The sequence below is a fragment of the Simochromis diagramma genome, unplaced genomic scaffold, assembly GCF_900408965.1.
Source record: "Simochromis diagramma unplaced genomic scaffold, fSimDia1.1 OVJJ01000079.1, whole genome shotgun sequence".
Classification (NCBI taxonomy): Eukaryota; Metazoa; Chordata; class Actinopteri; order Cichliformes; family Cichlidae; genus Simochromis; species Simochromis diagramma.
The window spans coordinates 4,650,155-4,720,243 of record NW_024387075.1 but is presented as its reverse complement, the minus strand read 5'-3'; the positions used below and the strand labels follow the sequence as shown (position 1 = coordinate 4,720,243).

The window sequence follows — 70,089 nt, the reverse complement described above, 5'->3', positions numbered from 1 at the left end:
TGATGTGTCTTAGTGCTGTTACACACAGTGCAAGAGAGCAGCTCTTCTGCGATGTCTTTTGACATTGCTGGCCAAAAAATGACACTCCTAGCTCTGCGCTTGGTTGCTTCGGTACCTGGATGGCCTTTGTGTACGATGTTGATGTACTCTTTGTGCAGGGACTGGGGAATGACAGTTTTGTGGCTTTTCATGATGATCCCATCCTCCATGCTGAGCTCATCTCTATATGGAAAAAACGGAGCCAGAGCGGGCTGTACTTGGCTCTCTCTGCTGGGCCACCCTCGCTGAATGACTGTGCTGAGCGCTTGTAGCACATCATCTTGTGCTGTGTGCTGTCTTAGCTCCTCCAGGCGAGCAGTGGAGATGTAGCTCACTGTCATCACTTCATAATCAGTGTGTTCGACCGGGCAGCGTGACAGCGGGGCGAGCGGGGCTCTTGAAAGGGTGTCGGCTAGATACATGTATTTCCCCTTTTTGTAGACCAGACTGATGTCATAACTCTGTAGTCGCAGTAACATCCTCTGGAGCCGGGCAGGGGCGGCATGGATTGGCTTTTTCATTATGGTCACCAGGGGCTGGTGGTCGGTTTCAATGATTGTTGCTTTGCCATAGACATAATCTTTGAACTTCGTGCAGGCAAACACCACGGCGAGGAGCTCCTTCTCTATTTGAGCATATCGCGTCTCTGTGTCAGTGAGAGCACGCGAGGCAAAGGCCACCGGTCTGCCACTTTGCAAACACGCGGCACCCAGCCCATAGCATGATGCATCACATGTCAGTGTGACTGGCTCCTTGACATTGTAATACGCCAATACTGGCGGGCTGGAGAGGCATGATTTGAGGTGGTCGAAAGCCTCTTGGTGCTGTGGGAACCAGCACCACGCAGTCTCCTTGTGGGTTAGTTTCCTTAGGGGTGCGGCAATCTCACTAAGGTTCGGTATGTATTTCCCAAGGTAATTAACCATACCGAGGAAGTGCTGTAGCGACGTGACATCCGTGGGCACCGGCATTGCTCCTATTGCTGTGGTTTTGGAGGGGTCTGCTTTTAGACCATACCTTGTGAAGATGTGGCCCACATATGACACTTGATCTAGGCGAAATTTGCACTTGTCAGGGTTTAGCCTGAGTTTGATCTCTCGAGCACGTGTCAGCACTTTTTTCAGGTTGGCATCATGCTCGGCCACTCCGTGTCCTCCGATGATGATGTCATCCACAATGACCGAGCACGGGTAACCGGCAAACAGCTGTTCCATGGAGCGCTGGAACACCTCACTGGCTGAGTTGATACCAAAGGGCATCCGCAGAAACCTGTATCGCCCAAATGGGGTGCTGAATGTGGTCAGCATTGAGGATTTCTCGTCGAGCCGTATTTGCCAGAAGGAGTTTTTTGCATCTAGCACTGAGAACACTGTCGCTCCTGACATCTGTGCTGCCACTTCCTCAACGCTGCGCATTGGGTGATGGGGTCTTTTCAGTGCTGTGTTGAGGTCTTTTGGATTTATGCACAGTCTGATCTCATGCTTGTCTTTCTTGTGTGCTGCCACCATTGAGGACACCCAGTCAGTAGGCTCGGTGACTGGTGTTACAACGCCGATGCGTTGCATGCGTTCAAGTTCAGCTTTGACTCTTTCTTGCATCGCGACGGGGATGCGGTGGGCTGGACGGACCACAGGCTGTACATCAGGGTCTAGTATCATTGAGTATGTGACTGGAAGTTCCCCCAGTTCATCACTGAACAGGTCATGGTATTGTGTGAATATGTGGGAGCTGAAACCTGTGCTGCTTTCTGTGCTGATCTGGTGGACCTCAGGGCTCATTTTCACAATGCCCATTTCCATGCATGCTCGAAATCCTAGCAGCGGTTGCACTTCTCTATCCACCAAAAAGAAAGGCAACATGTGACACTGCTTCTTTAAGCAACAAGGGAGTGTAACAGTTCCAGTGGTCTGAATTCTCGTGCCTCCATAGGCAACAAGGCTCACAGGATTCTCTTGTTTAACAGTCTGTCTTCCGCCATTCACTGTTTCGAAAGTCTTGAGTGACATGACATTGCATTTCGCTCCCGTATCTACTTTCATCTCTGTGGGCACGCCATTTATGTGTATTGTGACAAATCCCTCATCTTTTTTATTAGCTTTAGCGTGGATGCAGTCAATCTGTCTGTCAAGCTCTACACCATCCACGTAAAACGTTTCATCTTGAAGTGGTGGCTCACTCACTGTTAATTCGTTCACAAGCCGCCTTGCAGTCTGTCTGTTAGGGGCTCTGTGATGGCTGCGTGGTTTAGACTTGCAGCAACTTTTGTAGTGATTCAGTTTTTTACAGTTGTAACACTGTTGTCCAAATGCTGGACACTTGTCTCGCTTGGCCGCGTGGCTGCCTCCACGATTGGAGCAATTGGTGACAGTCTGTGGGAATGAAAGGGGTTTAGGCTTGTGCTTGCTGTTCAGAATGGGCTTTACTGCGTCGACACTGGTAGCTTGTGTTGCTAGTGTCTTGCTGTTTTTTTCAGTCATTTCGTGTATTCGACACACCGAGATAGCTTTAGCAAGTGTTAGCTCGCTGTCTCTTAGCAGAGCCTTTCTCAACGTGTCGCTAATGACACCACAGCAATATTCAGGAGAATGTAAGCCCTTGTCTTTGCCGGCTTGTCAGAGTGAGCAGCGGCAATGAAAATATCATACTCCCTTTCAAAAACACGCCAATTCTCGGCAATCTTCTCATCAAAAACCAGGGGGTCAGGTCTGCGAAATCCGTCCGCCATGATGGGGCGACTTCTTTTCTCTTTTTTGATTTTTCTTTAGCGGCTAATCCGATACAGCGCACAATAAGCAGTGCGGTACCCCGACAGGGATATAAACATACGCGCTGGCGTGACGTCCGTACCGTCTTCTGACACCATGTAGCGCTCTCGTGTGATGCGACGAGCCAATAATCACTCTCGATGTTAGTCCGCTGTAAAACTTTAATGCGTACTCCAGCACATGACAAAACACACAGACCGCACCGGAAGAACAAAACTCCCCCCACCATACTATTCCGGTTGGACTAGTCCCCCACAGTTATGGCAGGTCTGCACCAACAAATATTGCTTGGTGATCATTTAACCAATGATCTACAATTTCCTTTTAGAAAAGTCTTCAATGAGCAGGAAGCTCCAGTACTGGCGCCGGTGAGGTCGGCTGCCGTCACGACTGATCCGACCACTTTTTATAAAAGCTCCTGTGGATAATTACTCCTATTTGTAACTTTACACAAGAGAAAGTTTGCTGTCACACTATTTATAACAGGTTGGGTTTTGTCCTCTGAGTTGAGCCTTTGGTTGCAGTTTATTGAAGAATTTCCTCTAAAGTAGCTGTTGATAAAGATTTAAAGTCCTGTTTATATACAGAAATATGCTTTAGTTCATGTTTTTTTTCATGTCTGCCTCAGTGGATCAGTAGAAGATCTGGCACAGGAAACTAGATGATGAAAAAAGGGTACGAATACACATATATATCTATATCTATATAGATACAGATATATATACACACACACACACACAGGTTGCAACGTAGTATTTTCATTTTTTCTTAGCATTTCTTTAACGTCTTGGTGCAAAAGAATACCTGCATTTGTGTGTAAAGAAATGTTACATATATACTAAAAACAGTTGGAAAAAAGAACTACAAATTTGGAAAGGAATTTATTCATGTTCTTACTCATAGATGGAGTACATGGTTTAGAAAACACTCAGGAAACAGATATGAGGCGGCTGTATCAACATAAAAACATTAATACAGTTAAAAATGAATAAAAAGTTGCACGCTTAAACTTATTTCTCCACAGTTTGTACAATTAATCCATGTAACAATAGGTTCTCTCTTAATATAGTAGTTAATTAAAATATCTTTACATAAAAATACATTTTTAAGTACTCTCCGGTGGAAGTCTGTTGTGGCTTATGTTTCTAAATGACACAACCATAAAGCAGCCCACAGAATATACAAATATGTCTTTGATAAGTGAATGTTGGCTCCCACAATGGCCTGTTAAGTTATTGCAAAAATAATTTACTGCATAATATGTCAGATTAGAACATGTTATAAGCACAAAACTGAAGGGGAAACAATAAAAACAAAAATTAAAAAACAAATACTAAATTAAGTTAAAGGATATTTCTTACTATACTATATAATTGTATAATGTTGCGTTTGATTGCAAAAGAAAACCCACCAAGAAAAAAAGAAAGGAAAAAAAAGAGAGAATAGAGTTTAATTTATTCAAAACATATTCTTTTCTTTTATTTAAGCTGTAGCGAGATTCAAATGGACAAAAGAGAAAGAAAAATATTACAGATTTGTTTTATTAATCATGAATAAACTTTATTATACACAACTCTAAATTTCAGTTGGTCTTAGTCAGATGTGTTTTTAATTAAATGACAGACGAGCTCTACAGAGGGTTGTGCGGTCAGCTGAGCGCACCATCCGCTCCGAGCTCCCTGACCTGCACTCAATCTACAGCAGGCGGTGCTGGACCAAGGCCAGGAAGATCGTGAAGGACCTCAGCCATCCCAACAACAGACTGTTCTCTCTGTTGAGGTCAGGAAAGCGATTCCGCTCCCTGAAGACCAACACAGAGAGACTGAGGAGGAGCTTCTTCCCGCAGGCGATACGGTCTCTCAATCACACCACCACACAGTACTGACCCACACATACAGTTCTTACACACACTGGACATTCTGGACATTGTTTTCACTTCATCACTTAAATCACTTTAAGCATATTTGCACTGCACAAGACATAATGTGGATTGCACAACACTGGTCACTACATTCTTCATTTCCGGTTAATACTTGTACAGCTGCTGTTATTGTGTATATATATATATTTATTTATTTATATTTCTTCATACATTCTTATATAGTTCTATATTGTGTATTTTGTTGTACAGTTGTTTTATTTTCAACTTTAATTTATATATTTTATCTTATTCTTTCCCAGTTAAATTTACCCTTCATTCTAATTTGTGTTGTACAGTTATTTCATTTTTAACCTTAATTTATATTTTATTCCTTCCTAGTTAAATTTACCCTTTTTAATTTTTCATATTTATTTCCTATCTTATTCATAGCCTTTTCCTTTTTTGTTTTCTTTAGGTCACGAGCAGTTGTCCAAGCATTTCACTACATATCGTACTGTGTATGACTGTGTACGTGACAAATAAAATTTGAATTTGAATTTGTACTGAAAAAGAAGCCAACATCAACTGCTAAACGTGCTAAAAGTAAGTAAGTCCCCGTAGACTCCTATGATCAAAACACATACAGTATAAAAGTTATAGGTTACAGATCAGAAAAGTAAAACAAATGTCAAAGTGCAAAAAGACTTATGGTCCCATAGAGGTCTATTCCATTTGCCTGGAATTAGGTGAACACCTTTGTGACAAATTTAATGGCTCAGTCATTTGTTCCATGTCATATTTAATAAAAGACTGACATGGTGGCATGTTGAATTGTCCATTTTGCACATATTTGGTCATTCTAAGCGTCAGAAGGGGAAAGATCATTCTGGGAATGCCTACTGGCGAAGGATGTGTGACTGACAAGTCCAGTGTGTGAAGTTTGACTACAGTCTAAGGAGCTTGGAAAGAAAAGCATCTGGACTTCTTTAAGTTTCTTGAAGATGTTTCACCTCTCATCTGAGAAGCTTCTTCAGTTCACAATTTCTTCAGAGAACTGAAGAAGCTTCTTGAATGAGAGGTGAAACGCTTTCACAGAATTGAAAACACTAACATAGCACACATGACTATCAAAGTAAAACAGCAAACAAGAGACTTTTACAAAGACACAGAGTTGACACAGAGACATGACTGACTGGGGAGAAATTGGGGAACATGGAAACAAGAGTGACTAGACATGACACGTGGGACACAGGGGCAAGGCAAAGTAACAGAAACCTAAAGCCTAAGAATATAACACAAGAAGAAAACAATAAAGAGAACCAAAAACATACATAAGAATAATCAATGAATATAAATGAACAAACACAAAACACTGGGTCACAGACTCAGTACCATGACAGTTAACCCTTGTATGGTGTTCGGGTCTGTGAGACCCGTTTTCAGTTTTTCTCAAAAGAAAAATTAAACAATTAATTATTTTTTCAACCTGAAATTCATTGGCTTTGGCTTATTTTCTGTGAAGAACATAAATCTGAACTAATTTTCAATGACCTCATACTGTACCTCCCCCCACGCATTTACATTACATACAAGGTGTTCGGGTCCACTGGACCCAGGTCTAATAAAAGTGTTGAAAGTACAGGTCCTGTGTTCCCACACTCTGTCTTCCTCCTTTCTGGTGCTGCTGATAGTGTTTTCTTCCCCTCCTGCACAAAGTTGCAACATTGTTGAAAATTCAACTACCAACACCGTCTGCTCTTACATTCCCACACATTTTACCCTCTTTCTTGAGGGATCCAAATTTTATTTTCTCATACCCTGTCCCACCTGCTAATTAGGGGCATAAAACTATAAATAAGACTTTGCCAGTGTGGTTCTTTATCACAACTGATCAAGATGGCAAAAGATTATCTGCTGCGAGGGCCATCCAATTGATTTTGGAAGAGAGAGGAGCTTCGGATGATGATGTTGACAAAGAGGTTTCAGAATATTTCACATTTCTGAAAATTCAGAGTCTGACAGTGACTTTGAAGAAGAGGATGAGGTTGAGCACCATTTAGTAACAAAACGAAGACGAGTACCCCATCTGCAGCCAGCTCCAGGACCAGAACAAGCCCACCAGACAGCAAGTGAAGAAATATGGATGTCAATAACTGGTGAAATTGAATGGTCTTCTTGCCCAAGAAATGAGCCACCCTGCAGAGCTGTTACTGTGATAAGCCAGGGCCAACACGGCTGACAGTTACTCATGTGCACGACATCGAGTCTTCATTTTAGCTTTTCATCCCAGATTCCATCCAGAAAATTATTCTGGATTGCAGTAATCTAGTAGGAAGGTGTGTTTTTGGAGAGAGGTGGAAGTAGATGGACCAAATTCATCTAAGAACCCCAAAGGCCTACTTTGGGGTTCTTATCCTTGCAGGAGTTTTCAGGTCCAAAGGGGAATCCACAGAATCCCTGTGGGATGCAGAAACCGGCACGAACCTTTCCGTGCATCAATGTCTCTGGAAAACTTCCACAAAATTTCCAGGATTATCCGTTTTGATAACCAAGACGACAGACCAGCTCGACGGCAGAGAGACAAGCTAGCTGCCATCAGGACAGTGTGGGATAAGTGGGTGCACCACCTCCCCCTGTTTTACAACCCTGGGCCTAATGTCACCATTGATGAGCAGCTGATCCCATTTAGTTGTGAAACATATTGCTTCACATGTGTCTTTCCACTCACTCCACTTGATTATAACTTATTCATTTTTTTTATAACATTTTATAAAAATAAAAAAAAAACGAGAAGCACATTAATTCATAAATGTGATCTAACAAAGGTAAAGGGAAAAAATTAACCATGTTTGCTGTTCATATGGCTTGTAATTGGGATGAAGTAAATATCTGTTGAGTAATTTAACATACAATTTTTGATAGTGTTAATTTGGAAAGCCAAAACTCTAGCGGGTCCACCAGACCCATGAACACTGGCTGAGTAACAAAAATATGAACACCACACAAGGGTTAAATGTACATAATAAATACTTTAAATCAGATGACAATGTAGCTGACACTGTGTTTATTAGTGTGTGGTCAACCACAAATCTTCATACTGTCATCCATACATGAGGTCTTTATACAAATGATGAAAGATAATGAAAGAAACTGTTTAATTGATATGAAATGATTGAATTATATGAAATATTATGGCTTTGTCTGCCAGTGTTTTTCTGTAAACTACTTTGAACTGCTGGCAGTCAGTGAAGTCACTGAAAGGCAAGATTCTATGTTGTGTTGCCGTAGTTTCCAGTTTACTTATAAAGCTCACTTACAGAATTCAGTTAGAAAAGTCAAGCATTTGAAAGGTGCACATTTGAAGGAACATTAAGTCAGTATTAACTCATTACGGTTTACATTTTCGATTTTAAAGGGTCTCCGAAATTACAATGAAAGAGGAAACAAGAAAAATGACCACTCCAGGCGATAAGAGAGATTCAGGAGATCAAGGTAAGTAAAATAATAAAATCAAATCCTGGTAAAATACAAATCCTAGAAATGTTGACACTGTGTGAATCATTTTTAGAGCAATTGAATCATATGTTTGATTGAAAATAGCTTTAATACAAGATGTCTAATCAAAGAAAGGTTACCGGTCTTTTGGTAAAATAAGGTAATAAGTTTATTCTTGGACTCAACAGTAAAAACAGACCAACAAGTGTCATCAAGATCTAAGACTTAGTGAACCTAGTATCAATTCGCACTGGTCAGTTTTTTTTATCCCAAGAATAAACTTGTGATAATTTAAGCAAAAGCAATTTCAAATTCTTTGCCATCAAACTGCTTCCAGTCCTGATGTCGGGGACTCTTTTTCACCACTGTGTTGTTGTCGTTTATAGATTGTAAGAGCAGGACTGCTAAAAGAAAGGCCAGTCCTGAAAAGACGACCCCAATAAAAAGGAGGAGGGTCGCTGACCAGGCTGGTCCTTCCACCAGCGCAGATGTGGTCAAAGGAATGAAACGCAAGGTTGTGCAAGATGAAGAGGGCACAACAAAGAAAGCAAAGAGGGCTAAACTGCTTGATCATATGAGCGGTGACAAGGAGAAAGCATCCTCCTCGTTGGACTCTGGTAAAGGTAGGCTAATTAGTTGAATAAGGGGGTAGATTAAGTGTGGTTGCTAGGTTTAAGATATTGGTGTTTAGTGTTTGTGTCTATCATCCAGTGAGCTGATGTGCTTTTGGTGTTTTCCACATCTCCAGACTTAAACAACAAACAGGTGTGTGCAAAAAATGGCAAAAGAAAGGCCACGGGAGACAACAGAGAGCCACCCAAGAAAAAAAAAAGGAATGTGGACCAGGGCAAAAAATCAGTGGCAGACCAAAAACGTAAGTAGCAAGCAGCTTGGGTTTTATATTCAGGGGAAGGGCAAAAGGAACATTTAGGCTACAGAGGAGAGTAACTTGTGTCACAGCTGTAATAAAACAAGATTTGCTGTTTTGTCTGTTCAGGTGAATTCCAAGCCAGATATGTGGAGGAGCACCAGCTCGGAGAAGGAGGCTGCGGAGCAGTGTTTGCGGGCTACCGGATAGAAGATCGTTTTCCAGTAAGTGTTCAGATGATGGTAGTAAGACAGGCAGTAACGCAGATAATGGACAATATCGTAAACTGAGACGTCTGCTGTGTTTCCACCTTTCATTATGTCATACTGAGGAAATGCTCACCAATGCTCTGTGTCTTTTAGGTTGCCATCAAACACATTCCCAAAAATAAAGTCTACTGCAAAGTGGCGGTAAGCGTCCAACGCTTGAATCAGTTTTACATTACTGGATTGAATGCGGCGTTCCTCATCATCCACTTTGTTGTAACATTTCAGGATGAAAGCGGGAAGAAGCTCTCGGTGGAAGTGGCCATTATGCTTAAACTTGCAGGTGAAGCAGAAGGGTCAGTGGGAATATCAGCACCTGTGTCCTTGCTGGAGTGGTTCGACCTTGGCAAAGAGCTGATCCTGGTGCTGGAGAGACCTGTCCCCGCTGTGGACCTGCAAAAATACAAAGCAGAAAATGGAAGGACTTTACCAGAGGACAAGGCCAAGGTAGGTTGACTGGGAGAGCCTTGGACTGTACAGCATTCAATCAAGGCAGAAAAGCATTAACTCATTATTGTGTTTTTCATCTTTTCCAGGTCATTCTGAAGCAACTAGTTGATGCTGTAAAGGAACTTGAGGATAAACACATCTTTCATCGGGACATCAAGGGAGAAAACATTCTGATTGAGACCGGCTCAGATGTGCCTCGAGTTCGCATCATCGACTTTGGACTGAGCTGCTTTGTTAAACGGCGATCTCTGTATCGCATCTTCTATGGTAACATATTCTGCTCCTGCTTTTCACAGATGTAACAATTTGTGTCTTTTGTTTTAGAAGAAATTGTAATTGTGTCTGTTTGTTAGGCACGCCTCTTCACACCCCTCCCGAGTGGTACAGGAGGAGCTGCTACAGGTGTGGACCCACCACGGTGTGGCAAATGGGAGTGGTGTTGTATGAAGCGCTTCATGCACGGGACTTCAGTACCGAGAGGTTCCTCGCAAAGGAACTGAGCATCAAAAAGCGTCTGTCCACAGGTAAGAAAACTTCACACTTCCAGATTCACTGATGCCTTGGATCACTAGAACTATCATCTTCATCTTTTTGATCTTTTCTTTCTTTCAAGATTGCCGGAATTTCTTGGAGGCATGTTTAACTACAGCCCCGGAGAAGCGCCCAACACTGGAGGAGCTCCAGCTTCACCCCTGGCTAAGATAACACACACAAACACACAATTCACACCTTATCATGCAAGTGTGATACATTGTGGTAACTTCCTTTCTTTTTTCTGTTGGACAGGAATAGATAGGATGGGTCGATCTTAAAAAATAAATAAATAAAAATTGAGCTTTTTTGGAGCTCCTGTAACCCCCCCAGCCATCCCAGGAAAGGGGATCTCTCTTTGAATGGGCTTTCCCGAGGTTTCTTCCCATCGATCTGGCCCCCTGGGGAGTTTTTCCTCGTCTTCATAGAGAGCTTGGGCTGGGTCAGGAGCTCCATCAAAACTGTCTTTATTTGATGACTTTAATGTCATCAAATAAAGATGTGTTTTACTTAAAGTAAAATTTGATCAAAATAAAACTTGTTTAATTCATCTTTGCTGAGGATTCTCCTTCATTACTATTTTGTTTTGTTTTGTTTTGTTTTTATCCATGGTGCATTTTGACAAATAAGAAAACTGAATCAGGTTAAAGTGTGCACAAAGACAGTCACACTGCAAATGATCTGAAGACTTGCATCTGTTGCTCTAACCCCCAACTAGTTTAGACAGACTTCCTGGTTCTACCAGAGGTTTTTTCCTTCATGAAGGGAGTTTTTCCTTCCCACTGTTGCTGAGTGTTTGCTCATAGTGGGTTGTAAAAGCATAAAAGTTAATAAGAGGCATTCAAAACAGAGTTATCACAGAGGGAACTATATAGCTTAAATGTACAATTTCTACAGGACGAATTATAACTTCATTATGTATAAAAGCTCCTGTGGATAATTACTCCTATTTGTAACTTTACACAAGAGAAAGTTTGCTGTCACACTATTTATAACAGGTTGGGTTTTGTCCTCTGAGTTGAGCCTTTGGTTGCAGTTTATTGAAGAATTTCCTCTAAAGTAGCTGTTGATAAAGATTTAAAGTCCTGTTTATATACAGAAATATGCTTTAGTTCATGTTTTTTTACATGTCTACCTCAGTGGATCAGATCTGGCACAGGAAACTAGATGATGAAAAAAGGGTACGAATACACATATATATCTATATCTATATAGATACAGATATATATACACACACACACAGGTTGCAACGTAGTATTTTCATTTTTTCTTAGCATTTCTTTAACGTCTTGGTGCAAAAGAATACCTGCATTTGTGTGTAAAGAAATGTTACATATATACTAAAAACAGTTGGAAAAAAGAACTACAAATTTGGAAAGGAATTTATTCATGTTCTTACTCATAGATGGAGTACATGGTTTAGAAAACACTCAGGAAACAGATATGAGGCGGCTGTATCAACATAAAAACATTAATACAGTTAAAAATGAATAAAAAGTTGCACGCTTAAACTTATTTCTCTACAGTTTGTACAATTAATCCATGTAACAATAGGTTCTCTCTTAATATAGTAGTTAATTAAAATATCTTTACATAAAAATACATTTTTAAGTACTCTCCGGTGGAAGTCTGTTGTGGCTTATGTTTCTAAATGACACAACCATAAAGCAGCCCACAGAATATACAAATATGTCTTTGATAAGTGAATGTTGGCTCCCACAATGGCCTGTTAAGTTATTGCAAAAATAATTTACTGCATAATATGTCAGATTAGAACATGTTATAAGCACAAAACTGAAGGGGAAACAATAAAAACAAAAATTAAAAAACAAATACTAAATTAAGTTAAAGGATATTTCTTACTATACTATATAATTGTATAATGTTGCGTTTGATTGCAAAAGAAAACCCACCAAGAAAAAAAAGAAAGAAAAAGAGAGAATAGAGTTTAATTTATTCAAAACATATTCTTTTCTTTTATTTAAGCTGTAGCGAGATTCAAATGGACAAAAGCGAAAGAAAAATATTACAGATTTGTTTTATTAATCATGAATAAACTTTATTATACACAACTGTAAATTTCAGTTGGTCTTAGTCAGATGTGTTTTTAATTAAATCCTGCAACACTATGCTCGCTGCCATCACTTTATATCTTAGTGTGCAATTCAAATATATACTTATTACAATATTTTTCCCCCTTAACTCTCAACTCGCGTTTTTAAAATGTCTGTGATTATATTTGTCCGTTGACTTCTGTCTGGTCCTCGAACGAGTCATCAGACAGGTTGGCAGCCTCCAACTGATGCTCCAGACTTTCATCATCGCCTCTATTCTGATCAACTCTTATCTTAAACTTAGTGATGAACTCATTACTGGCCAGCGCGCCCTCCTTTTTAGGGCATGTGGGCTTTGATAACAGCTGTCTTTCCAGTCGCTCTGCAAAGAAAATTCACAAAACATTTCTTATTTGGTAAGCTTGTTAACAAATTTTAGTTCAGTTTTGCCGAAAGTTATAGCATGCATCAGGTAAGAAGCAATTGGTTTTTAAAAAGCATATACATTCCCCAAAACATTTTTATTATGTGCATTTTGGAGAATAAAAGATTGTACACAATTTCCCTTTTTGAAGTAAAAAGATTATTAAGTCTAATTCTTACTTATTCAGTAGATTAAAGTATTGAAACATCATTATTCATAAAATATGCACATTACAAAATTAAAGTTATTCAAAAATTACTCAAGTACTTACTCCAATACTCACATTATTCAAGTAAATGTAATTTTTGCCAATGTAATGTCACATAAAATCTTAATCTGAATAAGGGATTTGAACCCCACTGTCACGGCCAGGGGATCAGCAGGCCGCTGACTAGTAGTGTTCTCTCTCTCTCTCTCTCTCTCTTGCTCTCTCGCCAGGGCGGAACTCATGGTGGGTTCACGCCCTCGGCCCACGCCCCTCTGAAGAGGAAACACCTGGGCCTCATCAGTGCAGCCAGCATTTAAGCCAGGGAGTGGCTTCTACTCATCGCTGGACCGTTGTGTGTGACTCGTGCCAGTGCAGCCCGGCTCTGAGCAAGTTCTCTTTTGCTTCCCTGTGCAAAACCTCTAACGTGTGTTTCCTTCTGTACATAGATCCCCTGGACCCGACTCTGCATTCCCCGAGCGGATTCCCTTTTTGTGTGAGTGTTTGGAGAGAGAGTCAGAAGAGGAGCAAGTGTCTTTTCCCTACCTGGATTTCCCCGGAGCCTTTTCCCTGTCACCGCTTTGTATATAGCACTATCCCCTGCACTGTTTGTATATACACCTGGTGGAACTGTAATAAATACTGACTGTGCCTCTGAGTCCTGCGTGTGAGTCCTCAAGCGAACCGTGACACCCACACAGATGAGAGCTTAGCAGTGAAGCTCTCTCTTAAAATTTGAGTTATAAAGTCAGAAGTTATCACGGACAGAGATCCATGTTCTTTTAACATAAGAAAGAATATTTGCTGAAATTGACATTAATCCAAGCCCTTAAAACGCCATTTTGGATTAAGCATTTCTGTAGCGCTCTCGTGTGATGCAACGAGCCAATAATCACTCTCGATGTTAGTCCGCTGTAAAACTTTAATGCGTACTCCAGCACATGACAAAACACACAGACCGCACCGGAAGAACAAAACTCCCCCCACCATACTATTCCGGTTGGACTAGTCCCCCACAGTTATGGCAGGTCTGCACCAACAAATATTGCTTGGTGATCATTTAACCAATGATCTACATCCTCCCCATTTAGCTGGTAGCACCTAACAAAACTAATTCACTCACAAGTCTCTAAACAGTGCTTCTTAACACAACTTTAACTTAACAATGTTTTTTGCTCGGAGTAACCCCACACCTCAACATAACAGCAATTATGAAAAATGCAAATAGCAAGCATCATATTTCAACATACTGACAACAAACTGATTACACCTAAGGCATCCTAGTGTTTTCCATTTACGCGTATCTTGGGTTGGGTCTGCAGATGCGACCTGCACGTGTAGTGTATGGTGTCTGGTTCACAATGTTCTGGCCGGGCACCTGCACAGCAGGTTGGGGCTGAGGAGAGGATGTGTTTTGTGAATCTTCGTTTGAGCGTGTGTGTGATTGCGGTGTGAGTGTGGAACTGTCCATTGTAGAATGGTTAGTGTCCTGGCACTCAGGGTCATAGTCATGGAGTGGTGGCGGAGGCGGTTCTGCCACTGGGAGGATGTGGCAGCGATTCCTCCTGTAGGTTCTTCCATCGACCTGAATGATGTAGGATCGTGGCTCCTTGCTCTTCCTTTCCACAATTCCCAGCTTGTCGTAGCCTTTCTCTGTCTGCACGCGGACCACTTGTCCTTCTTGCAACGGCTGTAGCGTGCGACTGGACTTATCATAGTGACGCTTCAGTCTGAGTCTTTTGTCGCGAAGTCGGTCACAGATCTGTCCTGTGTCTTTTGCAATGAGTGCCAACAGCTTGCTGCACACAGGAATGCCCGCGCGTGTCTGACGAGACATGAGGCGTTCAGCAGGGGAGCCTAGTTGTGTGTCACGGGGAATGTTTCTAAGGTTTAGGAGGTCAAGAAACACATCGGTTCCATCTCGGTGAGATTTTTCCATGAGCTGTTTTGCACTGCGCACCGCTCTCTCAGCAAGACCATTTGACTGTGGAAACTCTGGGCTGCTGGTTGAATGGGTGAAGTCCCACTGTTTTGCGAAATCAACAAACTGTTGACTAGTGTATTGTCTGCCATTGTCAGTGAGGAGCGTGTGCGGTGTGCCATGAACTGAAAAGTGTCTCTTTAGCTTGGAAATGACCGCCGCTGTGGTCAAGTCACGGAGAAGGTCAATCTCAATCCATCCTGACTAGGAATCTACAAGGACCTGGTATTGTTTTCCATGCCAGGTAAAAATGTCAGCAGCCACCATTGACCATGGGAGGTCTGGAACAGGGTGCAGTTGTAGCGGTTCTCTCTGCTGATGTGTCTTAGTGCTGTTACACACAGTGCAAGAGAGCAGCTCTTCTGCGATGTCTTTTGACATTGCTGGCCAAAAAATAACACTCCTAGCTCTGGGGTCTGCTTTTAGACCGTCCCTTGTGAAGATGTGGCCCACATATGACACTTGATCTAGGCGAAATTTGCACTTGTCAGGGTTTAGCCTGAGTTTGATCTCTCGAGCACGTGTCAGCACTTTTTTCAGGTTGGCATCATGCTCGGCCACTCCGTGTCCTCCGATGATGATGTCATCCACAATGACCGAGCACGGGTAACCGGCAAACAGCTGTTTCCATGGAGCGCTGGAACACCTCACTGGCTGAGTTGATACCAAAGGGCATCTGCAGAAACCTGTATCGCCCAAATGGGGTGCTGAATGTGGTCAGCATTGAGGATTTCTCGTCGAGCCGTATTTGCCAGAAGGAGTTTTTTGCATCTAGCACTGAGAACACTGTCGCTCCTGACATCTGTGCTGCCACTTCCTCAACGCTGCGCATTGGGTGATGGGGTCTTTTCAGTGCTGTGTTGAGGTCTTTTGGATTTATGCACAGTCTGATCTCATGCTTGTCTTTCTTGTGTGCTGCCACCATTGAGGACACCCAGTCAGTAGGCTCGGTGACTGGTGTTACAACGCCGATGCGTTGCATGCGTTCAAGTTCAGCTTTGACTCTTTCTTGCATCGCGACGGGGATGCGGTGGGCTGGACGGACCACAGGCTGTACATCAGGGTCTAGTATCATTGAGTATGTGACTGGAAGTTCCCCCAGTTCATCACTGAACAGGTCATGGTATTGTGTGAATATGTGGGAGCTAAAATCTGTGCTGCTTTCTGTGCTGATCTGGTGGACCTCAGGGCTCATTTTCACAATGCCCATTTCCATGCATGCTCGAAATCCTAGCAGCGGTTGCACTTCTCTATCCACCAAAAAGAAAGGCAACGTGTGACACTGCTTCTTTAAGCAACAAGGGAGTGTAACAGTTCCAGTGGTCTGAATTCTCGTGCCTCCATAGGCAACAAGGCTCACAGGATTCTCTTGTTTAACAGTCTGTCTTCCGCCATTCACTGTTTCGAAAGTCTTGAGTGACAGGACATTGCATTTCGCTCCCGTATCTACTTTCATCTCTGTGGGCACGCCATTTATGTGTATTGTGACAAATCCCTCATCTTTTTTATTAGCTTTAGCGTGGATGCAGTCAATCTGTCTGTCAAGCTCTACACCATCCACGTAAAACGTTTCATCTTGAAGTGGTGGCTCACTCACTGTTAATTCGTTCACAAGCCGCCTTGCAGTCTGTCTGTTAGGGGCTCTGTGATGGCTGCGTGGTTTAGACTTGCAGCAGCTTTTGTAGTGATTTATTTTTTTACAGTTGTGACTAGGGATGGGTACCGGTGTCCGGTGCCATGATGGCACCGGTTCTGACATAAAAGGTAGTAACCAGACCGAAAAGCAGCGAACATTTCGGTGCTTTATTTCGGTGCTTTTTTTTCCTGAGCTGTGATACACTTTAGATTCTAGCCAATCATTTTACGTTTCCGAGGATAGTAGGCGGGTCCAGGTATGTACGTTCTTTTAGAGCAGAGCTACAGATTAAAAATGCCCGGTCAAAAGTCTTGCTGTACTTCACAGCAAAATATGCAAACTCAGCAGCCTGCAACAAGTGCTTTAAGCTGATACTGTGATACTGTCAAAGGAGGTAACACCTCAAATCCGATGAAACACCTGGCGACGCATAGCGTTTTTTTTAAAAGCCCAGAAATGCGCCGTATGATAGTTTGCTGCGAGACCTCACACCGAGCGCATCTACTGTGCGTGGGTTGCCTGTTATCTGACCCGGAGTTAGCAATATCCCCCAAAAACCCGAAGAGGAGAGTCCTGGCCCCTAGCCCTGCCAGTGTAGCAGAAATGATGACGGATGATGATGGCAGCAGCAGCCGTTCTTCTCTGCGTGAGTAGCTTAATGTTGTTCGTGTATAATTTACGTTGAGTAGGCTAACCACGTTATTACATTAATGCATGTAAAGTGAACTAGCAAACCTCATCATAGCTACATGCGGCTGTCTTCTTATTTGATGGCAGATACTCCCTTCACCCTGGCCAAAAAAGGCTAAAATGACCAAAGAAAAAGTGGAAAACAGTTAAACATGAGAGGTTTTGGACAAAGTTTGTGTTTTTTCCATTGTTTAAGCACTGCTTCCAGCCAAGAGTGATACCATATATGCCCCATAGCTGCAGAAAAGGCTAACATTGTTATCTTTTTACAAAAAAACAGCTGAACATGAGAGGTTTTTGGAGCAATTTTGTGTTCTCCACTCTTTAAGCACCGGTTTGAGCACCGTTTGAGCACCAGCACCGTTTCAAAAGTACCGATTTGGCACCGGTATCGGATAAAACCTAAACGATACCCATCCCTAGTTGTGACACTGTTGTCCAAATGCTGGACACTTGTCTCGCTTGGCCGCGTGGCTGCCTCCACAATTGGAGCAATTGGTGACAGTCTGTGGGAATGAAAGGGGCTTAGGCTTGTGCTTGCTGTTCAGAATGGGCTTTACTGCGTCAACACTGGTAGCTTGTGTTGCTAGTGTCTTGCTGTTTTTTTCAGTCATTTCGTGTATTCGACACACCGAGATAGCTTTAGCAAGTGTTAGCTCGCTGTCTCTTAGCAGAGCCTTTCTCAACGTGTCGCTAATGACACCACAGACAATACGATCACTGAGCATCTCGTCAGTGAGGTCCCCAAAGTGACAACATTTAGCCTTGATCTTTAAATCACTGATGAATGATTCAAGTGTCTCACCTGGCTTCTGATTTCTGGTGTGGAATCTATATCTTTCCATCGTCCTGTTGTGTTGAGGATTGCAGATTTCTCGAAATTTTGCCTTCAAACACTCTGGATCCTCTCTGGACTCAGCAGCAGTGAGTATCTCTCCATCTGCACCAGCTGCGTGAACGGCAGGAGCATAAACGAACGAGCGTTCTCGTTCAATGGCGTCTGGTCCAGCAATATTCAGGAGAATGTAAGCCCTTGTCTTTGCCGGCTTGTCAGAGTGAGCAGCGGCGATGAAAATATCATACTCCCTTTCAAAAACACGCCAATTCTCGGCAATGTTCTCATCAAAAACCAGGGGATCAGGTCTGCGAAATCCGTCCGCCATGATGGGGCGACTTCTTTTCTCTTTTTTGTTTTTTCTTTAGCGGCTAATCCGATACAGCGCACAATAAGCAGTGCGGTACCCCGACAGGGATATAAACATACGCGCTGGCGTGACGTCCGTATCATCTTCTGACACCATGTAGCACTCTCGTGTGATGCGACGAACCAATAATCACTCTCGATGTTAGTCCGCTGTAAAACTTTAATGCGTACTCCAGCACATGACAAAACACACAGACCGCACCGGAAGAACAAAACTTCCCCCACCATACTATTCCGGTTGGACTAATCCCCCACAGTTATGGCAGGTCTGCACCAACAAATATTGCTTGGTGATCATTTAACCAATGATCTACAATTTCCTTTTAGAAAAGTCTTCAATGAGCAGGAAGCTCCAGTACTGGCGCCGGTGAGGTCGGCTGCCGTCCCGACTGCTCCGACCACTTTTTCTTTGTCTTTGTTTTTTAAGTTAGTTTTCAGCGTTTCTAAATCGGCAAAATCATCACCATTGGGTACATTAGGTATGACAGTGACACTCTTGTTTCTATTGGTATACAATGTACTCACAATTCGAAGTTTTTAACTCCGGATCCGAGCTGGCCGAGTGAGATCTTGAGGGAGAACAAAGGGAAGCGGCGGCGGCCTAGAGGGAAGCGAGCCGGCGTCAGGAACAGGCTGAGAGCTCGTGCACACCGCACACCTCTGCCTAGCATCCTGCTCGCCAACGTCCAGTCACTGGAGAACAAGCTTGACGACCTCAGGGCCAGGGTAAAGTTCCAGAGAGACATTCGGGACTGCAATCTCCTCTGCTTCACCGAGACATGGCTGAACCCAGCGGTGCCGGACCACGCCATCCAGCCGGCTGAGTTCTTCTCGGTTCACCGCATGGACAGGACACGGGACTCGGGGAAGTCAAGGGGAGGCGGCGTGTGTTTAATGGTGAACAACAACTGGTGCAACAGTGCGAACGTTGTTCCTCTCACACGCTCCTGCACACCAAATCTGGAACTACTGTCCATCATGTGTCGTCCTTTTTATCTACCTCGGGAATTTACATCGGTCATTGTAAGTGCCGTTTATATTCCACCACAAGCGGACACGGTCACCGCCTTATGTGAGCTGCATGAGGCACTCACACAGCACCAGGCACAACACCGGGACGCTGCGCTTATTGTGACGGGGGACTTTAATAGCGCCAACCTCAAACGCGCAGCGCCAAACTTTTATCAACACATCACCTGCCCCACCAGAGGTGAAAGGACACTGGACCACTGCTACACTACGGTCAAGGACGGCTACAAGGCACAATCCCGCCCTCCGTTTGGCAAATCTGATCACGCTGCCATCTTCCTCATGCCAAAATACAAACAAAGGCTGAAACAGGAAGTTCCGGTTCAGAGGAAGGTCGCGCGCTGGACGGATCAATCGGTGGCCGCGTTACAGGACGCACTCGACGACGCAGACTGGGGCATGTTCAGAAACAGCTCCGATGATGATGTCAACGTGTTTACGGAAGCGGTTGTGGGATTCATCGGGAAACTAGCGGATGATACCGTGGAGACAAAGACTATCACAACGTTTCCCAACCAGAAGCCGTGGGTGGATAAAACCATCCGCGACGCTCTGAGATCCCGCACCGCTGCCTACAACACGGGACTCACGACGGGGGACATGGACCCGTACAAAGCCGCGTCATATAACGTGCGGAGGGCGGTGAAAGAGGCGAAGCAGCGCTACGGGAGGAAACTAGAGTCACAACTCCAACAGAGTGACTCTAGGAGCCTGTGGCGGGGACTAAGGACAATAACGGACTATAAAGCACCAACAACCGGTATGACGAACGCGGCCGTGACTCTGGCAGACGAGCTGAACACTTTCTATGCTCGCTTCGAGGCTGCAGCTAAGGACTCCAACGATGCTAGTGCTAGCGGCGCTAACGGCTGCAGACAGGAAGATACTGCCAGCACCGGAAACGTGCTCGTCATCTCCGAGCATGAAGTAAGGAGAGCCTTCAAAAGAGTGAACACCAGGAAAGCAGCAGGACCAGACGGCATCCCAGGTCGTATCCTAAGAGACTGCGCATACCAGCTAGCTCCTGTGTTCACTGAGATATTCAACATCTCTTTATCTCAGTCGGTGATCCCCACATGCTTCAAAGAGTCCATCATTGTTCCTGTCCCGAAGAAACCCCACCCTGCTTCTCTCAATGACTATCGCCCTGTAGCCCTCACCTCAGTAGTGATGAAGTGTTTTGAACGCCTGGTCAGAGACTTCATCATTTCTTCACTACCAGACACACTGGACCCACTACAGTTCGCTTACCGTCCAAATCGTTCCACAGACGATGCCATCTCTCATCTCCTCCACACATCACTCACTCACTTGGACACTAGAAGGGGGAATTATGTTAAAATGCTCTTCATAGACTACAGCTCTGCATTTAACACCATAATTCCCTCCACACTCACCACCAAGCTGGAGCATCTGGGACTCAGCTCATCTATGTGTCAGTGGATCTCCAACTTCCTAACTGGCAGACCACAGGCAGTAAGGATGGGCGGACATGTCTCAGCCTCCACCACTCTCAGCACTGGAGCCCCCCAGGGGTGTGTTCTGAGCCCCCTGCTGTACTCTTTGTACACATATGACTGTGTGGCCACTACCAGCTCCACCACCATCATCAAGTTTGCTGACGACACCGTCGTGGTGGGCCTGATCTCTGATAACAATGAGACGGCCTACCTGAAGGAGATTAGGAATCTGGAGAACTGGTGCCAGAGGAACAACCTCCTTCTAAACGTCAGTAAGACAAAGGAGCTGATAGTGGACTTCAGCACTAAGCAGGAGAGGAACTACCAGACCCCCGTCATCAACGAGTGCCCAGTGGAGAGAGTGGACAGCTTCAAATACCTCGGAGTTCACATCACGCAGGACCTGTCATGGTCCTGTCACATCAACACCGTGGTGAAAAAGGCCCGTCAGCGTCTCTACCACCTCAGACGCTTGAGAGACTTCCAACTGCCCTCCAAGGTGCTCAGGAACTTTTACTCGTGCACCATAGAGAGCATCCTGGCGGGAAGCATCTTAACCTGGTTCGTGAACAGCACCATGCAGGACAGACGAGCTCTACAGAGGGTTGTGCGGTCAGCTGAGCGCACCATCCGCTCCAAGCTCCCTGACCTGCACTCAATCTACAGCAGGCGGTGCTGGACCAAGGCCAGGAAGATCGTGAAGGACCTCAGCCATCCCAACAACAGACTGTTCTCTCTGTTGAGGTCAGGAAAGCGATTCCGCTCCCTGAAGACCAACACAGAGAGACTGAGGAGGAGCTTCTTCCCGCAGGCGATACGGTCTCTCAATCACACCACCACACAGTACTGACCCACACATATAGTTCTTACACACACACTGGACATTCTGGACATTGTTTTCACTTCATCACTTAAATCACTTTAAGCATATTTGCACTGCAGAAGACATAATGTGGATTGCACAACACTGGTCACTACATTCTTCATTTCCGGTTAATACTTGTACAGCTGCTGTTATTGTGTGTATATATATATTTATTTATTTATATTTCTTCATACATTCTTATATAGTTCTATATTGTGTATTTTGTTGTACAGTTATTTTATTTTCAACTTTAATTTATATATTTTATGTTATTCTTTCCCAGTTAAATTTACCCTTCATTCTAATTTGTGTTGTACAGTTATTTCATTTTTAACCTTAATTTATATTTTATTCGTTCCTAGTTAAATTTACCCTTTTTAATTTTTCATATTTATTTCCTATCTTATTCATAGCCTTTTCCTTTTTTGTTTTCTTTAGGTCACGAGCAGTTGTCCAAGCATTTCACTACATATCGTACTGTGTATGACTGTGTACGTGACAAATAAAATTTGAATTTGAATTTGTACTGAAAAAGAAGCCAACATCAACTGCTAAACGTGCTAAAAGTAAGTAAGTCCCCGTAGACTCCTATGATCAAAACACATACAGTATAAAAGTTATAGGTTACAGATCAGAAAAGTAAAACAAATGTCAAAGTGCAAAAAGACTTATGGTCCCATAGAAGTCTATTCCATTTGCCTGGAATTAGGTGAACACCTTTGTGACAAATTTAATGGCTCAGTCATTTGTTCCATGTCATATTTAATAAAAGACTGACATGGTGGCATGTTGAATTGTCCATTTTGCACATATTTGGTCATTCTAAGCGTCAGAAGGGGAAAGATCATTCTGGGAATGCCTACTGGCGAAGGATGTGTGACTGACAAGTCCAGTGTGTGAAGTTTGACTACAGTCTAAGGAGCTTGGAAAGAAAAGCATCTGGACTTCTTTAAGTTTCTTGAAGATGTTTCACCTCTCATCTGAGAAGCTTCTTCAGTTCACAATTTCTTCAGAGAACTGAAGAAGCTTCTTGAATGAGAGGTGAAACGCTTTCACAGAATTGAAAACACTAACGTAGCACACATGACTATCAAAGTAAAACAGCAAACAAGAGACTTTTACAAAGACACAGAGTTGACACAGAGACATGACTGACTGGGGAGAAATTGGGGAACATGGAAACAAGAGTGACTAGACATGACACGTGGGACACAGGGGCAAGGCAAAGTAACAGAAACCTAAAGCCTAAGAATATAACACAAGAAGAAAACAATAAAGAGAACCAAAAACATACATAAGAATAATCAATGAATATAAATGAACAAACACAAAACACTGGGTCACAGACTCAGTACCATGACAGTTAACCCTTGTATGGTGTTCGGGTCTGTGAGACCCGTTTTCAGTTTTTCTCAAAAGAAAAATTAAACAATTAATTATTTTTTCAACCTGAAATTCATTGGCTTTGGCTTATTTTCTGTGAAGAACATAAATCTGAACTAATTTTCAATGACCTCATACTGTACCTCCCCCCACGCATTTACATTACATACAAGGTGTTCGGGTCCACTGGACCCAGGCCTTATAAAAGTGTTGAAAGTACAGGTCCTGTGTTCCCACACTCTGTCTTCCTCCTTTCTGGTGCTGCTGATAGTGTTTTCTTCCCCTCCTGCACAAAGTTGCAACATTGTTGAAAATTCAACTACCAACACCGTCTGCTCTTACATTCCCACACATTTTACCCTCTTTCTTGAGGGATCCAAATTTTATTTTCTCATACCCTGTCCCACCTGCTAATTAGGGGCATAAAACTATAAATAAGACTTTGCCAGTGTGGTTCTTTATCACAACTGATCAAGATGGCAAAAGATTATCTGCTGCGAGGGCCATCCAATTGATTTGGAAGAGAGAGGAGCTTCGGATGATGATGTTGACAAAGAGGTTTCAGAATATTTCACATTTCTGAAAATTCAGAGTCTGACAGTGACTTTGAAGAAGAGGATGAGGTTGAGCACCATTTAGTAACAAAACGAAGACGAGTACCCCATCTGCAGCCAGCTCCAGGACCAGAACAAGCCCACCAGACAGCAAGTGAAGAAATATGGATGTCAATAACTGGTGAAATTGAATGGTCTTCTTGCCCAAGAAATGAGCCACCCTGCAGAGCTGTTACTGTGATAAGCCAGGGCCAACACGGCTGACAGTTACTCATGTGCACGACATCGAGTCTTCATTTTAGCTTTTCATCCCAGATTCCATCCAGAAAATTATTCTGGATTGCAGTAATCTAGTAGGAAGGTGTGTTTTTGGAGAGAGGTGGAAGCAGATGGACCAAATTCATCTAAGAACCCCAAAGGCCTACTTTGGGGTTCTTATCCTTGCAGGAGTTTTCAGGTCCAAAGGGGAATCCACAGAATCCCTGTGGGATGCAGAAACCGGCACGAACCTTTCCGTGCATCAATGTCTCTGGAAAACTTCCACAAAATTTCCAGGATTATCCGTTTTGATAACCGAGACGACAGACCAGCTCGACGGCAGAGAGACAAGCTAGCTGCCATCAGGACAGTGTGGGATAAGTGGGTGCACCACCTCCCCCTGTTTTACAACCCTGGGCCTAATGTCACCATTGATGAGCAGCTGATCCCATTTAGTTGTGAAACATATTGCTTCACATGTGTCTTTCCACTCACTCCACTTGATTATAACTTATTCATTTTTTTATAACATTTTATAAAAATAAAAAAAACCTGAGAAGCACATTAATTCATAAATGTGATCTAACAAAGGTAAAGGGAAAAAATTAACCATGTTTGCTGTTCATATGGCTTGTAATTGGGATGAAGTAAATATCTGTTGAGTAATTTAACATACAATTTTTGATAGTGTTAATTTGGAAAGCCAAAACTCTAGCGGGTCCACCAGACCCATGAACACTGGCTGAGTAACAAAAATATGAACACCACACAAGGGTTAAATGTACATAATAAATACTTTAAATCAGATGACAATGTAGCTGACACTGTGTTTATTAGTGTGTGGTCAACCACAAATCTTCATACTGTCATCCATACATGAGGTCTTTATACAAATGATGAAAGGTAATGAAAGAAACTGTTTAATTGATATGAAATGATTGAATTATATGAAATATTATGGCTTTGTCTGCTAGTGTTTTTCTGTAAACTACTTTGAACTGCTGGCAGTCAGTGAAGTCACTGAAAGGCAAGATTCTATGTTGTGTTGCCGTAGTTTCCAGTTTACTTATAAAGCTCACTTACAGAATTCAGTTAGAAAAGTCAAGCATTTGAAAGGTGCACATTTGAAGGAACATTAAGTCAGTATTAACTCATTACGGTTTACATTTTCGATTTTAAAGGGTCTCCGAAATTACAATGAAAGAGGAAACAAGAAAAATGACCACTCCAGGCGATAAGAGAGATTCAGGAGATCAAGGTAAGTAAAATAATAAAATCAAATCCTGGTAAAATACAAATCCTAGAAATGTTGACACTGTGTGAATCATTTTTAGAGCAATTGAATCATATGTTTGATTGAAAATAGCTTTAATACAAGATGTCTAATCAAAGAAAGGTTACCGGTCTTTTGGTAAAATAAGGTAATAAGTTTATTCTTGGACTCAACAGTAAAAACAGACCAACAAGTGTCATCAAGATCTAAGACTTAGTGAACCTAGTATCAATTCGCACTGGTCAGTTTTTTTATCCCAAGAATAAACTTGTGATAATTTAAGCAAAAGCAATTTCAAATTCTTTGCCATCAAACTGCTTCCAGTCCTGATGTCGGGGACTCTTTTTCACCACTGTGTTGTTGTCGTTTATAGATTGTAAGAGCAGGACTGCTAAAAGAAAGGCCAGTCCTGAAAAGACGACCCCAATAAAAAGGAGGAGGGTCGCTGACCAGGCTGGTCCTTCCACCAGCGCAGATGTGGTCAAAGGAGTGAAACGCAAGGTTGTGCAAGATGAAGAGGGCACAACAAAGAAAGCAAAGAGGGCTAAACTGCTTGATCATATGAGCGGTGACAAGGAGAAAGCATCCTCCTCGTTGGACTCTGGTAAAGGTAGGCTAATTAGTTGAATAAGGGGGTAGATTAAGTGTGGTTGCTAGGTTTAAGATATTGGTGTTTAGTGTTTGTGTCTATCATCCAGTGAGCTGATGTGCTTTTGGTGTTTTCCACATCTCCAGACTTGAACAACAAACAGGTGTGTGCAAAAAATGGCAAAAGAAAGGCCACGGGAGACAACAGAGAGCCACCCAAGAAAAAAAAAAGGAATGTGGACCAGGGCAAAAAATCAGTGGCAGACCAAAAACGTAAGTAGCAAGCAGCTTGGGTTTTATATTCAGGGGAAGGGCAAAAGGAACATTTAGGCTACAGAGGAGAGTAACTTGTGTCACAGCTGTAATAAAACAAGATTTGCTGTTTTGTCTGTTCAGGTGAATTCCAAGCCAGATATGTGGAGGAGCACCAGCTCGGAGAAGGAGGCTGCGGAGCAGTGTTTGCGGGCTACCGGATAGAAGATCGTTTTCCAGTAAGTGTTCAGATGATGGTAGTAAGACAGGCAGTAACGCAGATAATGGATAATATCGTAAACTGAGACGTCTGCTGTGTTTCCACCTTTCATTATGTCATACTGAGGAAATGCTCACCAATGCTCTGTGTCTTTTAGGTTGCCATCAAACACATTCCCAAAAATAAAGTCTACTGCAAAGTGGCGGTAAGCGTCCAACGCTTGAATCAGTTTTACATTACTGGATTGAATGCGGCGTTCCTCATCATCCACTTTGTTGTAACATTTCAGGATGAAAGCGGGAAGAAGCTCTCGGTGGAAGTGGCCATTATGCTTAAACTTGCAGGTGAAGCAGAAGGGTCAGTGGGAATATCAGCACCTGTGTCCTTGCTGGAGTGGTTCGACCTTGGCAAAGAGCTGATCCTGGTGCTGGAGAGACCTGTCCCCGCTGTGGACCTGCAAAAATACAAAGCAGAAAATGGAAGGACTTTACCAGAGGACAAGGCCAAGGTAGGTTGACTGGGAGAGCCTTGGACTGTACAGCATTCAATCAAGGCAGAAAAGCATTAACTCATTATTGTGTTTTTCATCTTTTCCAGGTCATTCTGAAGCAACTAGTTGATGCTGTAAAGGAACTTGAGGATAAACACATCTTTCATCGGGACATCAAGGGAGAAAACATTCTGATTGAGACCGGCTCAGATGTGCCTCGAGTTCGCATCATCGACTTTGGACTGAGCTGCTTTGTTAAACGGCGATCTCTGTATCGCATCTTCTATGGTAACATATTCTGCTCCTGCTTTTCACAGATGTAACAATTTGTGTCTTTTGATTTAGAAGAAATTGTAATTGTGTCTGTTTGTTAGGCACGCCTCTTCACACCCCTCCCGAGTGGTACAGGAGGAGCTGCTACAGGTGTGGACCCACCACGGTGTGGCAAATGGGAGTGGTGTTGTATGAAGCGCTTCATGCACGGGACTTCAGTACCGAGAGGTTCCTCGCAAAGGAACTGAGCATCAAAAAGCGTCTGTCCACAGGTAAGAAAACTTCACACTTCCAGATTCACTGATGCCTTGGATCACTAGAACTATCATCTTCATCTTTTTGATCTTTTCTTTCTTTCAAGATTGCCGGAATTTCTTGGAGGCATGTTTAACTACAGCCCCGGAGAAGCGCCCAACACTGGAGGAGCTCCAGCGTCACCCCTGGCTAAGATAACACACACAAACACACAATTCACACCTTATCATGCAAGTGTGATACATTGTAGTAACTTCCTTTCTTTTTTCTGTTGGACAGGAATAGATAGGATGGGTCGATCTTAAAAAATAAATAAATAAAAATTGAGCTTTTTTGGAGCTCCTGTAACCCCCCCAGCCATCCCAGGAAAGGGGATCTCTCTTTGAATGGGCTTTCCCGAGGTTTCTTCCCATCGATCTGGCCCCCTGGGGAGTTTTTCCTCGTCTTCATAGAGAGCTTGGGCTGGGTCAGGAGCTCCATCAAAACTGTCTTTATTTGATGACTTTAATGTCATCAAATAAAGATGTGTTTTACTTAAAGTAAAATTTGATCAAAATAAAACTTGTTTAATTCATCTTTGCTGAGGATTCTCCTTCATTACTATTTTGTTTTGTTTTGTTTTGTTTTGTTTTGTTTTGTTTTTATCCATGGTGCATTTTGACAAATAAGAAAACTGAATCAGGTTAAAGTGTGCACAAAGACAGTCACACTGCAAATGATCTGAAGACTTGCATCTGTTGCTCTAACCCCCAACCAGTTTGGGCAGATTTCCTGGTTCTACCAGACTTTTTTTTCCTTCATGAAGGGAATTTTTCCTTCCCACTGTTGCTGAGTGTTTGCTCATAGTGGGTTGTAAAAGCATAAAAGTTAATAAGAGGCATTCAAAACAGAGTTATCACAGAGGGAAACTATATAGCTTAAATGTACAATTTCTACAGGACGAATTATAACTTCATTATGTATAAAAGCTCCTGTGGATAATTTACTCCTATTTGTAACTTTACACAAGAGAAAGTTTGCTGTCACACTATTTATAACAGGTTGGGTTTTGTCCTCTGAGTTCAGCCTTTGGTTGCAGTTTATTGAAGAATTTCCTCTAAAGTAGCTGTTGATAAAGACTTAAAGTCCTGTTTATATACAGAAATATGCTTTAGTTCATGTTTTTTTACATGTCTGCCTCAGTGGATCAGTAGAAGATCTGGCACAGGAAACTAGATGATGAAAAAAGGGTACGAATACACATATATATCTATATAGATACAGATATATATACACACACACACAGGTTGCAATGTAGTATTTTCATTTTTTCTTAGCATTTCTTTAACGTCTTGGTGCAAAAGAATACCTGCATTTGTGTGTAAAGAAATGTTACATATATACTAAAAACAGTTGGAAAAAAGAACTACAAATTTGGAAAGGAATTTATTCATGTTCTTACTCATAGATGGAGTACATGGTTTAAAAAACACTCAGGAAACAGATATGAGGCGGCTGTATCAACATAAAAACATTAATACAGTTAAAAATGAATAAAAAGTTGCACGCTTAAACTTATTTCTCTACAGTTTGTACAATTAATCCATGTAACAATAGGTTCTCTCTTAATATAGTAGTTAATTAAAATATCTTTACATAAAAATACATTTTTAAGTACTCTCCGGTGGAAGTCTGTTGTGGCTTATGTTTCTAAATGACACAACCATAAAGCAGCCCACAGAATATACAAATATGTCTTTGATAAGTGAATGTTGGCTCCCACAATGGCCTGTTAAGTTATTGCAAAAATAATTTACTGCATAATATGTCAGATTAGAACATGTTATAAGCACAAAACTGAAGGGGAAACAATAAAAACAAAAATTAAAAAACAAATACTAAATTAAGTTAAAGGATATTTCTTACTATACTATATAATTGTATAATGTTGCGTTTGATTGCAAAAGAAAACCCACCAAGAAAAAAAGAAAGAAAAAAAAGAGAGAATAGAGTTTAATTTATTCAAAACATATTCTTTTCTTTTATTTAAGCTGTAGTGAGATTCAAATGGACAAAAGAGAAAGAAAAATATTACAGATTTGTTTTATTAATCATGAATAAACTTTATTATACACAACTGTAAATTTCAGTTGGTCTTAGTCAGATGTGTTTTTAATTAAATCCTGCAACACTATGCTCGCTGCCATCACTTTATATCTTAGTGTGCAATTCAAATATATACTTATTACAATATTTTTCCCCCTTAACTCTCAACTCGCGTTTTTAAAATGTCTGTGATCATATTTGTCCGTTGACTTCTGTCTGGTCCTCGAACGATTCATCAGACAGGTTGGCAGCCTCCAACTGATGCTCCAGACTTTCATCATCGCCTCTATTCTGATCAACTCTTATCTTAAACTTAGTGATGAACTCATTACTGGCCAGCGTGCCCTCCTTTTTAGGGCATGTGGGCTTTGATAGTCGCTCTGCAAAGAAAATTCACAAAACATTTCTTATTTGGTAAGCTTGTTAACAAATTTTAGTTCAGTTTTGCTGAAAGTTATAGCATGCATCAGGTAAGAAGCAATTGGTTTTTAAAAGCATATACATTCCCCAAAACATTTTTATTATGTGCATTTTGGAGAATAAAAGATTGTACACAATTTCCCTTTTTAAAGTAAAAAGATTATTAAGTCTAATTCTTACTTATTCAGTAGATTAAAGTATTGAAACATCATTATTCATAAAATATGCACATTACAAAATTAAAGTTATTCAAAAATTACTCAAGTACTTACTCCAATACTCACATTATTCAAGTAAATGTAATTTTTGCCAATGTAATGTCACATAAAATCTTAATCTGAATAAGGGATTTGAACCCCACTGTCACGGCCAGGGGATCAGCAGGCCGATGACTAGTAGTGTTCTCTCTCTCTCTCTCTCTCTCTTGCTCTCTCTCTCTCGCTCTTTCGCCAGGGCGGAACTCATGGTGGGTTCACGCCCTCGGCCCACGCCCCTCTGAAGAGGAAACACCTGGGCCTCATCAGTGCAGCCAGCATTTAAGCCAGGGAGTGGCTTCTACTCATCGCTGGACCGTTGTGTGTGACTCGTGCCAGTGCAGCCCGGCTCTGAGCAAGTTCTCTTTTGCTTCCCTGTGCAAAACCTCTAACATGTGTTTCCTTCTGTACATAGATCCCCTGGACCCGACTCTGCATTCCCCGAGCGGATTCCCTTTTTGTGTGAGTGTTTGGAGAGAGAGTCAGAAGAGGAGCAAGTGGCTTTTCCCTACCTGGATTTCCCCGGAGCCTTTTCCCTGTCACTGCTTTGTATATAGCACTATCCCCTGCACTGTTTGTATATACACCTGGTGGAACTGTAAATAAATACTGACTGTGCCTCTGAGTCCTGCGTGTGAGTCCTCAAGGCGAACCGTGACACCCACACAGATGAGAGCTTAGCAGTGAAGCTCTCTCTTAAAATTTGAGTTATAAAGTCAGAAGTTATCACTGACAGAGATCCATGTTCTTTTAACATAAGAAAGAATATTTGCTGGAATTGACATTAATCCAAGCCCTTAAAACGCCATTTTGGATTAAGCATTTCTGTAGCACTCTCGTGTGATGCGACGAGACAATAATCACTCTCGATGTTAGTCCGCTGTAAAACTTTAATGCGTACTCCAGCACATGACAAAACACACAGACCGCACCGGAAGAACAAAACTCCCCCCACCATACTATTCCGGTTGGACTAGTCCCCCACAGTTATGGCAGGTCTGCACCAACAAATATTGCTTGGTGATCATTTAACCAATGATCTACATCCTCCCCATTTAACTGGTAGCACCTAACAAAACTAATTCACTCACAAGTCTCTAAACAGTGCTTCTTAACACAACTTTAACTTAACAATGTTTTTTGCTCGGAGTAACCCCACACCTCAACATAACAGCAATTATGAAAAATGCAAATAGCAAGCATCATATTTCAACATACTGACAACAAACTGATTACACCTAAGGCATCCTAGTGTTTTCCATTTACGTGTATCTTGGGTTGGGTCTGCAGATGCGACCTGCACGTGTAGTGTATGGTGTCTGGTTCACAATGTTTCTGGCCGGGCACCTGCACAGCAGGTTTGGGGCTGAGGAGAGGATGTGTTTTGTGAATCTTCGTTTGAGCGTGTGTGTGATTGCGGTGTGAGTGTGGAACTGTCCATTGTAGAATGGTTAGTGTCCTGGCACTCAGGGTCATAGTCATGGAGTGGTGGTGGAGGCGGTTCTGCCACTGGGAGGATGTGGAGCGATTTCTCCTGTAGGTTCTTCCATCGACCTGAATGATGTAGGATCGTGGCTCCTTGCTCTTCCTTTCCACAATTCCCAGCTTGTCGTAGCCTTTCTCTGTCTGCATGCGGACCACTTGTCCTTCTTGCAACGGCTGTAGCGTGCGACTGGACTTATCATAGTGACGCTTCAGTCGGAGTCCTTTGTCGTGAAGTCGGTCACGGATCTGTCCTGTGTCTTTTTGCAATGAGTGCCAACAGCTTGCTGCACACAGGAATGCCCGCGCGTGTCTGACGAGACATGAGGCGTTCAGCAGGGGAGCCTAGTTGTGTGTCACGGGGAATGTTTCTAAGGTTTAGGAGGTCAAGAAACACATCGGTTCCATCTCGGTGAGATTTTTCCATGAGCTGTTTTGCACTGCGCACCGCTCTCTCAGCAAGACCATTTGACTGTGGAAACTCTGGGCTGCTGGTTGAATGGGTGAAGTCCCACTGTTTTGCGAAATCAACAAACTGTTGACTAGTGTATTGTCTGCCATTGTCAGTGAGGAGCGTGTGCGGTGTGCCATGAACTGAAAAGTGTCTCTTTAGCTTGGAAATGACCGCCGCTGTGGTCAAGTCACGGAGAAGGTCAATCTCAATCCATCCTGACTAGGAATCTACAAGGACCTGGTATTGTTTTCCATGCCAGGTAAAAATGTCAGCAGCCACCATTGACCATGGGAGGTCTGGAACAGGGTGCAGTTGTAGCGGTTCTCTCTGCTGATGTGTCTTAGTGCTGTTACACACAGTGCAAGAGAGCAGCTCTTCTGCGATGTCTTTTGACATTGCTGGCCAAAAAATAACACTCCTAGCTCTGGGGTCTGCTTTTAGACCGTCCCTTGTGAAGATGTGGCCCACATATGACACTTGATCTAGGCGAAATTTGCACTTGTCAGGGTTTAGCCTGAGTTTGATCTCTCGAGCACGTGTCAGCACTTTTTTCAGGTTGGCATCATGCTCGGCCACTCCGTGTCCTCCGATGATGATGTCATCCACAATGACCGAGCACGGGTAACCGGCAAACAGCTGTTCCATGGAGCGCTGGAACACTCACTGGCTGAGTTGATACCAAAGGGCATCTGCAGAAACCTGTATCGCCCAAATGGGGTGCTGAATGTGGTCAGCATTGAGGATTTCTCGTCGAGCCGTATTTGCCAGAAGGAGTTTTTTGCATCTAGCACTGAGAACACTGTCGCTCCTGACATCTGTGCTGCCACTTCCCAACGCTGCGCATTGGGTGATGGGGTCTTTTCAGTGCTGTGTTGAGGTCTTTTGGATTTATGCACAGTCTGATCTCATGCTTGTCTTTCTTGTGTGCTGCCACCATTGAGGACACCCAGTCAGTAGGCTCGGTGACTGGTGTTACAACGCCGATGCGTTGCATGCGTTCAAGTTCAGCTTTGACTCTTTCTTGCATCGCGACGGGGATGCGGTGGGCTGGACGGACCACAGGCTGTACATCAGGGTCTAGTATCATTGAGTATGTGACTGGAAGTTCCCCCAGTTCATCACTGAACAGGTCATGGTATTGTGTGAATATGTGGGAGCTAAAATCTGTGCTGCTTTCTGTGCTGATCTGGTGGACCTCAGGGCTCATTTTCACAATGCCCATTTCCATGCATGCTCGAAATCCTAGCAGCGGTTGCACTTCTCTATCCACCAAAAAGAAAGGCAACGTGTGACACTGCTTCTTTAAGCAACAAGGGAGTGTAACAGTTCCAGTGGTCTGAATTCTCGTGCCTCCATAGGCAACAAGGCTCACAGGATTCTCTTGTTTAACAGTCTGTCTTCCGCCATTCACTGTTTCGAAAGTCTTGAGTGACAGGACATTGCATTTCGCTCCCGTATCTACTTTCATCTCTGTGGGCACGCCATTTATGTGTATTGTGACAAATCCCTCATCTTTTTTATTAGCTTTAGCGTGGATGCAGTCAATCTGTCTGTCAAGCTCTACACCATCCACGTAAAACGTTTCATCTTGAAGTGGTGGCTCACTCACTGTTAATTCGTTCACAAGCGCCTTGCAGTCTGTCTGTTAGGGGCTCTGTGATGGCTGCGTGGTTTAGACTTGCAGCAGCTTTGTAGTGATTTATTTTTTTACAGTTGTGACTAGGGATGGGTACCGGTGTCCGGTGCCATGATGGCACCGGTTCTGACATAAAAGGTAGTAACCAGACCGAAAAGCAGCGAACATTTCGGTGCTTATTTCGGTGCTTTTTTTCCTGAGCTGTGATACACTTTAGATTCTAGCCAATCATTTTACGTTTCCGAGGATAGTAGGCGGTCCAGGTATTACGTTCTTTTAGAGCAGAGCTACAGATTAAAAATGCCCGGTCAAAAGTCTTGCTGTACTTCACAGCAAAATATGCAAACTCAGCAGCCTGCAACAAGTGCTTTAAGCTGATACTGTGATACTGTCAAAGGAGGTAACACCTCAAATCCGATGAAACACCTGGCGACGCATAGCGTTTTTTTTAAAAGCCCAGAAATGCGCCGTATGATAGTTTGCTGCGAGACCTCACACCGAGCGCATCTACTGTGCGTGGGTTGCCTGTTATCTGACCCGGAGTTAGCAATATCCCCCAAAAACCCGAAGAGGAGAGTCCTGGCCCCTAGCCCTGCCAGTGTAGCAGAAATGATGACGGATGATGATGGCAGCAGCAGCCGTTCTTCTCTGCGTGAGTAGCAATGTTGTTCGTGTATAATTTACGTTGAGTAGGCTAACCACGTTATTACATTAATGCATGTAAAGTGAACTAGCAAACCTCATCATAGCTACATGCGGCTGTCTTCTTATTTGATGGCAGATACTCCCTTCACCCTGGCCAAAAAGGCTAAAATGACCAAAGAAAAAGTGGAAAACAGTTAAACATGAGAGGTTTTGGACAAAGTTTGTGTTTTTTTCCATTGTTTAAGCACTGCTTCCAGCCAAGAGTGATACCATATATGCCCCATAGCTGCAGAAAAGGCTAACATTGTTATCTTTTTACAAAAAAACAGCTGAACATGAGGGTTTTTGGAGCAATTTTGTGTTCTCCACTCTTTAAGCACCGGTTTGAGCACCGTTTGAGCACCAGCACCGTTTCAAAAGTACCGATTTGGCACCGGTATCGGATAAAACCTAAACGATACCCATCCCTAGTTGTGACACTGTTGTCCAAATGCTGGACACTTGTCTCGCTTGGCCGCGTGGCTGCCTCCACAATTGGAGCAATTGGTGACAGTCTGTGGGAATGAAAGGGGCTTAGGCTTGTGCTTGCTGTTCAGAATGGGCTTTACTGCGTCGACACTGGTAGCTTGTGTTGCTAGTGTCTTGCTGTTTTTTTCAGTCATTTCGTGTATTCGACACACCGAGATAGCTTTAGCAAGTGTTAGCTCGCTGTCTCTTAGCAGAGCCTTTCTCAACGTGTCGCTAATGACACCACAGACAATACGATCACTGAGCATCTCGTCAGTGAGGTCCCCAAAGTGACAACATTTAGCCTTGATCTTTAAATCACTGATGAATGATTCAAGTGTCTCACCTGGCTTCTGATTTCTGGTGTGGAATCTATATCTTTCCATCGTCCTGTTGTGTTGAGGATTGCAGATTTCTCGAAATTTTGCCTTCAAACACTCTGGATCCTCTCTGGACTCAGCAGCAGTGAGTATCTCTCCATCTGCACCAGCTGCGTGAACGGCAGGAGCATAAACGAACGAGCGTTCTCGTTCAATGGCGTCTGGTCCAGCAATATTCAGGAGAATGTAAGCCCTTGTCTTTGCCGGCTTGTCAGAGTGAGCAGCGGCGATGAAAAATATCATACTCCCTTTCAAAAACACGCCAATTCTCGGCAATGTTCTCATCAAAAACCAGGGTCAGGTCTGCGAAATCCGTCCGCCATGATGGGGCGACTTCTTTTCTCTTTTTGTTTTTTCTTTAGCGGCTAATCCGATACAGCGCACAATAAGCAGTGCGGTACCCCGACAGGGATATAAACATACGCGCTGGCGTGACGTCCGTATCTTCTGACACCATGTAGCACTCTCGTGTGATGCGACGACCAATAATCACTCTCGATGTTAGTCCGCTGTAAAACTTTAATGCGTACTCCAGCACATGACAAACACACAGACCGCACCGGAAGAACAAAACTTCCCCCACCATACTATTCCGGTGGACTAATCCCCCACAGTTATGGCAGGTCTGCCACCAACAAATATTGCTTGGTGATCATTTAACCAATGATCTACAATTTCCTTTTAGAAAAGTCTTCAATGAGCAGGAAGCTCCAGTACTGGCGCCGGTGAGGTCGGCTGCCGTCCCGACTGCTCCGACCACTTTTTCTTTGTCTTTTTTTTTAAGTTAGTTTTCAGCGTTTCTAAATCGGCAAAATCATCACCATTGGGTACATTAGGTATGACAGTGACACTCTTGTTTCATTGGTATACAATGTACTCACAATTCGAAGTTTTTAACTCCGGATCCGAGCTGGCCGAGTGAGATCTTGAGGGAGAACAAAGGGAAGCGGCGGCGGCCTAGAGGGAAGCGAGCCGGCGTCAGGAACAGGCTGAGAGCTCGTGCACACCGCACACCTCTGCCTAGCATCCTGCTCGCCAACGTCCAGTCACTGGAGAACAAGCTTGACGACCTCAGGGCCAGGGTAAAGTTCCAGAGAGACATTCGGGACTGCAATCTCCTCTGCTTCACCGAGACATGGCTGACCCAGCGGTGCCGGACCACGCCATCCAGCCGGCTGAGTTCTTCTCGGTTCACCGCATGGACAGGAACGGGACTCGGGGAAGTCAAGGGGAGGCGGCGTGTGTTTAATGGTGAACAACAACTGGTGCAAACAGTGCGAACGTTGTTCCTCTCACACGCTCCTGCACACCAAATCTGGAACTACTGTCCATCATGTGTCGTCCTTTTTATCTACCTCGGGAATTTACATCGGTCATTGTAAGTGCCGTTTATATTCCACCACACGCGGACACGGTCACCGCCTTATGTGAGCTGCATGAGGCACTCACACAGCACCAGGCACAACACCGGGACGCTGCGCTTATTGTGACGGGGGACTTTAATAGCGCCAACCTCAAAGCGCAGCGCCAAACTTTTATCAACACATCACCTGCCCCACCAGAGGTGAAAGGACACTGGACCACTGCTACCTACGGTCAAGGACGGCTACAAGGCACAATCCCGCCCTCCGTTTGGCAAATCTGATCACGCTGCCATCTTCCTCATGCCAAAATACAAACAAAGGCTGAAACAGGAAGTTCCGGTTCAGAGGAAGGTCGCGCGCTGGACGGATCAATCGGTGGCCGCGTTACAGGACGCACTCGACGACGCAGACTGGGGCATGTTCAGAAACAGCTCCGATGATGATGTCAACGTGTTACGGAAGCGGTTGTGGGATTCATCGGGAAACTAGCGGATGATACCGTGGAGACAAAGACTATCACAACGTTTCCCAACCAGAAGCCGTGGGTGGATAAAACCATCCGCGACGCTCTGAGATCCCGCACCGCTGCCTACAACACGGGACTCACGACGGGGGACATGGACCCGTACAAAGCCGCGTCATATAACGTGCGGAGGGCGGTGAAAGAGGCGAAGCAGCGCTACGGGAGGAAACTAGAGTCACAACTCCAACAGAGTGACTCTGGAGCCTGTGGCGGGGACTAAGGACAATAACGGACTATAAAGCACCAACAACCGGTATGACGAACGCGGCCGTGACTCTGGCAGACGAGCTGAACACTTTCTATGCTCGCTTCGAGCTGCAGCTAAGGACTCCAACGATGCTAGTGCTAGCGGCGCTAACGGCTGCAGACAGGAAGATACTGCCAGCACCGGAAACGTGCTCGTCATCTCCGAGCATGAAGTAAGGAGAGCCTTCAAAAGAGTGAACACCAGGAAAGCAGCAGGACCAGACGGCATCCCAGGTCGTATCCTAAGAGACTGCGCATACCAGCTAGCTCCTGTGTTCACTGAGATATTAACATCTCTTTATCTCAGTCGGTGATCCCCACATGCTTCAAAGAGTCCATCATTGTTCCTGTCCCGAGAAACCCCACCCTGCTTCTCTCAATGACTATCGCCCTGTCCCTCACCTCAGTAGTGATGAAGTGTTTTGAACGCCTGGTCAGAGACTTCATCATTTCTTCACTACCAGACACACTGGACCCACTACAGTTCGCTTACCGTCCAAATCGTTCCACAGACGATGCCATCTCTCATCTCCTCCACACATCACTCACTCACTTGGACACTAGAAGGGGGAATTATGTTAAAATGCTCTTCATAGACTACAGCTCTGCATTTAACACCATAATTCCCTCCACACTCACCACCAAGCTGGAGCATCTGGGACTCAGCTCATCTATGTGTCAGTGGATCTCCAACTTCCTAACTGGCAGACCACAGGCAGTAAGGATGGGCGGACATGTCTCAGCCTCCACCACTCTCAGCACTGGAGCCCCCCAGGGGTGTGTTCTGAGCCCCCTGCTGTACTCTTTGTACACATAGGACTGTGTGGCCACTACCAGCTCCACCACCATCATCAAGTTTGCTGACGACACCGTCGTGGTGGCCTGATCTCTGAAAAATGAGACGGCCTACCTGAAGGAGATTAGGAATCTGGAGAACTGGTGCCAGAGGAAACAACCTCCTTCTAAACGTCAGTAAGACAAGGAGCTGATAGTGGACTTCAGCACTAAGCAGGAGAGGAACTACCAGACCCCCGTCATCACGAGTGCCCAGTGGAGAGAGTGGACAGCTTCAATACCTCGGAGTTCACATCACGCAGGACCTGTCATGGTCCTGTCACATCAACACCGTGGTGAAAAGGCCCGTCAGCGTCTCTACCACCTCAGACGCTTGAGAGACTTCCAACTGCCCTCCAAGGTGCTCAGGAACTTTTACTCGTGCACCATAGAGAGCATCCTGGCGGGAAGCATCTTAACCTGGTTCGTGAACAGCACCATGCAGGACAGACGAGCTCTACAGAGGGTTGTGCGGTCAGCTGAGCGCACCATCCGCTCCAAGCTCCCTGACCTGCACTCAATCTACAGCAGGCGGTGCTGGACCAAGGCCAGGAAGATCGTGAAGGACCTCAGCCATCCCAACAACAGACTGTTCTCTCTGTTGAGGTCAGGAAAGCGATTCCGCTCCCTGAAGACCAACACAGAGAGACTGAGGAGGAGCTTCTTCCCGCAGGCGATACGGTCTCTCAATCACACCACCACACAGTACTGACCCACACATACAGTTCTTACACACACACTGGACATTCTGGACATTGTTTTCACTTCATCACTTAAATCACTTTAAGCATATTTGCACTGCACAAGACATAATGTGGATTGCACAACACTGGTCACTACATTCTTCATTTCCGGTTAATACTTGTACAGCTGCTGTTATTGTGTGTATATATATATTTATTTATTTATTTCTTCATACATTCTTATATAGTTCTATATTGTGTATTTTGTTGTACAGTTTTTTATTTTCAACTTTAATTTATATATTTTTATTCTTTCCCAGTTAAATTTACCCTTCATTCTAATTTGTGTTGTACAGTTATTTCATTTTTAACCTTAATTTATTTTATTCCTTCCTAGTTAAATTTACCCTTTTTAATTTTTCATATTTATTTCCTATCTTATTCATAGCCTTTTCCTTTTTTGTTTTCTTTAGGTCACGAGCAGTTGTCCAAGCATTCACTACATATCGTACTGTGTATGACTGTGTACGTGACAAATAAAATTTGAATTTGAATTTGTACTGAAAAAGAAGCCAACATCAACTGCTAAACGTGCTAAAAGTAAGTAAGTCCCCGTAGACTCCTATGATCAAAACACATACAGTATAAAAGTTATAGGTTACAGATCAGAAAAGTAAAAAAATGTCAAAGTGCAAAAAGACTTATGGTCCCATAGAGGTCTATTCCATTTGCCTGGAATTAGGTGAACACCTTTGTGACAAATTTAATGGCTCAGTCATTTGTTCCATGTCATATTTAATAAAAGACTGACATGGTGGCATGTTGAATTGTCCATTTTGCACATATTTGGTCATTCTAAGCGTCAGAAGGGGAAAGATCATTCTGGGAATGCCTACTGGCGAAGGATGTGTGACTGACAAGTCCAGTGTGTGAAGTTTGACTACAGTCTAAGGAGCTTGGAAAGAAAAGCATCTGGACTTCTTTAAGTTTCTTGAAGATGTTTCACCTCTCATCTGAGAAGCTTCTTCAGTTCACAATTTCTTCAGAGAACTGAAGAAGCTTCTTGAATGAGAGGTGAAACGCTTTCACAGAATTGAAAACACTAACATAGCACACATGACTATCAAAGTAAAACAGCAAACAAGAGACTTTTACAAAGACACAGAGTTGACACAGAGACATGACTGACTGGGGAGAAATTGGGGAACATGGAAACAAGAGTGACTAGACATGACACGTGGGACACAGGGGCAAGGCAAAGTAACAGAAACCTAAAGCCTAAGAATATAACACAAGAAAACAATAAAGAGAACCAAAAACATACATAAGAATAATCAATGAATATAAATGAACAAACACAAAACACTGGGTCACAGACTCAGTACCATGACAGTTAACCCTTGTATGGTGTTCGGGTCTGTGAGACCCGTTTTCAGTTTTTCTCAAAAGAAAAATTAAACAATTAATTATTTTTTCAACCTGAAATTCATTGGCTTTGGCTTATTTTCTGTGAAGAACATAAATCTGAACTAATTTTCAATGACCTCATACTGTACCTCCCCCCACGCATTTACATTACATACAAGGTGTTCGGGTCCACTGGACCCAGGTCTATAAAAGTGTTGAAAGTACAGGTCCTGTGTTCCCACACTCTGTCTTCCTCCTTTCTGGTGCTGCTGATAGTGTTTTCTTCCCCTCCTGCACAAAGTTGCAACATTGTTGAAAATTCAACTACCAACACCGTCTGCTCTTACATTCCCACACATTTTACCCTCTTTCTTGAGGGATCCAAATTTTATTTTCTCATACCCTGTCCCACCTGCTAATTAGGGGCATAAAACTATAAATAAGACTTTGCCAGTGTGGTTCTTTATCACAACTGATCAAGATGGCAAAAGATTATCTGCTGCGAGGGCCATCCAATTGATTTTGGAAGAGAGAGGAGCTTCGGATGATGATGTTGACAAAGAGGTTTCAGAATATTTCACATTTCTGAAAATTCAGAGTCTGACAGTGACTTTGAAGAAGAGGATGAGGTTGAGCACCATTTAGTAACAAAACGAAGACGAGTACCCCATCTGCAGCCAGCTCCAGGACCAGAACAAGCCCACCAGACAGCAAGTGAAGAAATATGGATGTCAATAACTGGTGAAATTGAATGGTCTTCTTGCCCAAGAAATGAGCCACCCTGCAGAGCTGTTACTGTGATAAGCCAGGGCCAACACGGCTGACAGTTACTCATGTGCACGACATCGAGTCTTCATTTTAGCTTTTCATCCCAGATTCCATCCAGAAAATTATTCTGGATTGCAGTAATCTAGTAGGAAGGTGTGTTTTTGGAGAGAGGTGGAAGTAGATGGACCAAATTCATCTAAGAACCCCAAAGGCCTACTTTGGGGTTCTTATCCTTGCAGGAGTTTTCAGGTCCAAAGGGGAATCCACAGAATCCCTGTGGGATGCAGAAACCGGCACGAACCTTTCCGTGCATCAATGTCTCTGGAAAACTTCCACAAAATTTCCAGGATTATCCGTTTGATAACCGAGACGACAGACCAGCTCGACGGCAGAGAGACAAGCTAGCTGCCATCAGGACAGTGTGGGATAAGTGGGTGCACCACCTCCCCCTGTTTTACAACCCTGGGCCTAATGTCACCATTGATGAGGGCAGCTGATCCCATTTAGTTGTGAAACATATTGCTTCACAGTGTCTTTCCACTCACTCCACTTGATTATAACTTATTCATTTTTTTATAACATTTTCTAAAAATAAAAAAAAAAACGAGAAGCACATTAATTCATAAATGTGATCTAACAAAGGTAAGGGAAAAAATTAACCATGTTTGCTGTTCATATGGCTTGTAATTGGGATGAAGTAAATATCTGTTGAGTAATTTAACATAAAATTTTTGATAGTGTTAATTTGGAAAGCCAAAACTCTAGCGGGTCCACCAGACCCATGAACACTGGCTGAGTAAACAAAAATATGAACACCACACAAGGGTTAAATGTACATAATAATACTTTAAATCAGATGACAATGTAGCTGACACTGTGTTTATTAGTGTGTGGTCAACCACAAATCTTCATACTGTCATCCATACATGAGGTCTTTATACAAATGATGAAAGATAATGAAAGAAACTGTTTAATTGATATGAAATGATTGAATTATATGAAATATTATGGCTTTGTCTGCTAGTGTTTTTCTGTAAACTACTTTGAACTGCTGGCAGTCAGTGAAGTCACTGAAGGCAAGATTCTATGTTGTGTTGCCGTAGTTTCCAGTTTACTTATAAAGCTCACTTACAGAATTCAGTTAGAAAAGTCAAGCATTTGAAAGGTGCACATTTGAAGGAACATTAAGTCAGTATTAACTCATTACGGTTTACATTTTCGATTTTAAAGGGTCTCCGAAATTACAATGAAGAGGAAACAAGAAAAATGACCACTCCAGGCGATAAGAGAGATTCAGGAGATCAAGGTAAGTAAAATAATAAAATCAAATCCTGGTAAAATACAAATCCTAGAAATGTTGACACTGTGTGAATCATTTTTAGAGCAATTGAATCATATGTTTGATTGAAAATAGCTTTAATACAAGATGTCTAATCAAAGAAAGGTTACCGGTCTTTTGGTAAAATAAGGTAAGTTTATTCTTGGACTCAACAGTAAAAACAGACCAACAAGTGTCATCAAGATCTAAGACTTAGTGAACCTAGTATCAATTCGCACTGGTCAGTTTTTTTATCCCAAGAATAAACTTGTGATAATTTAAGCAAAAGCAATTTCAAATTCTTTGCCATCAAACTGCTTCCAGTCCTGATGTCGGGGACTCTTTTTCACCACTGTGTTGTTGTCGTTTATAGATTGTAAGAGCAGGACTGCTAAAAGAAAGGCCAGTCCTGAAAAGACGACCCCAATAAAAAGGAGGAGGGTCGCTGACCAGGCTGGTCCTTCCACCAGCGCAGATGTGGTCAAAGGAGTGAAACGCAAGGTTGTGCAAGATGAAGAGGGCACAACAAAGAAAGCAAAAGGGCTAAACTGCTTGATCATATGAGCGGTGACAAGGAGAAGCATCCTCCTCGTTGGACTCTGGTAAAGGTAGGCTAATTAGTTGAATAAGGGGTAGATTAAGTGTGGTTGCTAGGTTTAAGATATTGGTGTTTAGTGTTTGTGTCTATCATCCAGTGAGCTGATGTGCTTTTGGTGTTTTCCACATCTCCAGACTTGAACAACAAACAGGTGTGTGCAAAAAATGGCAAAAGAAAGGCCACGGGAGACAACAGAGAGCCACCCAAGAAAAAAAAAAGGAATGTGGACCAGGGCAAAAAATCAGTGGCAGACCAAAAACGTAAGTAGCAAGCAGCTTGGGTTTTATATTCAGGGGAAGGGCAAAGGAACATTTAGGCTACAGAGGAGAGTAACTTGTGTCACAGCTGTAATAAAACAAGATTTGCTGTTTTGTCTGTTCAGGTGAATTCCAAGCCAGATATGTGGAGGAGCACCAGCTCGGAGAAGGAGGCTGCGGAGCAGTGTTTGCGGGCTACCGGATAGAAGATCGTTTTCCAGTAAGTGTTCAGATGATGGTAGTAAGACAGGCAGTAACGCAGATAATGGACAATATCGTAAACTGAGACGTCTGCTGTGTTTCCACCTTTCATTATGTCATACTGAGGAAATGCTCACCAATGCTCTGTGTCTTTAGGTTGCCATCAAACACATTCCCAAAAATAAAGTCTACTGCAAAGTGGCGGTAAGCGTCCAACGCTTGAATCAGTTTTACATTACTGGATTGAATGCGGCGTTCCTCATCATCCACTTTGTTGTAACATTTCAGGATGAAAGCGGGAAGAAGCTCTCGGTGGAAGTGGCCATTATGCTTAAACTTGCAGGTGAAGCAGAAGGGTCAGTGGGAATATCAGCACCTGTGTCCTTGCTGGAGTGGTTCGACCTTGGCAAAGAGCTGATCCTGGTGCTGGAGAGACCTGTCCCCGCTGTGGACCTGCAAAAATACAAAGCAGAAAATGGAAGGACTTTACCAGAGGACAAGGCCAAGGTAGGTTGACTGGGAGAGCCTTGGACTGTACAGCATTCAATCAAGGCAGAAAAGCATTAACTCATTATTGTGTTTTTCATCTTTTCCAGGTCATTCTGAAGCAACTAGTTGATGCTGTAAAGGAACTTGAGGATAAACACATCTTTCATCGGGACATCAAGGGAGAAAACATTCTGATTGAGACCGGCTCAGATGTGCCTCGAGTTCGCATCATCGACTTTGGACTGAGCTGCTTTGTTAAACGGCGATCTCTGTATCGCATCTTCTATGGTAACATATTCTGCTCCTGCTTTTCACAGATGTAACAATTTGTGTCTTTTGTTTTAGAAGAAATTGTAATTGTGTCTGTTTGTTAGGCACGCCTCTTCACACCCCTCCCGAGTGGTACAGGAGGAGCTGCTACAGGTGTGGACCCACCACGGTGTGGCAAATGGGAGTGGTGTTGTATGAAGCGCTTCATGCACGGGACTTCAGTACCGAGAGGTTCCTCGCAAAGGAACTGAGCATCAAAAAGCGTCTGTCCACAGGTAAGAAAACTTCACACTTCCAGATTCACTGATGCCTTGGATCACTAGAACTATCATCTTCATCTTTTTGATCTTTTCTTTTCTTTCAAGATTGCCGGAATTTCTTGGAGGCATGTTTAACTACAGCCCCGGAGAAGCGCCCAACACTGGAGGAGCTCCAGCTTCACCCCTGGCTAAGATAACACACACAAACACACAATTCACACCTTATCATGCAAGTGTGATACATTGTGTAACTTCCTTTCTTTTTTCTGTTGGACAGGAATAGATAGGATGGGTCGATCTTAAAAAATAAATAAATAAAAATTGAGCTTTTTTGGAGCTCCTGTAACCCCCCAGCCATCCCAGGAAAGGGGATCTCTCTTTGAATGGGCTTTCCCGAGGTTTCTTCCCATCGATCTGGCCCCCTGGGGAGTTTTTCCTCGTCTTCATAGAGAGCTTGGGCTGGGTCAGGAGCTCCATCAAAACTGTCTTTATTTGATGACTTTAATGTCATCAAATAAAGATGTGTTTTACTTAAAGTAAAATTTGATCAAAATAAAACTTGTTTAATTCATCTTTGCTGAGGATTCTCCTTCATTACTATTTTGTTTTGTTTTGTTTTGTTTTGTTTTTATCCATGGTGCATTTTGACAAATAAGAAAACTGAATCAGGTTAAAGTGTGCACAAAGACAGTCACACTGCAAATGATCTGAAGACTTGCATCTGTTGCTCTAACCCCCAACTAGTTTAGACAGATTTCCTGGTTCTACCAGAGGTTTTTTCCTTCATGAAGGGAGTTTTTCCTTCCCACTGTTGCTGAGTGTTTGCTCATAGTGGGTTGTAAAAGCATAAAAGTTAATAAGAGGCATTCAAAACAGAGTTATCACAGAGGGAACTATATAGCTTAAATGTACAATTTCTACAGGACGAATTATAACTTCATTATGTATAAAAGCTCCTGTGGATAATTACTCCTATTTGTAACTTTACACAAGAGAAAGTTTGCTGTCACACTATTTATAACAGGTTGGGTTTTGTCCTCTGAGTTCAGCCTTTGGTTGCAGTTTATTGAAGAATTTCCTCTAAAGTAGCTGTTGATAAAGACTTAAAGTCCTGTTTATATACAGAAATATGCTTTAGTTCATGTTTTTTTACATGTCTGCCTCAGTGGATCAGTAGAAGATCTGGCACAGGATAGATGAAAAAGGGTACGAATACACATATATATCTATACTATAGATACAGATATATACACACACACACAGGTTGCAACGTAGTATTTTCATTTTTTCTTAGCATTTCTTTAACGTCTTGGTGCAAAAGAACCTGCATTTGTGTAAAGAAATGTTACATATATACTAAAAGTTGGAAAAAAGAACTACAAATTTGGAAAGGAATTTATTCATGTTCTTACTCATAGATGGAGTACATGGTTTAAAAACCTCAGGAAACAGATATGAGGCGGCTGTATCAACATAAAAACATTAATACAGTTAAAAATGAATAAAAAGTTGCACGCTTAAACTTATTTCTCTACAGTTTGTACAATTAATCCATGTAACAATAGGTTCTCTCTTAATAGTAGTTAATTAAAATATCTTTACATAAAAATACATTTTTAAGTACTCTCCGGTGGAAGTCTGTTGTGGCTTATGTTTCTAAATGACACAACCATAAAGCAGCCCACAGAATATACAAATATGTCTTTGATAAGTGAATGTTGGCTCCCACAATGGCCTGTTAAGTTATTGCAAAAATAATTTACTGCATAATAGTCAGATTAGAACATGTTATAAGCACAAAACTGAAGGGGAAACAATAAAAACAAAAATTAAAAAAAAATACTAAATTAAGTTAAAGGATATTTCTTACTATCATGTTGAATTGTCCATTTTGCACATATTTGGTCATTCTAAGCGTCAGAAGGGGAAAGATCATTCTGGGAATGCCTACTGGCGAAGGATGTGTGACTGACAAGTCCAGTGTGTGAAGTTTGACTACAGTCTAAGGAGCTTGGAAAGAAAAGCATCTGGACTTCTTTAAGTTTCTTGAAGATGTTTCACCTCTCATCTGAGAAGCTTCTTCAGTTCACAATTTCTTCAGAGAACTGAAGAAGCTTCTTGAATGAGAGGTGAAACGCTTTCACAGAATTGAAAACACTAACATAGCACACATGACTATCAAAGTAAAACAGCAAACAAGAGACTTTTACAAAGACACAGAGTTGACACAGAGACATGACTGACTGGGGAGAAATTGGGGAACATGGAAACAAGAGTGACTAGACATGACACGTGGGACACAGGGGCAAGGCAAAGTAACAGAAACCTAAAGCCTAAGAATATAACACAAGAAGAAAACAATAAAGAGAACCAAAAACATACATAAGAATAATCAATGAATATAAATGAACAAACACAAAACACTGGGTCACAGACTCAGTACCATGACAGTTAACCCTTGTATGGTGTTCGGGTCTGTGAGACCCGTTTTCAGTTTTTCTCAAAAGAAAAATTAAACAATTAATTATTTTTTCAACCTGAAATTCATTGGCTTTGGCTTATTTTCTGTGAAGAACATAAATCTGAACTAATTTTCAATGACCTCATACTGTACCTCCCCCCACGCATTTACATTACATACAAGGTGTTCGGGTCCACTGGACCCAGGTCTAATAAAAGTGTTGAAAGTACAGGTCCTGTGTTCCCACACTCTGTCTTCCTCCTTTCTGGTGCTGCTGATAGTGTTTTCTTCCCCTCCTGCACAAAGTTGCAACATTGTTGAAAATTCAACTACCAACACCGTCTGCTCTTACATTCCCACACATTTTACCCTCTTTCTTGAGGGATCCAAATTTTATTTTCTCATACCCTGTCCCACCTGCTAATTAGGGGCATAAAACTATAAATAAGACTTTGCCAGTGTGGTTCTTTATCACAACTGATCAAGATGGCAAAAGATTATCTGCTGCGAGGGCCATCCAATTGATTTTGGAAGAGAGAGGAGCTTCGGATGATGATGTTGACAAAGAGGTTTCAGAATATTTCACATTTCTGAAAATTCAGAGTCTGACAGTGACTTTGAAGAAGAGGATGAGGTTGAGCACCATTTAGTAACAAAACGAAGACGAGTACCCCATCTGCAGCCAGCTCCAGGACCAGAACAAGCCCACCAGACAGCAAGTGAAGAAATATGGATGTCAATAACTGGTGAAATTGAATGGTCTTCTTGCCCAAGAAATGAGCCACCCTGCAGAGCTGTTACTGTGATAAGCCAGGGCCAACACGGCTGACAGTTACTCATGTGCACGACATCGAGTCTTCATTTTAGCTTTTCATCCCAGATTCCATCCAGAAAATTATTCTGGATTGCAGTAATCTAGGAGGAGGTGTGTTTTTGGAGAGAGGTGGAAGTAGATGGACCAAATTCATCTAAGAACCCCAAAGGCCTACTTTGGGGTTCTTATCCTTGCAGGAGTTTTCAGGTCCAAAGGGGAATCCACAGAATCCCTGTGGGATGCAGAAACCGGCACGAACCTTTCCGTGCATCAATGTCTCTGGAAAACTTCCACAAAATTTCCAGGATTATCCGTTTTGATAACCGAGACGACAGACCAGCTCGACGGCAGAGAGACAAGCTAGCTGCCATCAGGACAGTGTGGGATAAGTGGGTGCACCACCTCCCCCTGTTTTACAACCCTGGGCCTAATGTCACCATTGATGAGCAGCTGATCCCATTTAGTTGTGAAACATATTGCTTCACATGTGTCTTTCCACTCACTCCACTTGATTATAACTTATTCATTTTTTTATAACATTTTCTAAAAATAAAAAAAAAACGAGAAGCACATTAATTCATAAATGTGATCTAACAAAGGTAAAGGGAAAAAATTAACCATGTTTGCTGTTCATATGGCTTGTAATTGGGATGAAGTAAATATCTGTTGAGTAATTTAACATAAAATTTTTGATAGTGTTAATTTGGAAAGCCAAAACTCTAGCGGGTCCACCAGACCCATGAACACTGGCTGAGTAACAAAAATATGAACACCACACAAGGGTTAAATGTACATAATAAATACTTTAAATCAGATGACAATGTAGCTGACACTGTGTTTATTAGTGTGTGGTCAACCACAAATCTTCATACTGTCATCCATACATGAGGTCTTTATACAAATGATGAAAGATAATGAAAGAAACTGTTTAATTGATATGAAATGATTGAATTATATGAAATATTATGGCTTTGTCTGCTAGTGTTTTTCTGTAAACTACTTTGAACTGCTGGCAGTCAGTGAAGTCACTGAAAGGCAAGATTCTATGTTGTGTTGCCGTAGTTTCCAGTTTACTTATAAAGCTCACTTACAGAATTCAGTTAGAAAAGTCAAGCATTTGAAAGGTGCACATTTGAAGGAACATTAAGTCAGTATTAACTCATTACGGTTTACATTTTCGATTTTAAAGGGTCTCCGAAATTACAATGAAAGAGGAAACAAGAAAAATGACCACTCCAGGCGATAAGAGAGATTCAGGAGATCAAGGTAAGTAAAATAATAAAATCAAATCCTGGTAAAATACAAATCCTAGAAATGTTGACACTGTGTGAATCATTTTTAGAGCAATTGAATCATATGTTTGATTGAAAATAGCTTTAATACAAGATGTCTAATCAAAGAAAGGTTACCGGTCTTTTGGTAAAATAAGGTAATAAGTTTATTCTTGGACTCAACAGTAAAAACAGACCAACAAGTGTCATCAAGATCTAAGACTTAGTGAACCTAGTATCAATTCGCACTGGTCAGTTTTTTTATCCCAAGAATAAACTTGTGATAATTTAAGCAAAAGCAATTTCAAATTCTTTGCCATCAAACTGCTTCCAGTCCTGATGTCGGGGACTCTTTTTCACCACTGTGTTGTTGTCGTTATAGATTGTAAGAGCAGGACTGCTAAAAGAAAGGCCAGTCCTGAAAAGACGACCCCCAATAAAAGGAGGAGGGTCGCTGACCAGGCTGGTCCTTCCACAGCGCAGATGTGGTCAAAGGAGTGAAACGCAAGGTGTGCAAGATGAAAGAGGGCACAACAAAGAAAGCAAAGAGGGCTAAACTGCTTGATCATATGAGCGGGTGACAAGGAGAAAGCATCCTCCTCGTTGGACTCTGGTAAAGGTAGGCTAATTAGTTGAATAAGGGGGTAGATAAGTGTGGTTGCTAGGTTTAAGATATTGGTGTTTATTGTTTGTGTCTATCATCCAGTGAGCTGATGTGATTTTGTGTTTTCCACATCTCCAGACTTAAACAACAAACAGGTGTGTGCAAAAAATGGCAAAAGAAAGGCCACGGGAGACAACAGAGAGCCACCCAAGAAAAAAAAAAAGGAATGTGGACCAGGGCAAAAAATCAGTGGCAGACCAAAAACGTAAAGTAGCAAGCAGCTTGGGTTTTATATTCAGGGAAGGGCAAAAGGAACATTTAGGCTACCGAGGAGAGTAACTTGTGTCACAGCTGTAATAAACAAGATTTGCTGTTTTGTCTGTTCAGGGTGAATTCCAAGCCAGATATGTGAAGGAGCACCAGCTCGGAGAAGGAGGCTGCGGAAGGCAGTGTTTGCGGGGCTACCGGATAGAAGATCGTTTTCCAGTAAGTGTTCAGATGATGGTAGTAAGACAGGCAGTAACGCAGATACTGGACAATATCGTTAAACTGAGACGTCTGCTGTGTTTCACCTTTCATTATGTCATGCTGAGGAAATGCTCACCAATGCTCTGTGTCTTTTAGGTTGCCATCAAACACATTCCCAAAAATAAAGTCTACTGCAAAGTGGCGGTAAGCGTCCAACGCTTGAATCAGTTTTACATTACTGGATTGAATGCGGCGTTCCTCATCATCCACTTTGTTGTAACATTTCAGGATGAAAGCGGGAAGAAGCTCTCGGTGGAAGTGGCCATTATGCTTAAACTTGCAGGTGAAGCAGAAGGGTCAGTGGGAATATCAGCACCTGTGTCCTTGCTGGAGTGGTTCGACCTTGGCAAAGAGCTGATCCTGGTGCTGGAGAGACCTGTCCCCGCTGTGGACCTGCAAAAATACAAAGCAGAAAATGGAAGGACTTTACCAGAGGACAAGGCCAAGGTAGGTTGACTGGGAGAGCCTTGGACTGTACAGCATTCAATCAAGGCAGAAAAGCATTAACTCATTATTGTGTTTTTCATCTTTTCCAGGTCATTCTGAAGCAACTAGTTGATGCTGTAAAGGAACTTGAGGATAAACACATCTTTCATCGGGACATCAAGGGAGAAACATTTCTGATTGAGACCGGCTCAGATGTGCCTCGAGTTCGCATCATCGACTTTGGACTGAGCTGCTTTGTTAAACGGCGATCTCTGTATCGCATCTTCTATGGTAACATATTCTGCTCCTGCTTTTCACAGATGTAACAATTTGTGTCTTTTGTTTTAGAAGAAATTGTAATTGTGTCTGTTTGTTAGGCACGCCTCTTCACACCCCTCCCGAGTGGTACAGGAGGAGCTGCTACAGGTGTGGACCCACCACGGTGTGGCAAATGGGAGTGGTGTTGTATGAAGCGCTTCATGCACGGGACTTCAGTACCGAGAGGTTCCTCGCAAAGGAACTGAGCATCAAAAAGCGTCTGTCCACAGGTAAGAAAACTTCACACTTCCAGATTCACTGATGCCTTGGATCACTAGAACTATCATCTTCATCTTTTTGATCTTTTCTTTCTTTCAAGATTGCCGGAATTTCTTGGAGGCATGTTAACTACAGCCCCGGAGAAGCGCCCAACACTGGAGGAGCTCCAGCTTCACCCCCTGGCTAAGATAACACACACAAACACACAATTCACACCTTATCATGCAAGTGTGATACATTGTGGTAACTTCCTTTCTTTTTTCTGTTGGACAGGAATAGATAGGATGGGTCGATCTTAAAAAATAAATAAATAAAAATTGAGCTTTTTTGGAGCTCCTGTAACCCCCCCAGCCATCCCAGGAAAGGGGATCTCTCTTTGAATGGGCTTTCCCGAGGTTTCTTCCCATCGATCTGGCCCCCTGGGAGTTTTTCCTCGTCTTCATAGAGAGCTTGGGCTGGGTCAGGAGCTCCATCAAAACTGTCTTTATTTGATGACTTTAATGTCATCAAATAAAGATGTGTTTTACTTAAAGTAAAATTTGATCAAAATAAAACTTGTTTAATTCATCTTTGCTGAGGATTCTCCTTCATTACTATTTAGTTTTGTTTTGTTTTGTTTTTATCCATGGTGCATTTTGACAAATAAGAAAACTGAATCAGGTTAAAGTGTGCACAAAGACAGTCACACTGCAAATGATCTGAGACTTGCATCTGTTGCTCTAACCCCCAACTAGTTTAGACAGATTTCCTGGTTTCTACCAGAGGTTTTTTCCTTCATGAAGGGAGTTTTTCCTTCCCACTGTTGCTGAGCGTTTGCTCATAGTGGGTTGTAAAAGCATAAAAGTTAATAAGAGGCATTCAAAACAGAGTTATCACAGAGGGAACTATATAGCTTAAATGTACAATTTCTACAGGACGAATTATAACTTCATTATGTATAAAAGCTCCTGTGGATAATTACTCCTATTTGTAACTTTACACAAGAGAAAGTTTGTTGTCACACTATTTATAACAGGTTGGGTTTTGTCCTCTGAGTTCAGCCTTTGGTTGCAGTTTATTGAAGAATTTCCTCTAAAGTAGCTGTTGATAAAGACTTTAAAGTCCTGTTTATATACAGAAATATGCTTTAGTTCATGTTTTTTTACATGTCTGCCTCAGTGGATCAGATCTGGCACAGGAAACTAGATGATGAAAAAAGGGTACGAATACACATATATATCTATATCTATATAGATACAGATATATATACACACACACAGGTTGCAACGTAGTATTTTTCATTTTTCTTAGCATTTCTTTAACGTCTTGGTGCAAAAGAATACCTGCATTTGTGTGTAAAGAAATGTTACATATATACTAAAAACAGTTGGAAAAAAGAACTACAAATTGGAAAGGAATTTATTCATGTTTACTACTCATAGATGGAGTACATTGGTTTAAAAAACCCTCAGGAAACAGATATGAGGCGGCTGTATCAACATAAAAACATTAATACAGTTAAAATGAATAAAAAGTTGCACGCTTAAACTTATTTCTCTACAGTTTGTACAATTAATCCATGTAACAATAGGTTCTCTCTTGATATAGTAGTTAATTAAAATATCTTTACATAAAAATACATTTTTAAGTACTCTCCGGTGGAAGTCTGTTGTGGCTTATGTTTCTAAATGACACAACCATAAAGCAGCCCACAGAATATACAAATATGTCTTTGATAAGTGAATGTTGGCTCCCACAATGGCCTGTTAAGTTATTGCAAAAATAATTTACTGCATAATATGTCAGATTAGAACATGTTATAAGCACAAAACTGAAGGGGAAACAATAAAAACAAAAATTAAAAAACAAATACTAAATTAAGTTAAAGGATATTTCTTACTATACTATATAATTGTATAATGTTGCGTTTGATTGCAAAAGAAAACCCACCAAGAAAAAAGAAGAAAGAAAAAGAGAGAATAGAGTTTAATTTATTCAAAACATATTCTTTTCTTTTATTTAAGCTGTAGCGAGATTCAAATGGACAAAAGAGAAAGAAAAATATTACAGATTTGTTTTACCAATCATGAATAAACTTTATTATACACAACTGTAAATTTCAGTTGGTCTTAGTCAAATATATACTTATTACAATATTTTTCCCCCTTAACTCTCAACTCGCGTTTTTAAAATGTCTGTGATCATATTTGTCCGTTTGACTTCTGTCTGGTCCTCGAACGAGTCATCAGACAGGTTGGCAGCCTCCAACTGATGCTCCAGACTTTCATCATCGCCTCTATTCTGATCAACTCTTATCTTAAACTTAGTGATGAACTCATTACTGGCCAGCGCGCCCTCCTTTTTAGGGCATGTGGGCTTTGATAACAGCCGGCTTTCCAGTCGCTCTGCAAAGAAAATTCACAAAACATTTCTTATTTGGTAAGCTTGTTAACAAATTGTAGTTCAGTTTTGCTGAAAGTTATAGCATGCATCAGGTAAGAAGCAATTGGTTTTTAAAAAGCATATACATTCCCCAAAACATTTTTATTATGTGCATTTTGGAGAATAAAAGATTGTACACAATTTCCCTTTTTGAAGTAAAAAGATTATTAAGTCTAATTCTTACTTATTCAGTAGATTAAAGTATTGAAACATCATTATTCATAAAATATGCACATTACAAAATTAAAGTTATTCAAAATTACTCAAGTACTTACTCCAATACTCACATTATTCAAGTAAATGTAATTTTTGCCAATGTAATGTCACATAAAATCTTAATCTGAATAAGGGATTTGAACCCCACTGTCACGGCCAGGGGATCAGCAGGCCGCTGACTAGTAGTGTTCTCTCTCTCTCTCTCTCTCTCTCTCGCTCTCTCGCCAGGGCGGAACTCATGGTGGGTTCACGCCCTCGGCCCACGCCCCTCTGAAGAGGAAACACCTGGGCCTCATCAGTGCAGCCAGCATTTAAGCCAGGGAGTGGCTTCTACTCATCGCTGGACCGTTGTGTGTGACTCGTGCCAGTGCAGCCCGGCTCTGAGCAAGTTCTCTTTTGCTTCCCTGTGCAAAACCTCTAACGTGTGTTTCCTTCTGTACATAGATCCCCTGGACCCGACTCTGCATTCCCCGAGCGGATTCCCTTTTTGTGTGAGTGTTTGGAGAGAGAGTCAGAAGAGGAGCAAGTGGCTTTTCCCTACCTGGATTTCCCCGGAGCCTTTTCCCTGTCACCGCTTTGTATATAGCACTATCCCCTGCACTGTTTGTATATACACCTGGTGGAACTGTAATAAATACTGACTGTGCCTCTGAGTCCTGCGTGTGAGTCCTCAAGCGAACCGTGACACCCACACAGATGAGAGCTTAGCAGTGAAGCTCTCTCTTAAAATTTGAGTTATAAAGTCAGAAGTTATCACGGACAGAGATCCATGTTCTTTTAACATAAGAAAGAATATTTGCTGGAATTGACATTAACCCAAGCCCTTAAAACGCCATTTTGGATTAAGCATTTCTGTAGCACTCTCGTGTGATGCGACGAGCCAATAATCACTCTCGATGTTAGTCCGCTGTAAAACTTTAATGCGTACTCCAGCACATGACAAAACACACAGACCGCACCGGAAGAACAAAACTCCCCCCACCATACTATTCCGTTTGGACTAGTCCCCCACAGTTATAGCAGGTCTGCACCAACAAATATTGCTTGGTGATCATTTAACCGATGATCTACATCCTCCCCATTTAGCTGGTAGCACCTAACAAAACTAATTCACTCACAAGTCTCTAAACAGTGCTTCTTAACACAACTTTAACTTAACAATGTTTTTTGCTCGGAGTAACCCCACACCTCAACATAACAGCAATTATGAAAAATGCAAATAGCAAGCATCATATTTCAACATACTGACAACAAACTGATTACACCTAAGGCATCCTAGTGTTTTCCATTTACGTGTATCTTGGGTTGGGTCTGCAGATGCGACCTGCACGTGTAGTGTATGGTGTCTGGTTCACAATGTTCTGGCCGGGCACCTGCACAGCAGGTTGGGGCTGAGGAGAGGATGTGTTTTGTGAATCTTCGTTTGAGCGTGTGTGTGATTGCGGTGTGAGTGTGGAACTGTCCATTGTAGAATGGTTAGTGTCCTGGCACTCAGGGTCATAGTCATGGAGTGGTGGTGGAGGTGGTTCTGCCACTGGGAGGATGTGGCAGCGATTTCTCCTGTAGGTTCTTCCATCGACCTGAATGATGTAGGATCGTGGCTCCTTGCTCTTCCTTTCCACAATTCCCAGCTTGTCGTAGCCTTTCTCTGTCTGCACGCGGACCACTTGTCCTTCTTGCAACGGCTGTAGCGTGCGACTGGACTTATCATAGTGACGCTTCAGTCTGAGTCTTTTGTCGCGAAGTCGGTCACAGATCTGTCCTGTGTCTTTTGCAATGAGTGCCAACAGCTTGCTGCACACAGGAATGCCCGCGCGTGTCTGACGAGACATGAGGCGTTCAGCAGGGGAGCCTAGTTGTGTGTCACGGGGAATGTTTCTAAGGTTTAGGAGGTCAAGAAACACATCGGTTCCATCTCGGTGAGATTTTTCCATGAGCTGTTTTGCACTGCGCACCGCTCTCTCAGCAAGACCATTTGACTGTGGAAACTCTGGGCTGCTGGTTGAATGGGTGAAGTCCCACTGTTTTGCGAAATCAACAAACTGTTGACTAGTGTATTGTCTGCCATTGTCAGTGAGGAGCGTGTGCGGTGTGCCATGAACTGAAAAGTGTCTCTTTAGCTTGGAAATGACCGCCGCTGTGGTCAAGTCACGGAGAAGGTCAATCTCAATCCATCCTGACTAGGAATCTACAAGGACCTGGTATTGTTTTCCATGCCAGGTAAAAATGTCAGCAGCCACCATTGACCATGGGAGGTCTGGAACAGGGTGCAGTTGTAGCGGTTCTCTCTGCTGATGTGTCTTAGTGCTGTTACACACAGTGCAAGAGAGCAGCTCTTCTGCGATGTCTTTTGACATTGCTGGCCAAAAAATAACACTCCTAGCTCTGGGGTCTGCTTTTAGACCGTCCCTTGTGAAGATGTGGCCCACATATGACACTTGATCTAGGCGAAATTTGCACTTGTCAGGGTTTAGCCTGAGTTTGATCTCTCGAGCACGTGTCAGCACTTTTTTCAGGTTGGCATCATGCTCGGCCACTCCGTGTCCTCCGATGATGATGTCATCCACAATGACCGAGCACGGGTAACCGGCAAACAGCTGTTCCATGGAGCGCTGGAACACCTCACTGGCTGAGTTGATACCAAAGGGCATCTGCAGAAACCTGTATCGCCCAAATGGGGTGCTGAATGTGGTCAGCATTGAGGATTTCTCGTCGAGCCGTATTTGCCAGAAGGAGTTTTTTGCATCTAGCACTGAGAACACTGTCGCTCCTGACATCTGTGCTGCCACTTCCTCAACGCTGCGCATTGGGTGATGGGGTCTTTTCAGTGCTGTGTTGAGGTCTTTTGGATTTATGCACAGTCTGATCTCATGCTTGTCTTTCTTGTGTGCTGCCACCATTGAGGACACCCAGTCAGTAGGCTCGGTGACTGGTGTTACAACGCCGATGCGTTGCATGCGTTCAAGTTCAGCTTTGACTCTTTCTTGCATCGCGACGGGGATGCGGTGGGCTGGACGGACCACAGGCTGTACATCAGGGTCTAGTATCATTGAGTATGTGACTGGAAGTTCCCCCAGTTCATCACTGAACAGGTCATGGTATTGTGTGAATATGTGGGAGCTAAAATCTGTGCTGCTTTCTGTGCTGATCTGGTGGACCTCAGGGCTCATTTTCACAATGCCCATTTCCATGCATGCTCGAAATCCTAGCAGCGGTTGCACTTCTCTATCCACCAAAAAGAAAGGCAACGTGTGACACTGCTTCTTTAAGCAACAAGGGAGTGTAACAGTTCCAGTGGTCTGAATTCTCGTGCCTCCATAGGCAACAAGGCTCACAGGATTCTCTTGTTTAACAGTCTGTCTTCCGCCATTCACTGTTTCGAAAATCTTGAGTGACAGGACATTGCATTTCGCTCCCGTATCTACTTTCATCTCTGTGGGCACGCCATTTATGTGTATTGTGACAAATCCCTCATCTTTTTTATTAGCTTTAGCGTGGATGCAGTCAATCTGTCTGTCAAGCTCTACACCATCCACGTAAAACGTTTCATCTTGAAGTGGTGGCTCACTCACTGTTAATTCGTTCACAAGCCGCCTTGCAGTCTGTCTGTTAGGGGCTCTGTGATGGCTGCGTGGTTTAGACTTGCAGCAGCTTTTGTAGTGATTTAGTTTTTTACAGTTGTGACTAGGGATGGGTACCGGTGTCCGGTGCCATGATGGCACCGGTTCTGACATAAAAGGTAGTAACCAGACCGAAAAGCAGCGAACATTTCGGTGCTTTATTTCGGTGCTTTTTTTTCCTGAGCTGTGATACACTTTAGATTCTAGCCAATCATTTTACGTTTCCGAGGATAGTAGGCGGTTCCAGGTTCGTACGTTCTTTTAGAGCAGAGCTACAGATTAAAAATGCCCAAGGCGAAACGGTCAAAAGTCTTGCTGTACTTCACAGCAAAATATGCAAACTCAGCAGCCTGCAACAAGTGCTTTAAGCTGATACTGTGATACTGTCAAAGGAGGTAACACCTCAAATCCGATGAAACACCTGGCGACGCATAGCGTTTTTTTTAAAAGCCCAGAAATGCGCCGTATGATAGTTTGCTGCGAGACCTCACACCGAGCGCATCTACTGTGCGTGGGTTGCCTGTTATCTGACCCGGAGTTAGCAATATCCCCCAAAAACCCGAAGAGGAGAGTCCTGGCCCCTAGCCCTGCCAGTGTAGCAGAAATGATGACGGATGATGATGGCAGCAGCAGCCGTTCTTCTCTGCGTGAGTAGCTTAATGTTGTTCGTGTATAATTTACGTTGAGTAGGCTAACCACGTTATTACATTAATGCATGTAAAGTGAACTAGCAAACCTCATCATAGCTACATGCGGCTGTCTTCTTATTTGATGGCAGATACTCCCTTCACCCTGGCCAAAAAGGCTAAAATGACCAAAGAAAAAGTGGAAAACAGTTAAACATGAGAGGTTTTGGACAAAGTTTGTGTTTTTTCCATTGTTTAAGCACTGCTTCCAGCCAAGAGTGATACCATATATGCCCCATAGCTGCAGAAAAGGCTAACATTGTTATCTTTTTTACAAAAAAACAGCTGAACATGAAAGGTTTTTGGACCAATTTTGTGTTCTCCACTCTTTAAGCACCGGTTTGAGCACCGTTTGAGCACCAGCACCGTTTCAAAAGTACCGATTTGGCACCGGTATCGGATAAAACCTAAACGATACCCATCCCTAGTTGTGACACTGTTGTCCAAATGCTGGACACTTGTCTCGCTTGGCCGCGTGGCTGCCTCCACAATTGGAGCAATTGGTGACAGTCTGTGGGAATGAAAGGGGCTTAGGCTTGTGCTTGCTGTTCAGAATGGGCTTTACTGCGTCGACACTGGTAGCTTGTGTTGCTAGTGTCTTGCTGTTTTTTTCAGTCATTTCGTGTATTCGACACACCGAGATAGCTTTAGCAAGTGTTAGCTCGCTGTCTCTTAGCAGAGCCTTTCTCAACGTGTCGCTAATGACACCACAGACAATACGATCACTGAGCATCTCGTCAGTGAGGTCCCCAAAGTGACAACATTTAGCCTTGATCTTTAAATCACTGATGAATGATTCAAGTGTCTCACCTGGCTTCTGATTTCTGGTGTGGAATCTATCTTTCCATCGTCCTGTTGTGTTGAGGATTGCAGATTTCTCGAAATTTTGCCTTCAAACACTCTGGATCCTCTCTGGACTCAGCAGCAGTGAGTATCTCTCCATCTGCACCAGCTGCATGAACGGCAGGAGCATAAACGAACGAGCGTTCTCGTTCAATGGCGTCTGGTCCAGCAATATTCAGGAGAATGTAAGCCCTTGTCTTTGCCGGCTTGTCAGAGTGAGCAGCGGCGATGAAAATATCATACTCCCTTTCAAAAACACGCCAATTCTCGGCAATGTTCTCATCAAAAACCAGGGGGTCAGGTCTGCGAAATCCGTCCGCCATGATGGGGCGACTTCTTTTCTCTTTTTTGTTTTTTCTTTAGCGGCTAATCCGATACAGCGCACAATAAGCAGTGCGGTACCCCGACAGGGATATAAACATACGCGCTGGCGTGACGTCCGTACCGTCTTCTGACACCATGTAGCACTCTCGTGTGATGCGACGAGCCAATAATCACTCTCGATGTTAGTCCGCTGTAAAACTTTAATGCGTACTCCAGCACATGACAAAACACACAGACCGCACCGGAAGAACAAATCTCCCCCCACCATACTATTCCGCTTGGACTAGTCCCCCACAGTTATGGCAGGTCTGCACCAACAAATATTGCTTGGTGATCATTTAACCAATGATCTACAATTTCCTTTTAGAAAAGTCTTCAATGAGCAGGAAGCTCCAGTACTGGCGCCGGTGAGGTCGGCTGCCGTCACGACTGCTCCGACCACTTTTTCTTTGTCTTTGTTTTTTAAGTTAGTTTTCAGCGTTTCTAAATCGGCAAAATCATCACCATTGGGTACATTAGGTATGACAGTGACACTCTTGTTTCTATTGGTATACAATGTACTCACAATTCAAAGTTTTTAACTCCGGATCCGAGCTGGCCGAGTGAGATCTTGAGGGAGAACAAAGGGAAGCGGCGGCGGCCTAGAGGGAAGCGAGCCGGCGTCAGGAACAGGCTGAGAGCTCGTGCACACCGCACACCTCTGCCTAGCATCCTGCTCGCCAACGTCCAGTCACTGGAGAACAAGCTTGACGACCTCAGGGCCAGGGTAAAGTTCCAGAGAGACATTCGGGACTGCAATCTCCTCTGCTTCACCGAGACATGGCTGAACCCAGTGGTGCCGGGCCACGCCATCCAGCCGGCCGAGTTCTTCTCGGTTCACCGCATGGACAGGACACGGGACTCGGGGAAGTCAAGGGGAGGCGGCGTGTGTTTAATGGTGAACAACAACTGGTGCAACAGTGCGAACATTGTTCCTCTCACACGCTCCTGCACACCAAATCTGGAACTACTGTCCATCATGTGTCGTCCTTTTTATCTACCTCGGGAATTTACATCGGTCATTGTAAGTGCCGTTTATGTTCCACCACAAGCGGACACGGTCACCGCCTTATGTGAGCTGCATGAGGCACTCACACAGCACCAGACACACCACCGGGACGCTGCGCTTATTGTGACGGGGGACTTTAATAGCGCCAACCTCAAACGCGCAGCGCCAAACTTTTATCAACACATCACCTGCCCCACCAGAGGTGAAAGGACACTGGACCACTGCTACACTACGGTCAAGGACGGCTACAAGGCACAATCCCGCCCTCCGTTTGGCAAATCTGATCACGCCGCCATCTTCCTCATGCCAAAATACAAACAAAGGCTGAAACAGGAAGTTCCGGTTCAGAGGAAGGTCGCGCGCTGGACGGATCAATCGGTGGCCGCGTTACAGGACGCACTCGACAACGCAGACTGGGACATGTTCAGAAACAGCTCCGATGATGATGTCAACGTGTTTACGGAAGCGGTTGTGGGATTCATCGGGAAACTAGCGGATGATACCGTGGAGACAAAGACTATCACAACGTTTCCCAACCAGAAGCCGTGGGTGGATAAAACCATCCGCGACGCTCTGAGATCCCGCACCGCTGCCTACAACACGGGACTCACGACGGGGGACATGGACCCGTACAAAGCCGCGTCATATAACGTGCGGAGGGCGGTGAAAGAGGCGAAGCAGCGCTACGGGAGGAAACTAGAGTCACAACTCCAACAGAGTGACTCTAGGAGCCTGTGGCGGGGACTAAGGACAATAACGGACTATAAAGCACCAACAACCGGTATGACGAACGCGGCCGTGACTCTGGCAGACGAGCTGAACACTTTCTATGCTCGCTTCGAGGCTGCAGCTAAGGACTCCAACGATGCTAGTGCTAGCGGCGCTAACGGCTGCAGACAGGAAGATACTGCCAGCACCGGAAACATGCTCGTCATCTCCGAGCATGAAGTAAGGAGAGCCTTCAAAAGAGTGAACACCAGGAAAGCAGCAGGACCAGACGGCATCCCAGGTCGTATCCTAAGAGACTGCGCATACCAGCTAGCTCCTGTGTTCACTGAGATATTCAACATCTCTTTATCTCAGTCGGTGATCCCCACATGCTTCAAAGAGTCCATCATTGTTCCTGTCCCGAAGAAACCCCACCCTGCTTCTCTCAATGACTATCGCCCTGTAGCCCTCACCTCAGTAGTGATGAAGTGTTTTGAACGCCTGGTCAGAGACTTCATCATTTCTTCACTACCAGACACACTGGACCCACTACAGTTCGCTTACCGTCCAAATCGTTCCACAGACGATGCCATCTCTCATCTCCTCCACACATCACTCACTCACTTGGACACTAGAAGGGGGAATTATGTTAAAATGCTCTTCATAGACTACAGCTCTGCATTTAACACCATAATTCCCTCCACACTCACCACCAAGCTGGAGCATCTGGGACTCAGCTCATCTATGTGTCAGTGGATCTCCAACTTCCTAACTGGCAGACCACAGGCAGTAAGGATGGGCGGACATGTCTCAGCCTCCACCACTCTCAGCACTGGAGCCCCCCAGGGGTGTGTTCTGAGCCCCCTGCTGTACTCTTTGTACACATATGACTGTGTGGCCACTACCAGCTCCACCACCATCATCAAGTTTGCTGACGACACCGTCGTGGTGGGCCTGATCTCTGATAACAACGAGACGGCCTTCCTGAAGGAGATTAGGAATCTGGAGAACTGGTGCCAGAGGAACAACCTCCTTCTAAACGTCAGTAAGACAAAGGAGCTGATAGTGGACTTCAGCACTAAGCAGGAGAGGAACTACCAGACCCCCGTCATCAACGAGTGCCCAGTGGAGAGAGTGGACAGCTTCAAATACCTCGGAGTTCACATCACGCAGGACCTGTCATGGTCCTGTCACATCAACACCATGGTGAAAAAGGCCCGTCAGCGTCTCTACCACCTCAGACGCTTGAGAGACTTCCAACTGCCCTCCAAGGTGCTCAGGAGCTTTTACTCGTGCACCATAGAGAGCATCCTGGCGGGAAACATCTTAACCTGGTTCGTGAACAGCACCATGCAGGACAGACGAGCTCTACAGAGGGTTGTGCGGTCAGCTGAGCGCACCATCCGCTCCAAGCTCCCTGACCTGCACTCAATCTACAGCAGGCGGTGCTGGACCAAGGCCAGGAAGATCGTGAAGGATTCCGCTCCCTGAAGACCAACACAGAGAGACTGAGGAGGAGCTTCTTCCCGCAGGCGATACGGTCTCTCAATCACACCACCACACAGTACTGACCCACACATATAGTTCTTACACACACACTGGACATTCTGGACATTGTTTTCACTTCATCACTTAAATCACTTTAAGCATATTTGCACTGCAGAAGACATAATGTGGATTGCACAACACTGGTCACTACATTCTTCATTTCCGGTTAATACTTCTACAGCTGCTGTTATTGTGTGTATATATATATTTATTTATTTATATTTCTTCATACATTCTTATATAGTTCTATATTGTGTATTTTGTTGTACAGTTATTTTATTTTCAACTTTAATTTATATATTTTATCTTATTCTTTCCCAGTTAAATTTACCCTTCATTCTAATTTGTGTTGTAAAGTTATTTCATTTTTAACCTTAATTTATATTTTATTCCTTCCTAGTTAAATTTACCCTTTTTAATTTTTCATATTTATTTCCTATCTTATTCATAGCCTTTTCCTTTTTTGTTTTCTTTAGGTCACGAGCAGTTGTCCAAGCTTTTCACTACATATCATACTGTGTATGACTGTGTACGTGACAAATAAAATTTGAATTTGTACTGAAAAAGAAGCCAACATCAACTGCTAAACGTGCTAAAAGTAAGTAAGTCCCCGTAGACTCCTATGATCAAAACACATACAGTATAAAAGTTATAGGTTACAGATCAGAAAAGTAAAACAAATGTCAAAGTGCAAAAAGACTTATGGTCCCATAGAAGTCTATTCCATTTGCCTGGAATTAGGTGAACACCTTTGTGACAAATTTAATGGCTCAGTCATTTGTTCCATGTCATATTTAATAAAAGACTGACATGGTGGCATGTTGAATTGTCCATTTTGCACATATTTGGTCATTCTAAGTGTCAGAAGGGGAAAGATCATTCTGGGAATGCCTACTGGCGAAGGATGTGTGACTGACAAGTCCAGTGTGTGAAGTTTAACTACAGTCTAAGGAGCTTGGAAAGAAAAGCATCTGGACTTCTTTAAGTTTCTTGAAGATGTTTCACCTCTCATCTGAGAAGCTTCTTCAGTTCACAATTTCTTCAGAGAACTGAAGAAGCTTCTTGAATGAGAGGTGAAACGCTTTCACAGACATGAAAACACTAACATAGCACACATGACTATCAAAGTAAAACAGCAAACAAGAGACTTTTACAAAGACACAGAGTTGACACAGAGACATGACTGACTGGGGAGAAATTGGGGAACATGGAAACAAGAGTGACTAGACATGACACGTGGGACACAGGGGCAAGGCAAAGTAACAGAAACCTAAAGCCTAAGAATATAACACAAGAAGAAAACAATAAAGAGAACCAAAAACATACATAAGAATAATCAATGAATATAAATGAACAAACACAAAACACTGGGTCACAGACTCAGTACCATGACAGTTAAATGTACATAATAAATACTTTAAATCAGATGACAATGTAGCTGACACTGTGTTTATTAGTGTGTGGTCAACCACAAATCTTCATACTGTCATCCATACATGAGGTCTTTATACAAATGATGAAAGGTAATGAAAGAAACTGTTTAATTGATATGAAATGATTGAATTATATGAAATATTATGGCTTTGTCTGCCAGTGTTTTTCTGTAAACTACTTTGAACTGCTGGCAGTCAGTGAAGTCACTGAAAGGCAAGATTCTATGTTGTGTTGCCGTAGTTTCCAGTTTACTTATAAAGCTCACTTACAGAATTCAGTTAGAAAAGTCAAGCATTTGAAAGGTGCACATTTGAAGGAACATTAAGTCAGTATTAACTCATTACGGTTTACATTTTCGATTTTAAAGGGTCTCCGAAATTACAATGAAAGAGGAAACAAGAAAAATGACCACTCCAGGCGATAAGAGAGATTCAGGAGATCAAGGTAAGTAAAATAATAAAATCAAATCCTGGTAAAATACAAATCCTAGAAATGTTGACACTGTGTGAATCATTTTTAGAGCAATTGAATCATATGTTTGATTGAAAATAGCTTTAATACAAGATGTCTAATCAAAGAAAGGTTACCGGTCTTTTGGTAAAATAAGGTAATAAGTTTATTCTTGGACTCAACAGTAAAAACAGACCAACAAGTGTCATCAAGATCTAAGACTTAGTGAACCTAGTATCAATTCGCACTGGTCAGTTTTTTTATCCCAAGAATAAACTTGTGATAATTTAAGCAAAAGCAATTTCAAATTCTTTGCCATCAAACTGCTTCCAGTCCTGATGTCGGGGACTCTTTTTCACCACTGTGTTGTTGTCGTTTATAGATTGTAAGAGCAGGACTGCTAAAAGAAAGGCCAGTCCTGAAAAGACGACCCCAATAAAAAGGAGGAGGGTCGCTGACCAGGCTGGTCCTTCCACCAGCGCAGATGTGGTCAAAGGAGTGAAACGCAAGGTTGTGCAAGATGAAGAGGGCACAACAAAGAAAGCGAAGAGGGCTAAACTGCTTGATCATATGAGCGGTGACAAGGAGAAAACATCCTCCTTGTTGGACTCTGGTAAAGGTAGGCTAATTAGTTGAATAAGGGGGTAGATTAAGTGTGGTTGCTAGGTTTAAGATATTGGTGTTTAGTGTTTGTGTCTATCATCCAGTGAGCTGATGTGCTTTTGGTGTTTTCCACATCTCCAGACTTGAACAACAAACAGGTGTGTGCAAAAAATGGCAAAAGAAAGGCCACGGGAGACAACAGAGAGCCACCCAAGAAAAAAAAAAGGAATGTGGACCAGGGCAAAAAATCAGTGGCAGACCAAAAACGTAAGTAGCAAGCAGCTTGGGTTTTATATTCAGGGGAAGGGCAAAAGGAACATTTAGGCTACAGAGGAGAGTAACTTGTGTCACAGCTGTAATAAAACAAGATTTGCTGTTTTGTCTGTTCAGGTGAATTCCAAGCCAGATATGTGGAGGAGCACCAGCTCGGAGAAGGAGGCTGCGGAGCAGTGTTTGCGGGCTACCGGATAGAAGATCGTTTTCCAGTAAGTGTTCAGATGATGGTAGTAAGACAGGCAGTAACGCAGATAATGGATAATATCGTAAACTGAGACGTCTGCTGTGTTTCCACCTTTCATTATGTCATACTGAGGAAATGCTCACCAATGCTCTGTGTCTTTTAGGTTGCCATCAAACACATTCCCAAAAATAAAGTCTACTGCAAAGTGGCGGTAAGCGTCCAACACTTGAATCAGTTTTACATTACTGGATTGAATGCGGCGTTCCTCATCATCCACTTTGTTGTAACATTTCAGGATGAAAGCGGGAAGAAGCTCTCGGTGGAAGTGGCCATTATGCTTAAACTTGCAGGTGAAGCAGAAGGGTCAGTGGGAACATCAGCACCTGTGTCCTTGCTGGAGTGGTTCGACCTTGGCAAAGAGCTGATCCTGGTGCTGGAGAGACCTGTCCCCGCTGTGGACCTGCAAAAATACAAAGCAGAAAATGGAAGGACTTTACCAGAGGACAAGGCCAAGGTAGGTTGACTGGGAGAGCCTTGGACTGTACAGCATTCAATCAAGGCAGAAAAGCATTAACTCATTATTGTGTTTTTCATCTTTTCCAGGTCATTCTGAAGCAACTAGTTGATGCTGTAAAGGAACTTGAGGATAAACACATCTTTCATCGGGACATCAAGGGAGAAAACATTCTGATTGAGACCGGCTCAGATGTGCCTCGAGTTCGCATCATCGACTTTGGACTGAGCTGCTTTGTTAAACGGCGATCTCTGTATCGCGTCTTCTATGGTAACATATTCTGCTCCTGCTTTTCACAGATGTAACAATTTGTGTCTTTTGTTTTAGAAGAAATTGTAATTGTGTCTGTTTGTTAGGCACGCCTCTTCACACCCCTCCCGAGTGGTACAGGAGGAGCTGCTACAGGTGTGGACCCACCACGGTGTGGCAAATGGGAGTGGTGTTGTATGAAGCGCTTCATGCACGGGACTTCAGTACCGAGAGGTTCCTCGCAAAGGAACTGAGCATCAAAAAGCGTCTGTCCACAGGTAAGAAAACTTCACACTTCGAGATTCACTGATGCCTTGGATCACTAGAACTATCATCTTCATCTTTTTGATCTTTTCTTTCTTTCAAGATTGCCGGAATTTCTTGGAGGCATGTTTAACTACAGCCCCGGAGAAGCGCCCAACACTGGAGGAGCTCCAGCTTCACCCCTGGCTAAGATAACACACACAAACACACAATTCACACCTTATCATGCAAGTGTGATACATTGTGGTAACTTCCTTTCTTTTTTCTGTTGGACAGGAATAGATAGGATGGGTCGATCTTAAAAAATAAATAAATAAAAATTGAGCTTTTTTGGAGCTCCTGTAACCCCCCCAGCCATCCCAGGAAAGGGGATCTCTCTTTGAATGGGCTTTCCCGAGGTTTCTTCCCATCGATCTGGCCCCCTGGGGAGTTTTTCCTCGTCTTCATAGAGAGCTTGGGCTGGGTCAGGAGCTCCATCAAAACTGTCTTTATTTGATGACTTTAATGTCATCAAATAAAGATGTGTTTTACTTAAAGTAAAATTTGATCAAAATAAAACTTGTTTAATTCATCTTTGCTGAGGATTCTCCTTCATTACTATTTTGTTTTGTTTTGTTTTGTTTTGTTTTTATCCATGGTGCATTTTGACAAATAAGAAAACTGAATCAGGTTAAAGTGTGCACAAAGACAGTCACACTGCAAATGATCTGAAGACTTGCATCTGTTGCTCTAACCCCCAACTAGTTTAGACAGATTTCCTGGTTCTACCAGAGGTTTTTTCCTTCATGAAGGGAGTTTTTCCTTCCCACTGTTGCTGAGTGTTTGCTCATAGTGGGTTGTAAAAGCATAAAAGTTAATAAGAGGCATTCAAAACAGAGTTATCACAGAGGGAACTATATAGCTTAAATGTACAATTTCTACAGGACGAATTATAACTTCATTATGTATAAAAGCTCCTGTGGATAATTACTCCTATTTGTAACTTTACACAAGAGAAAGTTTGTTGTCACACTATTTATAACAGGTTGGGTTTTGTCCTCTGAGTTCAGCCTTTGGTTGCAGTTTATTGAAGAATTTCCTCTAAAGTAGCTGTTGATAAAGATTTAAAGTCCTGTTTATATACAGAAATATGCTTTAGTTCATGTTTTTTTACATGTCTGCCTCAGTGGATCAGATCTGGCACAGGAAACTAGATGATGAAAAAAGGGTACGAATACACATATATATCTATATCTATATAGATACAGATATATATACACACACACACACACACAGGTTGCAACGTAGTATTTTCATTTTTTCTTAGCATTTCTTTAACGTCTTGGTGCAAAAGAATACCTGCATTTGTGTGTAAAGAAATGTTACATATATACTAAAAACAGTTGGAAAAAAGAACTACAAATTTGGAAAGGAATTTATTCATGTTCTTACTCATAGATGGAGTACATGGTTTAAAAAACCCTCAGGAAACAGATATGAGGCGGCTGTATCAACATAAAAACATTAATACAGTTAAAAATGAATAAAAAGTTGCACGCTTAAACTTATTTCTCTACAGTTTGTACAATTAATCCATGTAACAATAGGTTCTCTCTTGATATAGTAGTTAATTAAAATATCTTTACATAAAAATACATTTTTAAGTACTCTCCGGTGGAAGTCTGTTGTGGCTTATGTTTCTAAATGACACAACCATAAAGCAGCCCACAGAATATACAAATATGTCTTTGATAAGTGAATGTTGGCTCCCACAATGGCCTGTTAAGTTATTGCAAAAATAATTTACTGCATAATATGTCAGATTAGAACATGTTATAAGCACAAAACTGAAGGGGAAACAATAAAAACAAAAATTAAAAAACAAATACTAAATTAAGTTAAAGGATATTTCTTACTATACTATATAATTGTATAATGTTGCGTTTGATTGCAAAAGAAAACCCACCAAGAAAAAAAAGAAAGAAAAAAAAGAGAATAGAGTTTAATTTATTCAAAACACATTCTTTTCTTTTATTTAAGCTGTAGTGAGATTCAAATGGACAAAAGAGAAAGAAAAATATTACAGATTTGTTTTATTAATCATGAATAAACTTTATTATACACAACTGTAAATTTCAGTTGGTCTTAGTCAGATGTGTTTTTAATTAAATCCTGCAACACTATGCTCGCTGCCATCACTTTATATCTTAGTGTGCAATTCAAATATATACTTATTACAATATCTTTCCCCCTTAACTCTCAACTCGCGTTTTTAAAATGTCTGTGATCATATTTGTCCGTTGACTTCTGTCTGGTCCTCGAACGATTCATCAGACAGGTTGGCAGCCTCCAACTGATGCTCCAGACTTTCATCATCGCCTCTATTCTGATCAACTCTTATCTTAAACTTAGTGATGAACTCATTACTGGCCAGCGCGCCCTCCTTTTTAGGGCATGTGGGCTTTGATAACAGCCGGCTTTCCAGTCGCTCTGCAAAGAAAATTCACAAAACATTTCTTATTTGGTAAGCTTGTTAACAAATTGTAGTTCAGTTTTGCTGAAAGTTATAGCATGCATCAGGTAAGAAGCAATTGGTTTTTAAAAAGCATATACATTCCCCAAAACATTTTTATTATGTGCATTTTGGAGAATAAAAGATTGTACACAATTTCCCTTTTTAAAGTAAAAAGATTATTAAGTCTAATTCTTACTTATTCAGTAGATTAAAGTATTGAAACATCATTATTCATAAAATATGCACATTACAAAATTAAAGTTATTCAAAAATTACTCAAGTACTTACTCCAATACTCACATTATTCAAGTAAATGTAATTTTTGCCAATGTAATGTCACATAAAATCTTAATCTGAATAAGGGATTTGAACCCCACTGTCACGGCCAGGGGATCAGCAGGCCGCTGACTAGTAGTGTTCTCTCTCTCTCTCTCTCTCTCTCTTGCTCTCTCTCGCTCTCGCCAGGGCGGAACTCATGGTGGGTTCACGCCCTCGGCCCACGCCCCTCTGAAGAGGAAACACCTGGGCCTCATCAGTGCAGCCAGCATTTAAGCCAGGGAGTGGCTTCTACTCATCGCTGGACCGTTGTGTGTGACTCGCGTCAGTGCAGCCCGGCTCTGAGCAAGTTCTCTTTTGCTTCCCTGTGCAAAACCTCTAACGTGTGTTTCCTTCTGTACATAGATCCCCTGGACCCGACTCTGCATTCCCCGAGCGGATTCCCTTTTTGTGTGAGTGTTTGGAGAGAGAGTCAGAAGAGGAGCAAGTGGCTTTTCCCTACCTGGATTTCCCCGGAGCCTTTTCCCTGTCACCGCTTTGTATATAGCACTATCCCCTGCACTGTTTGTATATACACCTGGTGGAACTGTAATAAATACTGACTGTGCCTCTGAGTCCTGCGTGTGAGTCCTCAAGCGAACCGTGACACCCACACAGATGAGAGCTTAGCAGTGAAGCTCTCTCTTAAAATTTGAGTTATAAAGTCAGAAGTTATCACGGACAGAGATCCATGTTCTTTTAACATAAGAAAGAATATTTGCTGAAATTGACATTAATCCAAGCCCTTAAAACGCCATTTTGGATTAAGCATTTCCTTTTAGAAAAGTCTTCAATGAGCAG

At 42.8% G+C, this 70,089-nt stretch overlaps 5 protein-coding genes and 3 long non-coding RNA genes across 8 annotated transcripts; all 8 read left to right on the top strand.

The window, feature by feature from the left end:
* The first annotated feature begins 7,679 nt into the window (after positions 1-7,679).
* Positions 7,680-11,402, top strand: LOC120742366 (serine/threonine-protein kinase pim-1-like). The gene is made up of 9 exons (XM_040045661.1): positions 7,680-8,157; positions 8,547-8,783; positions 8,909-9,034; positions 9,158-9,252; positions 9,391-9,438; positions 9,523-9,741; positions 9,831-10,011; positions 10,098-10,268; positions 10,358-11,402. The coding sequence occupies exons 1-9, from the start codon at positions 8,097-8,099 to the stop codon at positions 10,447-10,449; spliced, it is 1,230 nt and encodes a 409-aa protein (XP_039901595.1). The 5' UTR covers positions 7,680-8,096; the 3' UTR covers positions 10,450-11,402.
* Positions 11,403-24,998: 13,596 nt separating this feature from the next.
* On the top strand, positions 24,999-27,975 carry LOC120742221 (serine/threonine-protein kinase pim-1-like). The gene is made up of 9 exons (XM_040045396.1): positions 24,999-25,276; positions 25,665-25,901; positions 26,027-26,152; positions 26,276-26,370; positions 26,509-26,556; positions 26,641-26,859; positions 26,949-27,129; positions 27,216-27,386; positions 27,476-27,975. The coding sequence occupies exons 1-9, from the start codon at positions 25,216-25,218 to the stop codon at positions 27,565-27,567; spliced, it is 1,230 nt and encodes a 409-aa protein (XP_039901330.1). The 5' UTR covers positions 24,999-25,215; the 3' UTR covers positions 27,568-27,975.
* Positions 27,976-42,281: 14,306 nt separating this feature from the next.
* LOC120742224 lies at positions 42,282-42,901 on the top strand. Its single transcript, XR_005697822.1, has 2 exons — positions 42,282-42,363; positions 42,749-42,901. It is a non-coding gene; the product is annotated as an uncharacterized LOC120742224 (long non-coding RNA).
* Positions 42,902-42,958: 57 nt separating this feature from the next.
* LOC120742223 (serine/threonine-protein kinase pim-2-like) lies at positions 42,959-44,692 on the top strand. Its single transcript, XM_040045397.1, has 8 exons — positions 42,959-42,983; positions 43,108-43,233; positions 43,356-43,450; positions 43,588-43,635; positions 43,720-43,938; positions 44,028-44,208; positions 44,295-44,465; positions 44,556-44,692. Exons 5-8 carry the CDS (start codon positions 43,759-43,761, stop codon positions 44,645-44,647), a joined length of 624 nt encoding a protein of 207 aa, XP_039901331.1. The 5' UTR covers positions 42,959-42,983; positions 43,108-43,233; positions 43,356-43,450; positions 43,588-43,635; positions 43,720-43,758; the 3' UTR covers positions 44,648-44,692.
* A 4,007-nt stretch (positions 44,693-48,699) lies between these two features.
* On the top strand, positions 48,700-49,430 carry LOC120742228. The gene is made up of 2 exons (XR_005697824.1): positions 48,700-48,991; positions 49,379-49,430. It is a non-coding gene; the product is annotated as an uncharacterized LOC120742228 (long non-coding RNA).
* Positions 49,431-50,062: 632 nt separating this feature from the next.
* On the top strand, positions 50,063-51,290 carry LOC120742243 (serine/threonine-protein kinase pim-2-like). Its single transcript, XM_040045428.1, has 6 exons — positions 50,063-50,086; positions 50,225-50,272; positions 50,357-50,575; positions 50,665-50,845; positions 50,932-51,102; positions 51,192-51,290. Exons 3-6 carry the CDS (start codon positions 50,396-50,398, stop codon positions 51,218-51,220), a joined length of 561 nt encoding a protein of 186 aa, XP_039901362.1. The 5' UTR covers positions 50,063-50,086; positions 50,225-50,272; positions 50,357-50,395; the 3' UTR covers positions 51,221-51,290.
* Positions 51,291-52,192: 902 nt separating this feature from the next.
* Positions 52,193-54,381, top strand: LOC120742222. Its single transcript, XR_005697821.1, has 2 exons — positions 52,193-52,290; positions 53,957-54,381. It is a non-coding gene; the product is annotated as an uncharacterized LOC120742222 (long non-coding RNA).
* Positions 54,382-64,066: 9,685 nt separating this feature from the next.
* LOC120742342 (serine/threonine-protein kinase pim-2-like) lies at positions 64,067-69,863 on the top strand. Its single transcript, XM_040045618.1, has 10 exons — positions 64,067-64,383; positions 64,772-65,008; positions 65,134-65,259; positions 65,383-65,477; positions 65,616-65,663; positions 65,748-65,966; positions 66,056-66,236; positions 66,323-66,493; positions 66,583-67,686; positions 69,439-69,863. Exons 1-9 carry the CDS (start codon positions 64,344-64,346, stop codon positions 66,672-66,674), a joined length of 1,209 nt encoding a protein of 402 aa, XP_039901552.1. The 5' UTR covers positions 64,067-64,343; the 3' UTR covers positions 66,675-67,686; positions 69,439-69,863.
* The last annotated feature ends 226 nt before the right edge of the window (positions 69,864-70,089 follow it).

Coding starts and splice junctions, on each gene's coding strand:
- LOC120742366 (XM_040045661.1), top strand. CDS start 8,097: ATGAAAGAGGAAACAAGAAAAATGACCACTCCAGGCGATAAGAGAGAT. Junction 9,742..9,830: donor TACCAGAGGACAAGGCCAAG/GTAGGTTGACTG, acceptor CATCTTTTCCAG/GTCATTCTGAAGCAACTAGT. Junction 10,269..10,357: donor CAAAAAGCGTCTGTCCACAG/GTAAGAAAACTT, acceptor CTTTCTTTCAAG/ATTGCCGGAATTTCTTGGAG.
- LOC120742221 (XM_040045396.1), top strand. CDS start 25,216: ATGAAAGAGGAAACAAGAAAAATGACCACTCCAGGCGATAAGAGAGAT. Junction 25,277..25,664: donor GAGAGATTCAGGAGATCAAG/GTAAGTAAAATA, acceptor TGTCGTTTATAG/ATTGTAAGAGCAGGACTGCT. Junction 26,860..26,948: donor TACCAGAGGACAAGGCCAAG/GTAGGTTGACTG, acceptor CATCTTTTCCAG/GTCATTCTGAAGCAACTAGT.
- LOC120742223 (XM_040045397.1), top strand. CDS start 43,759: ATGCTTAAACTTGCAGGTGAAGCAGAAGGGTCAGTGGGAATATCAGCA. Junction 43,939..44,027: donor TACCAGAGGACAAGGCCAAG/GTAGGTTGACTG, acceptor CATCTTTTCCAG/GTCATTCTGAAGCAACTAGT. Junction 44,209..44,294: donor TCTGTATCGCATCTTCTATG/GTAACATATTCT, acceptor TCTGTTTGTTAG/GCACGCCTCTTCACACCCCT.
- LOC120742243 (XM_040045428.1), top strand. CDS start 50,396: ATGCTTAAACTTGCAGGTGAAGCAGAAGGGTCAGTGGGAATATCAGCA. Junction 50,846..50,931: donor TCTGTATCGCATCTTCTATG/GTAACATATTCT, acceptor TCTGTTTGTTAG/GCACGCCTCTTCACACCCCT. Junction 51,103..51,191: donor CAAAAAGCGTCTGTCCACAG/GTAAGAAAACTT, acceptor CTTTCTTTCAAG/ATTGCCGGAATTTCTTGGAG.
- LOC120742342 (XM_040045618.1), top strand. CDS start 64,344: ATGACCACTCCAGGCGATAAGAGAGATTCAGGAGATCAAG. Junction 65,478..65,615: donor GGATAGAAGATCGTTTTCCA/GTAAGTGTTCAG, acceptor TGTGTCTTTTAG/GTTGCCATCAAACACATTCC. Junction 66,237..66,322: donor TCTGTATCGCGTCTTCTATG/GTAACATATTCT, acceptor TCTGTTTGTTAG/GCACGCCTCTTCACACCCCT.